The sequence below is a fragment of the Ovis canadensis genome, chromosome 7 (genome assembly GCF_042477335.2).
Source record: "Ovis canadensis isolate MfBH-ARS-UI-01 breed Bighorn chromosome 7, ARS-UI_OviCan_v2, whole genome shotgun sequence".
In the NCBI taxonomy this organism is placed as follows: Eukaryota; Metazoa; Chordata; class Mammalia; order Artiodactyla; family Bovidae; genus Ovis; species Ovis canadensis.
The window spans coordinates 113401828-113460778 of record NC_091251.1 but is presented as its reverse complement, the minus strand read 5'-3'; the positions used below and the strand labels follow the sequence as shown (position 1 = coordinate 113460778).

General features: G+C 45.6%; 2 protein-coding genes across 12 annotated transcripts; one reads left to right on the top strand and one right to left on the bottom strand.

Annotated features, from left to right (window-relative positions):
- Positions 1-10034: 10034 nt before the first annotated feature.
- Positions 10035-17062, bottom strand: LOC138443981 (beta-2-microglobulin). The gene is made up of 4 exons (XM_069597350.1): positions 16815-17062; positions 12741-13016; positions 12189-12216; positions 10035-11221 (listed from the first exon to the last, which is right to left on the bottom strand). The coding sequence occupies exons 1-3, from the start codon at positions 16879-16881 to the stop codon at positions 12203-12205; spliced, it is 357 nt and encodes a 118-aa protein (XP_069453451.1). The 5' UTR covers positions 16882-17062; the 3' UTR covers positions 10035-11221; positions 12189-12202.
- A 30051-nt stretch (positions 17063-47113) lies between these two features.
- Positions 47114-56859, top strand: PATL2 (PAT1 homolog 2). Of its 11 annotated transcripts, XM_069597344.1 has the most exons (15): positions 47127-47196; positions 47513-47603; positions 48217-48413; positions 49017-49097; positions 49778-49920; positions 50419-50490; positions 50710-50848; positions 52581-52701; positions 52799-52896; positions 53095-53148; positions 53249-53376; positions 53499-53658; positions 54125-54265; positions 54938-55035; positions 55904-56859. In XM_069597344.1, the coding sequence occupies exons 1-15, from the start codon at positions 47158-47160 to the stop codon at positions 56079-56081; spliced, it is 1740 nt and encodes a 579-aa protein (XP_069453445.1). In that variant the 5' UTR covers positions 47127-47157; the 3' UTR covers positions 56082-56859. The 11 variants fall into 11 exon arrangements, with proteins under 11 accessions (XP_069453437.1, XP_069453445.1, XP_069453436.1 ...); XM_069597336.1 differs by lacking the exon at positions 49017-49097 and having other exon boundaries at positions 47114-47196; positions 55904-56734; XM_069597335.1 differs by lacking the exon at positions 49017-49097 and having other exon boundaries at positions 50410-50490; positions 55904-56734.
- The last annotated feature ends 2092 nt before the right edge of the window (positions 56860-58951 follow it).

Sequence of the window (58951 nt, the reverse complement as noted above, 5' to 3'; positions counted from 1 at the left end):
AGGTAGTTAGAATAGGTAACAGGAGTCCAAAATGGCGCTGGCCAAAAGACAAGGAAGAGGAAAGCCCTTGAAAATAGAACAAAGGAAGGTCAAAGGAAGGTCAGGACCGGAATGGGCACCTCAGGTAGAACAAACAGCACCCCTGGCTAGCCCGATTTACACAGGGCAGGCCAGGGGGGGAGGGAAAGACATAAAAAGAGGAGCCAGAGCTGCTGTCTCTCTCTCTCCCGCACGCTGGCACCTTCCCGCACTCTCTCCTCTTCACATCTCTGGGTCAGCATGCCGCCACGCCTCGAGGATGGATTCCCTTCCTATTTTCTAAATAAAATAGAGCTGTAACACTGATTTGTCTAAGAGCTATAACACGGTCTGTCCAAGACCCGACAGCTGTGACGCGCGGAGGGCTTTAATGTCCATCACTCCAAATCTTTGTTGTGACAAGACAGAACCGAGGAGGATACACTCACCTGATCATTCCATTGAATGAGTGAGTGTTGCATGAGTGTTGCTGTGTCTGACCCCATGGACTGTAGCTCACCAAGGTCCTCTGTTCACGGAATTCTCCAGGCAAGAATACTGGAGTGTGTTGCTATGCCCTCCTGCAGGGGATCTTCCCAACCCAGGGATTGACCTGGGTCTCCCACATTGCAGGCAGAATCTTTACTTGTCTGAGCCATTAAATACAGGCTATGTCAGTTGAGTGTAGGCTTGTGGCAAATGTAAATACTGTAAGGGTAAAGCAGAAGACTCTAGACTGCCAACCAGGAGATACCAACCTAGAGTTCAAGTCAGCACAATAATTAACTTATTAGCAGCCACCTAAGGTGTTCATTCTGACTGAATTCTCAGGTTTGTGCTGTTATATAACAGGCAACAGATCCAAAGGAAATGGGACACAGAGGGGAGTGTTGTTTCCTGAGAGTTAGAAGCCATGCCAAGGACTGGAAAAACCTGGCAAGATCCCGGGAAGCCTAGTACTGTTATCACTAATTGAGGGAGAGTTACCTGGGCGGACTAAAGTTGAGACAGAGGAAGGATCTGGTTGCTGAGGAATCTCTGCCCACAGGCTTGTGTGTAACCACCACACTCTTCCAAATGCCAATGTGATCTCACTGGAAAATCATACCGACTGGGTATAAAATAAACTAAGCAGCACAGAACTAAACTGTTTTAACCACAGTGTTGCAAGTACTGAGTACTTCTTATTTTTAATTACAATTCCAATACACGATGGATGTCTGCTGCCAAAATGCAATCGCTCAGAGGTCTTCTGAGTGAAATCGGAGTTGCCCTCCTGTGTCTGCTCCTCTCTCGTGCCTCCCCACAGGAAACAGTTAAGCTTCGTGCCTTCCCTTCATTTGCATGCATGCTAAGTTGTGTGTGACTCTTTGCAACCCTACAGACTGTGGCCCACCAGGCGCCTCTGTCCATGGGATTCTCCAGGCAAGAATACTGGCGTGGGTCGCCATTTCCTCCTCCAGGGGATCTTCCTGACCTAGGGATCTAACCCGTGTGTCTTACACCTCCTGCATTGGCAGGCAGGTTAGGGTTAGGGTTAGGTTTAGGGTTAGGGTTAGGGTTAGTCAACTAGGAAGCCCACCCCTTCCTAGATATATTGAAATATTGTATATAGTTTAGAAGGTGAGGAATTTTTAAGTTATGACTACAGAGTTTGCTCTTATTAGGTATTCAGAACTCAGTGTCTACTAAAAGCATAAATGGAGTTAGAGTTAGCCTCAGTCCTCAGCTTGGATGTAGAGTAAGGTTAGGTAAATGCTGAAGCCAAGATGCCCTGTCACTGTGGGGGCACGGGACAACCCCAGGAGCCAAGGCTTAGACACCATCCCTGCGGACCACTGCACCAGTGACTAAGCTACTGGCACAGCCTCCTTTCTTGGGTGTTTTCCCTTCATAGGCCCTTGGGTCTGCATCTCAGAACCTACCCCAAACTGCAGAATCCCAACTTGGATTTTTTGATCCTGCCTGGGATTCCATGCAGCACTCTCAAAAATTAAGAATCTCCTGCAGATGTCCTTTTTCCCTTTCGGCAAATTCCTCTAAGCCCCACCTTCCCACTTCCCAGCTTGCTTGACTGACACCTGCCTCTGACCAATCAGACTGTGTGGTCCTTTCTGGCCACCCCCTCCTATGCTGAACCTGCATCAGATTCTTTCCTCTCTACTTTCTGGTTTCTTGTACTTTTCTAAACACTTCTCCTCAAACAGGACTGTGAAGAACCCAGGAAGAATTGTTTGGTAACCAATCAGAAACTTAAAACAAACAGGGAAAAAAATGCCAGAGATGTATACACAAGAGCCATCAAACACACAGTAGGGCCAGTGCAGGTGCGAAGGAGGGGCCGGTAGATAGGAGTTTGATGAGGCTGCAATCATTCCCCTTATTTCATTACTTATTTTCATTGTTATCTATTATGGTTTAACTGTAGATCAATTTGCCACAAATGGTTTGCTAAAAGATAACTTTTCATTTATCAAATTAGCCAAAAAATCTGTCTAATGACCAATGACTACAAAACTGAGGTGGGACTTCCCCCTCTGCCCTTCGTGGGGGGGGTGGGTCAGAGAGAATTCATTCAGCATTTATTGGGAACAATGGAGATTCTGCAAAATTAGGACATTCTATAAATATTTACTGAACTTGCTGACTTCTAGTTCATAATATATCAGATATTTTCCAGATCTTTCTATAGAGAACTGCCTACTTATCATGAACAATAATAGACATTTCTGTGGTTGGGAGAATAATGCCTTCCCCATACCCCAAAAAAGATGTTTATAGCCTAATTCCTGAAACCTCTCAATACATTACCTTACATAGCATAAGGGGCTTTGCAGGTGTGATCAAGGTTAGGGACCTTGAGATGAGGAGACTATCAGAGATGGTTTGGATAGGCTCAGTGTAACCACAGAGGTCGTCAAGGCAGAGAAATGTATTTCCCTGATGGTGGTCAGAGGGAGTTGCGACTACAGAAGCATGGTCAGAGAGCTGCAGCATGCTGGCTTTGCAGGTGAAGAAGGGGCCATGTGTCAAGGAATGTGAGCAACTTCTAGAAGCGGTGAAAGGTAAGCACATGGAATGTTCTGTACTCTCCCTGCTGAATTTTAAGCCCAGGAGATTTGTGTTGGACTTCTGACTTAAAGAACTGTAGGATGATAGATTGTATTGTTTTAAGCCATCGGGTTTGTGGTAGTTTATAACAGCAGCAAGGAAAAAAACACAAACAAAGAAACATTCATGTGGCTCCAGAATCATACAGTTTCGGGCATTTGTTGCCAAGAGCCTATCTCAGTGTAAACATTTGCCTTTTCTGTGTTGTCTTTACCTGTTAGTTACCTAGATCTAGCCACACGGCGCATCTGGGGTACTCTCCTTGTGAGGGAGGGCTTTCAGCAGCCCAGCAGCTGAGGGGAGGAGCTTTGCTGGGCCCCAGCTTTGTCAGGAGCCTTGGTCCTCCCCTCCTGCCATGGCCCCAGCTGAGCTGAGGCAGCCCGAGGGGTGTGGGCGCAGCTGGCGCTGCCATTTCTGTTCAGCTCCTCCAGCGTGCACCCACTGAGGCAAACCACTCCTGCTCTCCCAGTGGTTGCTGTGCTGAACAGGGACTGAGAGTAAGAGCAGCAGCCCTCTAGTCTCCGGGACGACAGTGCCCAAAGCTGTGGCTTCTCTCTTCTTGGCTCGGCCCCAGCCTGTCCATCAGGCCTTGGTGTTCACAGCAGCCAGTCAGGTGCTACCCGCCTCTACTGTCACCTTGCTAGGTGCTGGGTGCTGGGCTGGTCTGGGGAAAATTTCTTTTCTCAAAGAGTTCAGGCATTCTGGTTCGTATACCTTTGATAGATTATGAATTCCAGAAACGCAACCTATTTCACATAGAGGGTTCAAAGAGCCTGTGAAGTACTTCGGTGCCAAGAAAAAGAATGCGGGCTTAACCTTTGGACCATGATGCCAGTGCCAGCAGAGCTGGGACTTTGTTTTTGTTTTTTCCTTGTGGTTTCTTTACAGCATTTTCTGTTTGGTATTTTAAGTAACTTTTCCACTTACCTTATTTTTTCAAATTATAAAGTTCATATCACTTATGAAAAATTCACACAACATAGGTAAAAATAAAGATAAAAATGTAAATCACCTGTTAAAACTACCATCAAAAAATATCCACTTCTAATTAACTGATGTTTGTTCCCAAACTCTGTGTATTCATATACAGGTTCAGTTCAGTTCAGTCGCTCAGTCGTGTCTGACTCTTTGTGACCCCATGAATCGCAGCACGCCTGGCCTCCCTGTCCATCACCAGTTCCCAGAGTCAACCCAAACCTATGTCGATCGAGTCAGTGATGCCATCCAGCCATCTCATCCTCTGTCGTCCCCTTCTCCTCCTGCCCCTAATCCTTCCCAGCATTAAGGTCTTTTCCAATGAGTCAACTCTTTGCATGAGGTGGCCAAAGTATTGGAGTTTCAGCCTCAGCATCAGTCCTTCCAATGAACACCCAGGACTGGTCTCCTTTAGGATGGACTGGTTGGATCTCCTTGCAGTTCAAGGGACTCTCAAGAGTCTTCTTCAACACCACAGTTCAAAAGCATCAGTTCTTTGGCGCTCAGCTTTCTTCAGTCCAACTCTCACATCCATACATGACCACTGGAAAAACCAAAGCCTTGACTAGATGGACCTTTGTTGCAAAGTAGTGTCTCTGCTTTTCAATATGCTATCTAGGTTGGTCATAACTTTCCTTCCAAGGAGCAAGCGTCTTTTAATTTCATGGCTGCAATCACCATCTGCAGTGATTTTGGAACCTAGAAAAATAAAGTCTGACACTGTTTCCCCTGTTTCCCCATCTATTTGCCATGAAGTGATGGGGCCAGATGCCATGGTCTTCGTTTTCTAAATGTTGAGCTTTAAGCCAACTTTTTCACTCTCCTCCTTCACTTTCATCAAGAGGCTTTTTAGTTCCTCTTCACTTTCTGCCATAAGGGCGGTGTCATCTGCATATCTGAGGTTATTGAGATTTCTCCCAGCAATCTTGATTCCAGCTTGTGCCTCTTCTAGTCCAGCGCTTCTCATGATGTACTCTGCATATAAGTTAAATAAGCAGGGTGACAATATACAGCCTTGACGGACTCCTTTTCCTATTTGGAACCAGTCTGTTGTTCCATGTCCAGTTCTAACTGTTGCTTCCTGGTCTGCATATACAGGTTACAAAGGTGTAATTATTCTGCCCGTATTTCTTTGCAGTAGCTGTTTTATTTAATGATGTATCAGCTTCTCTGATGACTCAGTGGATGAAGAATCTGCCTGCAGTACGGGAGACACAGAAGATGAGGGTTTGATCCTTGGGCTGGGAAGATCCCCTGGAGGAGGAAATGGCAACCCAGTCCAGTATTCTTGCTGGAAAAATCCCATGGACAGAGGAGCCTGGCAGGCTATAGTCCATGGGATTACAAAGAGTTGAACGTGACTGAGGTCACACACACACATGCACACACACACACACACATGCACACACACACATGCACAGCGTATCTGTAAGGTCTGTGTAGTTTTTTCATATTTTCATAGCATTTTATTACATGCATATTCCATATTTTTATCAAATCCTGTATTGGAACATTGCCAATTTTTCCCTATTTTAACTCCTCCTGCACACTATGAAATTGCCTTTTGGAGTCCAGGTTACACCACATTCCTAAATTAGAAAGGGTGTTCACCTCCCCACAGACTCCGACAAGCTGATTATTAACACTGAAACATTTCATCTCCTTGTTTTATTTTTAAAAAGCAGTCATGTTGAAGAGTTTTCACGTGCTTAGTTGTTATTTGCGTTTCTTGTTCTGTAAATTTCCTGTTCATAGTCTCCAGTCACTGGGGACAGATACCGCCTAATGTAGCAGAGAAGGAGTTTATTTAAGGAAAACCGCTAGGCAAAATGTTATCAACTTCTGATGAAGGACACACAGAAGTTAATTTTATCATTCTCTCCGCCTTTTGTACTGAAACTTTTCAAAATAAAATGTGAGGAGGAAGATGGTACTGAGGAGGCAAAGGCCCACAAGGGTTCAGAAAGTGACTGCGACCCATCCTGCATCTCTCAACTTCTCAGACCATCATCCCAGCTCTGAGGAAAACTGACACCACAATCTGGAAATTCTCAGCCAGCTTAGATGAGCTCCCCTTGTCCAGCTCAACAGGATGGGTGAGCCAGGCTCAGCCCTCCTGTAGAGTAATTTTCACTTCAGTAGAGGTCAACTACCACATTTCAGGTGAAGCGGGAAAGGATATTGACTTCCATCTTTCCTCACCCGGAAGAAAAACCTGAGTTTTTGAACAGAGAAAATCAGGTGGAGTACACAGTGTAGACACTAAGGTTGGTACCTATACATTCAGCACCATTTCCGAAAGGTGACTTTCCCTGGACTAATTCAGATAATTAACCATAATAATTAACTCCAGTGACAAACCTAGACAGGGTGTTGAAAAGCAGAGACACTACTCCGCCGACGATGGTCTGTATAGTCGAGGCTCTGGTCTTGCAGTGGTCATGGTACAGAAGTGAGGACTGGACCATGAAGAAGGCAGAGCACCATAGGGTTGATGCCTGGAGACTGGTGCTGGAGAAGACTCCTGAGAGCCCTTTGGACAGCAAGTCCTTGTCAAACCAGTCAGTCTCAAGGTAGATCAACCCTGAATATTGACTGGAAGGACTGATGCTGAAGCTGAAGCTCCAGTATTTTGGTCATCTGATGAGAACAGATGACTCATTGGTAAAGTCTCTGATGCTGGGAAAGATCGAGGGCAGAAGGAGAAGAGGGCGTCAGGGGATGAGATGGCTGGACGGCATCACCGATGCAATGAACATGAATTTGGGCAAACTCTGGGAGGCAGTGAAGGACAGGGAAGCCTGGCATGCTGCAGTCCATGAGGTCGCAAAGTCAGACATGACTGGGCGACTGAACAACAGCAACAACCACCCTAATAACATCGGGGGGAAGGGCCAAGGAGGGGATTTACTGCAAGTGCAGATGAGTTATGCACAAACCAAAAGACATCCTGGGACCATCACCAGCACCAAATCAGGGTTAAGCAAACATAGTCACATCCATATTCTGCTTACAGCATCTAAAGCTCATGATAGAAATACGATGATGGTCTAGTTGCTGAGTTACATCCAGCTCTTTTCAACCCCATGGATTGTAGCCCACCAGGCTCCTCTGTCCATGGGATTTCTCAGGCAAGAATTCTGGAGTGGGTTGCCATTCCCTTCTATTTCATTCTTTTTAATGGCTGAGTAATATTTCACTGTGTATATGTAATGTGTACTTAGTTGCTCAATCACGTTCAACTCTTTGAACCCCATGGACAGGCTCCGTTGTCCATGGGGGTTCTCCAGGCAAGAATACTGGAGTGGGTTGCCGTGCCCTCTTGCAGGGGATCTTCCCAACCCAAGGATCGAACCCAGGTCTCCCACATTGCAGGCGGATGGATTCTTTACCATCTGAGCCACCAGGGAAGCCCACATATGTACTATCTCTTCTTTATCCATTCATCTGTTGATGGACATTTAGGTCGCTTCCTTGTCTTAGCTATTGTAAATAACACTGCAACAATTATTTATCTTACTTGCTCCATATAAACATATATATAAATAATGCTATTTACTTTTGGGCACTGCTTAATTTTGTATACAATGGAATCACTATATATATTTTGGGGGACCTTGCTGGATTTTCTTCACTAACACTTTTTTTTTTGTGATCCATCCATGTTCATTTTTATAATGACATTTGGACAGTTCTTTCATTTTCAACCTGTATAGCATTCCGTATCCAGCTTTAGGTTGTTTCCAGTTGTTTGCCATTAGAAAGAGTGTTACAGTAAACAGTTTTTTACACCTACTGCAGTGCCTGTGCGAAAGTTTCCGCATGTTGGTAGTAAAACTGCTGGGTCATAGGGCATGTGCATATTTAATTTTACTACACAATACTCTAGTTTTCCAAAGTTGTTTTATCCATTTATGCTCTCACCAGCAATGTAATGAGTTCTCTTTAGGGCATGTTTTTCCCAACACTTGGTGCACCCGGTCTTAAAGCTTGTGTCCTTCTGATGGGGTGATGGGCTTTAATTTGCATTGTGTGCACACTTACTCCACTGATTTAGTATCTATTACACTGTATTGTAGTCTGATATATTCCAGATACAAATCCTTTGATTTAGGTGTGGCAAATATATTCAAATCTGTGACTTGACTTTTTACTTTTTTATGGAGTCTAATTTTATTGTAGTTCTAAGTCATGAGATTAATCAGTCTTTAGCTATATGCATGTAATTTGTGACTTCTATGTTAAGGTCTGAAAATGGTGTGTTTTTTTTCCTGTTTAAAACTTTTGTTTGGCATTTAGCTCTTTTTCTGATGGGACTTACACTTGTGCAGTGTGAGGTGGTGGTTGTTGAGTCATTAAGTCGTGTCTGACTCTTCGACGCCATTGGACTGTAGCCCGCCAGGTTCCGCTGTCCACGGAATTCTCCTGGAACGAATACTGGAGCGGGTTGCCATTTCCTTCTCCAGGAGATCTTCCCAACCCGGGAATCCAGCCCACGTCTCCTGCATTGACAGGCAGGCTCTTTACCGCTGAGCCATAGAGAAGCCCATAGTGTGAGGTAGGGTCTTATTTTTCCACCACATATTGATAGCCATTTGTCTCAGCACCCTATTTTTTCAAAACCCCTTCCTTTTATGATTGATCTGAAACGTCGTGTGTATCAAGTTTCCGTGTATTCACAAGTTTGTTTCTGGGCTCTATTCTGTTCGTTGGTCTTGATCCATCCGAGTCATTTCCATTGTTTTAAGTATAAATCTCTCACCTTATTATTCTTCAGGAGCGTCTTTATCTTTCTCCCTCCGTTAGCCCTCTTCCATATTTTAGGATCAACTTGTCAAGTGTCATGGAAACCTATTAAAATTTTTAAAATAATCACAGTAGATCTATATATCCGGTTGGGAAAAAATTATGTCTTTAGGGTATTTAATCTTCCTATCCATACCTTACTCTCTCATTTTTTGTCATTCTTTCAATAAAACATTGTAACTTTTCCATTAAAAGCTTGACATCTTTTGTTAGCTTTATATTGGCATGTGCATTTAAACACTATTTGAATATATATAGCATTATCTATTTTATATATAGTTAAATGCTATGTCTGTTACTATCATAAATTGCTCTTTTGTCCATGGGATTCTCCAGACAATACTGGAGTGGGTTGCTGTGCCCTTCTCCAGGGGATCTTCCTGACTCGGGGATCGAACACATCTCTTAAGTCTCTTGCACTGGCAGGCAGGGTCTTTACCACTAGCGCCACCTGGGAAGCCTATTTATATATATTTAAGTACTATGTCTATTGCTATTATAAATTATATATTTTTAATTTACTTTGTTACCAGTACAAAGAAATGCATTTTTATGTTTTTGTCCAGCAAATTTATTAGGATTAATAAGAGAATTTATCTTATTGACATTTCTATATAATCTATATATAGCATCAAAGTAATACAATCTTGTTTCTTCTCTTCAAATATTTATTCTTTTTACTTTTTTTCATTGTCTTCATTTGCTGCTGGGACCTCTAGTATAACATCACTCGAAAGGTGCGGTGGGCGTCTTAATTTTTTAAGGATTTACTTATTTGGCTGCTCTGGTACTTAGCTACAGCATGTGGGATCTTAGCTGAGGCATACAAATTCTCACTCACGGCACTGAGAGCACAGAGCCTCAGCCACTGGGCCGCCAAGGAACGTCCACGGTGGAACTTCAGGAAAGACCCTTATTTCTGATTTTACCTGTAAAATACCTATAATATCTATTAATGAGTGCATGTGTCTGCTTATGTATATTAAGAAAACTTCTATAAGTCTAAGTAAATTTGCCTTTTTCCCCAGCTATGAGTTTTTAATGATAAATTCACTGAGTATTGAAAATTAACTGAATGCTTATTGTGAATCTTTGAGATAATATAAATCTCCTTCAGTCTGTCATAAACCACATTAATAAATTTTATTATTGTGAAACATAAGATTTCTTTAAAATGAGCAGAATATATATACATTTAACAAAAAATTACAAAGCAAAATCTGTTGTAACTACCATCCATGTCAAAAAGTGAAACATTACTACCACTCCATAAGCTCCTATGCCATCTTCTAGTTGGATATTAAATAGTCAGCCTATGTTCTTTCTGAGGACAGCCCCAAAATATATTGTACATATTTAAATTACCAAAAATTTGTAACTTTCCCCTTCAGGGTAAAAAGTCCATCGAACACTTTACCATTGTTTACTCTTTCTATACTTAGGTTATTGTTGTGTTATTTTTCTAACCACTTTAGAAACCACTACTGTTTTATATTTAGATTACAAAATTGATACATTTCCATTACTCTCCCTTTCTCTCACATTTTGGGCCTTTCCTCTGCCTCAAATGTATCATCTAGAATCTTAGTGAGGATCTGACAGGTGCTGCAATCTTAGTTATCTAATAATGTTTATCATGCGGTCATTTTCTTTAAAGATTTTTATTGAATACAGAATTTTAGATAGCAAGTTGTTTCATCACATTCATGATGACTTTCTGCTATGTTCTGGATCCCACTGACATTGAGAAGTCAGCTGTTGTTCCTTTGAGAAGCTGAACACAATGTTTTACCATTGTTTTAAATAGTAAAACAAAATATATAGTAAAACAAGGCACAACCAAGTTTCTAACAGATATAGGAGATAACATATAAATTTTAAATGGCAAAATGCTTCATCCACAAGCTCCATAATTCTAAAAATTAACAAATTCCCATATTTCTAAAAATTATCTTTCCAAAATTTTCCCAAAACTGTAAACAAAGTAACAAAATTGGAGGCTCACTTTAATGTGCATAAGTATCTATTACCCAGTTTTGTATGAGAAGACACCCAGATGCTGATGTTAAATCTGCAATTGTCTTCCCCACCTCCACGATGCCAGCGCCTCCACCACGCCAGCGCCTCCACCACAGACACCTGCCTAGACAGGTCAAACATGGACAAGTAGGGCCCAAGGTAGAATTATAAAGAAAGTATTTGTGGCAACATGAATATGACTTCTTGTTATGTTCATAAAGCAGAAAAGCATAGCAGTATTAAAGAGCAAGGAAAGAGAATTTGGAATTAGACCAAATGAAGAATCTGCAATCTGAAAAAAAAAAGAGAAAAGGAATAATAATAAATACATTTATTTTAGATGACAGATAACACCACCAAACTTATCTAATTTTCACTGTATAAATCTCTGTTGATAAAACTGCAGATGATTTTGCAAACCTTTTAGTTTACCCCACTGGTTCTCCTAAACCGTAGAGAAGAGAGTGCTGGTATTAGAGTTCATATCCTCGCTCTAACACTTAGTAACTGTGTGACGCTGGGCAGGTTAGCCAAACTCTCTGATGCTCTCGCAAATTAACTTCCCTGTCCTACAGTGCAACAGGAAATGTGAATAGGTTTTCCATGCCAAGATACACTGAGTAATACAATTTCCCAGAAAAGCTGGATTATCTGCCTCTGGCCTCCACCTGAAGTGGCAGGGAAGTCCAATCCCTCCCTGTTCCATGCTGCTGGAGTTAGGTGTGAGAGCTGCAATACATCTGTTACAGTGTCTTTACACTGAGTTACAACAATCTTGTTTCCACTTCTCTCCTCTGTTGGACTGGGAGCTTTGAGACCCAACTACAGTGCCCAGACACTTAGGAATGGTGTCTCTGCAGAACCACGTCACTCTTCTCCTCAGGCTATTTGGCAAAGAGCTGCCACGCAAAGGGAGGGACAGTTCACCTTTGAAGGCCCAGAGGTGCCCAACATGGAAATGGCAGCAAGAGCAAACTCTTGCAGGTGCTGCCTCTGCCTGTAACCCCACACCTGCAGCTCCTCTGTCCTCCCTTTAGAGGGTTAGTGATGCTGGGAAAGTCACACCCAGGACCACGGCCTTCCTCATCTCCCCCGCTCCCAGGGGCAGGGAATGGGACCCCATGGGATTCTTCTCTGCCTGCTGAATTGTTACCCTGATTAATGTCTTCCAGACTGTGAGGCTTATCATATTAGAGCTGTCTGTAATGGTCCCCAGGATACTGATATTACAATAGGGTTTCTTAAGGTTAGAAACCCACCTTGATGGTGCTGCTTAGAGGTCTCGATCTGTGGAAAAGAAGATGGAGAAAGAAAACAGTTAAGTTTGACTTCTGAAATGCTGCTTACTACAAAAGTCTAAAATTGTTATGAACAAAGATGGCAGAAGAGCCTGTGAGGAAAAACCTAGACGTTTCCTACCAGCCGGAGATCCCAAGCCATCCAGAGAGCTGGAGGAGGCCAGGGTTGGAGGGCCCTACCGTAGCAGGGCTTGCACTCAAGGCCCGTGCCTTCCGGAGACCCTCCTTGGTCCTGGGTGTGCCCGAGGCTGCCAGGAGAGCCGAGGAGGCCACAGGGAACAAGCCTTGGGAGTGCCTGCGCACGTGCCGCTGCTCCCTGCTCTCACTGCAGGGAAGCCACTGTCTCAGCGACCACACTGTGCCCAGCTCTCTCAGAGGGTGCCACTACGCAGAGCTTCAGTAACACTCCCTGATAATCCCAGGATGCAGATGTCTTTATATCAAAGCAGCTTTATGCCGTGGCTGTGCTCAGATACAACTGTCAGTGGTTAACCAAAGAACTTGACAACTTACCCCACTTAACTATCTTGGGTTGTCTTAGAGTAACGTGATTCACTCGGCAGCTGTACTGATCCTTGCTGTTGGGAGTGAACTCAGCGTGGGACAGAAGGTAGAAAGACCAGTCCTTGCTGAAAGACAGGTCTGACTGCTCCGATTTAATCTTCTCCCCGTTCTTCAGCAAATCGATTTCAATCTGGGGTGGATGGAACCCATACACATAGCAGTTCAGGTAATTTGGCTTTCCATCTTCTGGCGGGTGTCTTGAGTATACCTGGACCTCTGGAATACCTGAGGAGCGGCAGGGAAAGACCCATGAAATTGCAGCGTATTCCACTTGGGGCTCCTTTGGTCTGAAGCTAGATCAGGCACCAAATGTTTATACTGGATCCTCCATTTCTCCCAATTCCTCTTTCCCTCGGGCCAAATGACCTTCCATTTTTGCAAAAGGCCACCTCCAGTTTGTGGGAAACGCCATGACTTAGTATGTCTCCCACATAATCCCCTACACAGGCCTTTCAGGCTTTTCCTGGCAGATTTCTGGTAACATCTTTTTCTGTCAACGGACACTATGCTGTATCTTTTAAGAACTGTGTGTGGAGGCTCCCAAGAGGGCTTCACGGCTCCTCAGCACACAGAATCTGTATCGCTCAAGAGTCTACATGATTTGGCCCCAGTCGACTGATCGGGCTTCATTTCTCACTTCACACACCCTCCAGAGTGGCCACATCAAAAGACTCCCATATTATACCCTGTTTCAGCCCCGCCAGTTATTTTCCTCACATTTGCTTCTTTCTTCCTGGTCTCCTGTCTAGATGCACACCCACCAGACTTCTCAGCAGGTGCCTAGTACAGAGCCCTGCACAGCGCAGCTGCCCGGTAAACGGCAGGTGTAATCATCATTACCTCCTCGCTCAGGTCCCTAACAGAGTCCACCCACGGTGTATTTCCACAGAACACAAGCTGTTCACCATGTCTACAGTTCACGTGACAAACCTCTATCTGAACGTGTACCCGATTCATGAGCCAGACAAGAAAGAAGCAAAAGGGAAACACTGACAGGAGCTGGGAACACCTTAGATGAGCTGGGTGAGACCAACAGAAAGAGTGAGGCCTGCGGCAAATGGGAAAGATCAGACTCTCCATCAGGACCAAGTGGTGTAATGCATGTGACGGTGGGAGCTGCGTTGTTAATGAGCACGGTCAAGTGACTTCCACATCTGCCAGGCTGCGAATATGACACATTGCTACAGAACAGGTGGATTCCAAAATGAGACGCACGTTTAGACGCTCCATGAGGATGTGGAAGAAAGTACTATAAGCTCTGTATCTACATTTTCTAAGTGAACTGTTAATGCTGCTAAACTTACAGACTGATATAAATATATGTATATAATCCACTTAGATACAAATGCACTCAGGGGACATGATTACAAAGGTCAGTTCATCCTCTATGTCCAGGAGGCACAGAGGAGGAGGAGTCCAGGCCACTGTGACTGGATGTATCTCTGTAGAATCTTCCAATCATCAAAGAAAAGATCCCTAGTCCCACTAAGAGCTAGACTGGAAATACTATGAAGCCCTGGTATTTTTCCAACGTTCAAAGTGAAGATAAATCAGAAACCTCTATTTACACCTCTATTTACCTCTATTTAAACCTTTATTTACATTTGAGCTTCTTATAAGTGACAGTTGAGTTGCTCAGTCATGTCCGACTCCTTGCGACCCCATGGACTATCGAGTCCATGGAATTCTCCAGGCCAGAATACTGGAGTGGGTAGCCTTTCTCTCCTCCAGGGGATCTTTCCAACCCAGGGATTGAACCCAGGTCTCCCCCATTGCAGGTGGATCTAATAACTAGACCATAATACATCCAACAGCACAGGTTCATCCCACCTGGAATCCTCCCTTTGAGGGAGCTAGGCAGGTTTGTGCCAGGGGGTGGGTTTGCAAGGGTATCACAATAGTGATTTCCAAAAGGAGGAGGTGTATCCGACAGGTCTGGGTTTGAATCTGGCTTCGGCCACTTACTGCTTCTGCATTTTGGGGAAGAGTTATTTTAGCTTCTGTAGTTTAACTGAAAATTTACGCCCAGACTGAAATAAAACCTACACAGGGGAAGAGCAGAAAATAGATCCCCCCTCTCCCAAAGTGAATCACACTTACATGTTATTTGTATGTCTTCTAGAAATCCCCTGTGTATTTTCCAGGCATGTATTCTCTTGGAAATTTTCTAATGAACATACTTTTTAATATCTGCTTGTTATTTTTTGAAAGCATTCTATGGCCACAACAAAATATCAATAGTGATAATACAGACATCATGTGTTTTTTTGGCAAATACATTTTAAATTCCATTTTCACATGAAAGAGAAATCTGAGCTTCACTGTGTTTAGAAGGTATCTGAACAGTGTCCCTGACAACCTGGGTTAGTGTGTTGATTATTCAGCCCTAGTTTTACAACCTTTCTGACTGATAAACCTTCACTTACTCAAAACTGAAAGTAGAGAGACACTTCATATTGGAAAGAACCAGGCAAGGAGCCAAAGGAGGAAGCCCTTTGCGAACAAAGGTCACAGAGGCCCACAGCTGCCCAGCTTGCTCCCTAGAATCTCACCCCAGAAGATTGTGGAAAACGTACCAGTGACTGCCCAAGGGGCGCACCACCAGGCCAAAGGCTCTGGTCAGGCTCTACTGTCTGCCACTGATCCCCTGGCGGGATTAACTTGTTTCAACTTTTCAGCCTCCAATTCCTCATTTGTGACACCCTGATGATAGGCAGTCTAGATTGGTCATAACTTTCCTTCCTTTATGACCAACGTAGACAGCATATTAACAAGCAGAGACAGTACTTTGTCAACAAAGGTCCAACTAAGTCAAGGCAATGGTTTTTCCAGTAGTCATGTATGGATATGAGAGTTGGACCATAAAGAAAGCTGAGCGCCAAAGAATTGATGGTTTTGAATTGTAGTGTTGGAGAAGGCCCTTGAGAGTCCCTTGGACTGCAAGGACATCCAACCAGTCCATCCTAAAGGAGATCAGTCCTGGGTGTTCATTGGTAGGACTGATGTTGAAGCTAAACTCCAATACTTTGGCCACCTGATGGGAAGAGCTGACTCATCTGAAAACATCCTGCTACTGGGAAAGATAGAGGGCAAGAGGAGAATGGGACGACAGACGATGAGATGGTTTGATGGCATCAGCGACTCAATGGACCTGGGTTTGGGTAGACTCTGGGAGTTGGTGATGGACAGGGAGGCCTGGCCTGCTGCAGTACATGAGGTCGCAAAGAGTCGGACACGAGCTGAGTGACTGAACTTCACTGATGACAGACACCGTATTTACATCGCAGACCCCTTTCAACAATTAAATGACAGCACACAGCGCAGGATAGACAGCTGTCAACGGGGACCTCTATGATTGTTATTAAAAGCGAAGTGTAAGGAGAACAAGAGAATTAACGACGAGCATTGGTTTGTTAAACCTCAAGGCATTCCACCAAAGTCTCCGAAAATTCCTCGTTCTGGTTTGGTCCCTTATTTGGGGAAAAGTACAGAGGGGCAGATGAACCTGCCCGGCTCCTGCTGGAAGCTCCAGGCCCTCAGGATGCCAGCTGGCCGACATACCCTGGCGGCGACTCCCCCAAAGCCCACGCGTTGTCTCCACCCGTTCGCAGCCCCCAACCCTGCCCTCTGGGACCCGCCAGCCCGCCCCCACCACGAGATGCGCGGCGGCAGCCAGAGCCCCGCGAAGCAGCGGAAGAGAATCCCTCCCCCACCTCGCCCGCCCTGAACCACATCCGCACCCAGGAACTCCGTCCCGACCCGCGCGGTACCGTCCGGCCGAGCCAGGGGCTCCCTCCCCACATCCCGGGGAAGCTGGCGACCTGAGGTCGCACCCTCTCCCCACTCCCCGCGCACCCCGCCGCTTCCACTGCCCGAGACGAAGCCGGCTGCTCCTCCACCGAGCTGGGATGGAAAACTTGGGAGCGGGACCGGGGTGGACAGAGTTAGTGCCCAGGGTGCCAAGTGGGTGTGATCGGGACAGGACGGGCTGGCGGAAGAGGGGAGAGAGGAGAGGACACTCACGCTGGATGGCGTCCAGTCCAGACAGCGACAGCAGGCCGAGAAGGACCAAGGCCGCGGAGCCAGCCATCCTTGCAGCAGCTGCGCGGGTGGCGGAGTGAGCGGCCGGGGGCCGCGCTCGCCTTTATACCCCGCATTCAGGCAGCCAATCGGAAGCCTGCCCGCCGGGCCGTCACAAGTCTCCGAGCGAACTAGGCCGGGGCAGGTTAGAAACAGGCTCCCCGTTTTCAGTTTCATTCTCTAGTAAGTCTCGTGATGCTTAGGAAGGCAGGGTTGGGCTCGGTGCCTTCGCTGCCTGTACATCAGCGCCCTCTTATCTGGGGTGCGCGCCCAAGCTTGGGGCGCGACCCGCTCACCCTAGAACTTCAGTGTGGACGGACCCTCGCTTTTTGGAACAGCACCGGAAAGGCTAAGGGACTCGCGTACCTTGCATGCCACAGCCGGTGAGGAGCCTGGCACCTGATTATCAGTCGGGAAAACTGAAGCATAGAACTGTTCAGGCTAAGGACAGAGGCCGAACGGTACTGGGCAGAATCAGAACTCGGTTCGCAATTCCAGCCCAGAAATACATTGCACGTCCTCTGGATTCCCTGGGCAAGAAAAGTTTCCAGGAACCTCGAGGCGTCGTGGTGCCAGCTCGGAGAACCATCTGGCAGGGAGGAGGACCTTCTTGCTTCCTGAATATTTTCCAAAATGGAAAGGCATTTCGGAACGTCTGTGCCAAGAAACTCTGGTCCGTATCTTGCCGTTGTAATTTAAGTAACTGATGGTTTCTGGAGAAATGACCACTGATAGTAAAACCTCTTCTAAAAGCAGTAACTGCCTAGAGCATTAGCGTATCTACCGAACTTTACTCCCTGCGACTTAGCACACTAGAATGGTGGTTGGCAGGGACTAGGTACTTGATGAACCGGATGAGTGAGTGTACAGATGAGAGGCTACTTAAACTCCTGAAGGAAGGAACGGCTGAACATGTGAGGGAGTCCGTGAATAAACCCTAGGCTGTAGGAATTACCTCGTTATATTTTTAGGGATAGGAAAACAAAGGCTGAGGTTACAGACTGGCCTGATATTGACGTCATTTGCGCTTCAGACACTCGGAAGATAGAGGACTGGACAATTTTAGTATGAATTTGGGTTGCATCTTCTGTGGACTCAAAGTTAGACCTATAGATTCTAAGAGGGTGTCAGTGTTACAAAGACTCGTTAAGAAAACTCCTTCTCCATAGATAACATAAAAAGGAGCTGACGTTACCTGGTGGCTGAGTCCAAGGATCATTTCTGGAGTGGAATACCCGGAAGAGGAAGTGAACCTGGGGGCCGAGAGTGGCAGAGGTCTTGGAAATCACCCTGGTGTGCAGTTGAAGGGAGTTGGGTGGTGCTTCCCCAGAGAGCCCAAGAAATGTCATCTAGATTCTTTCCCCTACTTTTAGACCTTTCGGTAATCCCTGCTGTGGAGCTTGAGTCGACACTAAAGAAAGCAGGTTACTCTCCACAGACCTAATGAAGGGGAATGTGCACAGAGAGAGCCCCAGGGAGCACATAGTGGGTGTTCTGTGATGACTGAGAGTCTACTACGATTATTGATGCTCTTTACCTACTTTTTCTACCAGCTCGCTCTATGGCTCTCTTGAAATAAGAGAATAATTGTCAGATATAATGTCATGAGGAAAGACATTCCTTCCCCTCCCATTTGTTTGTTGTTAACTCATTTAAGGCTCTTAAGGCCTGTAAAGTTATGACCAATCTAGACCGCATATTAAAAAGCAGACATTACTTTGCCAACAAAGGTCCATCTAGTCAAAGCTATGGTTTTTCCAATAGTCGTATATGGATGTGAAAGTTGGACTAGAAAGAAAGCTGAGCGCCAAAGAATTGATGCTTTTGAGCTGTGGTGTTGGAGAAGACTCTTGAGAGTCCCTTGGACTGCAAGGAGATCCAACGAGTCCATCCTAAAGGAAATCAGTGCTGAATATTCATTGGAAGAACTGATGCTGAAGCTGAAACTCCAATACTTTGGCCACCTGATGCAAAGAACTGACTCACTTGAAAAGACCCTGATGCTGGGAAAGATTGAAGGCGGGAGGAGAAGGTGGCAACAGAGGATGAGATGGTTGGATGGCATCACCGACTCAATGGGCATGAGTTTGAGTAAACTCTGGGAGTTGGTGATGGACAGGGAAGCCTGGCAAACTGCAGTCCATGGGGTGGCAAAGAGTCGGACAGGACTGAGCAACTGAACTGAACTGAAGGCCTGTAATGTTGGTGAATTATTTTCTACTGACCTGGGGGTATAGGAAGAAGGAGAGCTAGTGGAAACTTCTATAGTCCTTGTTTACCACATCACAGACAATACTGTAATACTTAAAATACTTACAAGATAGAATCTGATCTATTCCCTAAGAAAGTCTATTTTAAAAATGCTTTTTAAAAAAGCAGTGAAGACAGAGAAAAGTGCATTTTTCAATTTCTTCCTTTTTATTCTCGTACAAGAACAAACTTCTGGAAATCTACAAACATAGCCCATGAGTAGGATGAATGATGGAAATGGTGTTTTTGGCCCTAATGACTTTCCTAAAAATTTTTCCAGTGTTTATTCATAGTTGTAAATATTTCCAGAATGTGGAATAAATGGAACTTCATACTCCTCTGTTGGTAATGTAAAATGGTGCATCTACTTTGGAAAATAGAGAAAGTTTTTTAAACTTAATCATACACTGGCCATATGACCCAACCACTCCACTCTAGGTGTTTACCCAAGAGAAAATGAAAGTGTATGTTGATACAAGGGCTTGTGCAGAGCTGTTCAAAGCACCTATATTAGTAGCAATCAGAAATTGGAAAAAAGCCAAAGTTCCATCAACAGGCAAATGGATAAACAAATTATGGCAGCTATCGGAGAAGGCAATGGCACCCCACTCCAGTACTCTTGCCTGGAAAATCCCATGGACAGCGGAGCCTGGTGGGCTGCAGTCCATGGGGTCGCTAAGAGTCGGGCACGACTGAGCGACTTCACTTTCACTTTTCACTTTCATGCATTGGAGAAGGAAATGGCAACCCACTCCAGTGTTCTTGCCTGGAGAATCCCAGGGACGGGGGAGCCTGGGGGGCTATGATCCTTAGGGCTGAAATAATTAGGCTGAAAGAGGAAAAGTGAGATAGTGAAAGAGTAAATGTGCATGATTCTTTGCATTTAGATTCTAGGAAAGGCAGACCCGTGTGTGTAACAGAAGCAGATGGCTGGTGTCCAGGGTCGGAAGGTGCTTCGGGACCTTAAGGACACTTTGGGCGGGCGATGGACATGTCATTATCTTGAGTATGATGATGGTTTCTCAAGTGTACACATGCTGTTCAGTTCGGTTCAGTCGCTCAGTCGTGTCCGACTCTCTGCGACCCCATGAACCACAGCACACCAGGCCTCCCTGTCCATCACCAACTCCCGGACTCAGCCCAAACCCACATCCATTGAGTCGGTGAGGCCATCCAACCATCTCATCCTCTGTCGTGCCCTTCTCCTCCTGCCCTCAATCTTTCCCAGCATCAGAGTCTTTTCAATGAATCAGCTCTTTGCTTTAGGTGGCCAAAGTATTGGAGTTTCAGCTTCAGCATCAGTCCTTCCAATGAACACCCAGGACTGATCTCCTTTAGGCTGAACTGGTTGGATCTCCTTGCAGTCCAAGGCACTCTCAAGAGTCTTCTCCAACACCTCAGTTCAAAAGCATCAAATCTTCGGCACTCAGCTTTCTTTATAGTCCAACTCTCACATCCATACTTGACTACTGGAAAAAACATAACCTTGCTAGGCGGACCTTTGTTGACAAAGTAATGACTCTGCTTTTTAATATGCTATCTAGGTTGATCATAACTTTCCTTCCAAGGAGTAAGAGTCTTTTAATTTCATGGTTGCAGTCACCATCTGCAGTGATTTTGGAGCCCAGAAAAACAAAGTCAGCCACTGTTTCCACTGTTTCCCCTTCTATTTCCCATAAAGTGATGGGACCCAATGCCATGGTCTTAGTTTTCTTAATGTTGAGAAATAATGTTTCTTAATGTTTCTTTTTCACTTTCCTCTTTCACTTTCATCAAGAGGCTCTTTATTCTTCACCTTCGGCCATAAAGGTGGTGTCATCTGCATATCTGAGGTTATTGAGATTTCTCCCGGCAATCTAGATTCCAGCTTGTGCTTCTTCCAGCCCAGCATTTCTCATAATGTACTCTGCATAGAAGTTAAATAAGCAGGGTGACAATATACAGCCTTGACGTACTCCTTTTCCTATTTGAAACCAGTCTGTTGTTCCATGTCCAATTCTAACTGTTGCTTCCTGACCTGCATACAAGTTTCTCAGGAGGCAGGTCAGGTGGTCTGGTATTCCCATTTCTTTCAGAATTTTCCACAGTTTATTGTGATCCACACAGTCAAAGGCTTTGGCATAGTCAATAAAGCAGAAATAGATGTTTTACTGGAACTCCCTTGCTTTTTCCATGATCCAGAGGATGTTGGCAATTTGATCTCTGGTTCCTCTGCCTTTTCAAAAACCAGCTTGAACATCTGGAAATTCACTGTTCATGTATTGCTGAAGCCTGGCTTGGAGAATTTTGAGCATTACTTTACTGGTGTGTGAGATGAGTGCAATTGTGCAGTAGTTTGAGCATTCTTTGGCATTGCCTTTCTTTGGGATTGGAATGAAAACTGACCTTTTCCAGTCCTGTGGCCACTGCTGAGTTTTCCAAATTTGCCGGCATATTGAGTGCAGCACTTTCACAGCATCATCTTTCAGGATTTGAAAGAGCTCAACTGGAATTCCATCACCTCCACTAGCTTTGTTTGTGGAGATGCTTACTAAGGCCCACTTGACTTCACATTCCAGGATATTTGGCTATAGGTGAGTGATCACACCATCGTGATTATCTGGGTTGTGAAGATCTTTTCTGTACAGTTCTTCTGTGTATTCTTGCCACCTCTTCTTAATATCTTCTGCTTCTGTTAGGACCATACCATTTCTGTCCTTTATTGAGCCCATCTTTGCATGAAATATTCCCTTAATATCTCTAATTTTCTTGAAGAGATCTCTAGTCTTTCCCATTCTATTGTTTTCCTCTATTTCTTTGCACTGATTGCTGAGGAAGGCCTTCTTAGCTCTTCTTGCTATTCTTTGGAACTCTGCATTCAGCTACTTATATCTTTCCTTTTCTCCTTTGCTTTTCTCTTCTCTTCTTTTCACAGCTATTTATAGGGCCCACCCAGAAGCCATTTTGCCTTTTTGCATTTCTTTTTCTTGGGGATGATCTTGATCCCTGTCTCCTGTACAATGTCATGAACCTCCATCCATAGTTCATCAGACACTCTGTCTATCAGCTCTAGTCCCTTAAATTGTTTCTCACTTCTACTGTATTATCATAAGGGATTTAATTTAGGTCATACCTGAATGGTGTAGTGGTTTTCCCCCACTTTCTTCAATTTAAGTCTGAATTTAACAATAAGGAGGTCATATCTGAGCCACAGTCAGCTCCCAGTCTTGTTTTTGCTGGGTGTATAGAGCTTCTCCATCTTTGGCTGCAAAGAATATAATCAGTCTGATTTTGGTGTTGACCATCTGGTGATGTCCATGTGCAGAGTCTTCTCTTGTGTTGTCAGAAGAGGGTGTTTAGCTATGACCAGTGCCTACCCTTTGCAACACTCTATTAGTCTTTGCCCTGCTTCATTCCACATTCCAAGGCCACATTTACCTGTTACTCCAGGTGTTTCTTGACTTCCTAGTTTTGCATTCCAGTCCCCTATAATGAAAAGGACATCTTTTTTGGGTGTTAGTTGAAGTACTGCTTTTCAGACTCTTTTGTTGACTATGATGGCTACTCCATTTCCTCTAAGGGATTCCTGCCCACAGTAGTAGATACAATGGTCATCTGAGTTAAATTCACCCATTCCAGTCCATTTTAGTTTGCTGATTCCTAGAATGTCGCTGTTTACTCTTGCCACCTCCTGTTTGACCACTTCCAATTTGCCTTGATTCATGGACCTAACATCCCAGGTTCCTATGCAGTATTGCTCTTTATAGCATCAGAGACCCGGGGAGCTCATCTTTAAGTGACCTATCTTTTTGCCTTTTCATACTGTTCATGGGGTTCTCAAGGCAAGAATACTGAAGTGGTTTTCCATTCCCTTCTCCAGTGGACCACATTCTGTCAGACATCTCCACCATGACCCATCCATCTTGGGTGGCCCCACATGGCATGACTTAGTTTCATTGAGTTAGACAAGGCTGTGGTCCATATGATCAGATTGGTTAGTTTTCTGTGATTGTGGTTTCAGTCTGTCTGCCCTCTGATGCCCTCTCTCAGCTCCTACCATCTTACTTGGGTTTCTCTTACCTTGGACGTTGGGTATCTCTTCATGGCTGCTCCAGCAAGGCACAGCCGCTGCTCCTTACCTTGGATGCTGGATATCTCCTCACGCCGCCGCTCCTGACCTTGGACATGGGGTATTTTCTCTTGCTGCCGCTCCTGACCTTGGACGTGGGGTAACTCCTCTGGGCCGCCGCTCCTGCTAATAAATTAATTTATTAGCAGCCACCTAAGGTGTTCATTCTGACTGAATTCTCAGGTATGTGCTGTTATATAACAGGCAACAGATCCAAAGGAAATGAGACACAGAGGGCAGCTGTTTTGTGTGCTGAGAGTTACTAAGTCAGAAGCCATGGAAAAGAGGGCAAAAAACCTGGCAGGATCTCTGGAAGCCTAGTACTGTTATCACTAATCGAGGGAGAGTTACCTGGGCGGACTAAAGTTGAGACAGATGAAGGATCTGGCTGCTGAGGAATCTCTGCCCACAGGCTTGTTTGTAACCACCACACTCTTCCAAATGCCAATATGATCTCATTGGAAAATCATACCAACTGAGTATTAAGTAAATCAATCAGTACAGAGCTGTAAACAGTAGTAACCACAGTGTATCAAGTATTGACTGCTTTTTATTTTTAATTGCCGTTCCTGAATGTGAATATGGTTCTGCTGCCAAAATGGAGACGGAGGCCCACTGAGTGAAGGTGGGTGCACCCCCCCGTGCCTCTTGCCACTCACTCTCCTCCCCTCAGGAAGCAGTTAAGCTCTGCTGCCCATCCCTTCGTGGATATATTGGAATATTGTATATAGTTTGGAAGGTGAGAAATTTTTAAATTATAACTACAGAGCCTGCTCATTAGATGTTCAGAACTCAGTGTCCACTAAAAGCATAAATGGAGTTAGAGTTAGCCTCAGTCCTCAGCTTGGATCAAGAGCAGCGTTGGCTAAACGCTAAAGCCAAGACCCCCTAACAGTGTGGGGGCACAGGACAACCCCCGGAGCCAAGGCTTAGGCACCACCACTGCAGACCACTGCACCAGTGACTAAGCTACTGGCACAGCCTCCTTTCTTGGGTGTTTTCCCTTCATAGGCCCTTGGGTCTGCATCTCAGAACCTACCCCAAACTGCAGAATCTCAACTTGGATTCTCTATCCTGCCTGGGATTCCATGCAGCACTCTCAAAAATTAAGAATCTCCTGCAAATGTCCTTTTTCCCTTTCAGCAAATTCCTCTAAGCCCCACCTTCCCACTTCCCAGCTTGCTTGACTGACACCTGCCTCTGACCAATCAGACTGTGTGGTCCTTTCTGGCCACCCCCTCCTATGTTGAACCTGCATCAGATTCTTTCCTCTCTACTTTCTGGTTTCTTGTACTTTTCTAAACACGTCTCCTTAAACAGGACTATGAAGAAAGAATTGTTCAGTGAAGAATCAGAAATTTAAAACTAAATGAACAGGACAAAAATGCGAGGGATGTATACACATCAAACACAAGAGTAGGAGCAGTCTAGGCGCAAAGGAGGGAGCCAGTAAATAGAAGGTGGTGAATCTGTGATCATTCTTTATTTCATTATGTATTGTCATCATTGTTACTATCATTGTTAGATCAATTTGCCACAAATGGGTTTGCTAAAAGACAACTTATCATTTGTCAAATTAGCCAAAAATCTACTGACCAATGACAGCAAAATGGAGGTGAGACCTCTCCGGCTGCCACCCAATACCCTGAGAGCTGAGGGGTGAGGTAGGCTCCACCATCTGCCCCCAGAAGCCAGGCTTTGACAGTCGACGTGGCTTAGACAGAATTCACTCAGCATTTATTGGGAACAATGGAGATTCTACAAAATTAGGACATACTATAAATACTTACTGAACATGTTTATTTCTAGTTCACAATATATCATAGATATTTTCCATGTCATTATATACAGAACTGCCTACTTACCATTAACAATGCTAGACTTTTCTCCATATCACACCTTGTGGTAGGGAGAATAATGTCTCCTTCATCCCCCCCAAAAGATGTTTATAGCCTAATTCCTGGAACCTCTCAATATGTTTCCTTACATAGCAAAAGGGACTTTGCAGGTGTGATTAAGGATAAGAACCCTGAGATGGGGAGATTATCAGAGATGATGGGTCAGCCTAGTGTAAAGGTAAAGAGTCTGCCTGCAGTGCAGGAGACCCAGGTTCAAACTCTGTGTTGGGAAGATCCCCTGGAGAAGGAAATGGCAACTCACTTCAGTATTCTTGCCTGGAGAATCCCATGGACGGAGCAGCCTAGCAGGCTACAGTCCATGCGGTCGCAAAGAGTCGGACACAACTGAGCGACTTCACTTTTACTTTCACTGTCTTTAGTATAAACACAGAGGTCATTAAAAGCAGAAAATTTTCCCTGACTGTGGTCAGAGGGAGATGTGACTACAGAAGCATAATCAGAGAGCTGCAGCATGCTGGCTTTGCAGGTGAAGAAGGGGCCATGTGTCAAAGAATGCAGGCAGCTCCTAGAAGCTGGGAAAGGTAAGCTCATGGAATGTCCCATACTCTCCATCAAGAAAAGCAACCCTGCTTAATTTTAAGCCCAGGAGATTTGTGTTGAAATTCTGACTTACAGAACTGTAGGATGATAAATTGTGTTGGTTTAAGCTATCAGGTTTGTTGTAATTTATAACAGCAGCAAGGAAAAAAAATACGGCTCCAGAATCAGTTTTGCGCCTTTGTTGCCAGGTATCTAGATCAGTATAAATATTTGCCTTTTCCATGTTGTCTTTTCCTGTTGGTTAACCAAATCTGGCCACACAGCACACTCGGGATACTCTCCTGTGTGAGGGAGAGCTCTCATCAGCTCAACAGATGAGCGTGGAGGAGCTTTGCTGTAGCCTGGCTTGGTCAGGAGTCTTGGGCCCTGCCATTTCTGTACTATTTAACTCCTCCACCATGCAGCCAGTGGGCCAAACCACTCCTGCTCTCCCAGTGGTTGCCGTGCTGAACAGGGACTGAGTGTAAGAGCAGCAGCCCTCTAGTCTCCGGGATGACAGTGCCCGAAGCTGTGGCTTCTCTCTTCTTGGCTCGGCCCCAGCCTGTCCATCAGGTCTTGGTGTTCACAGCAGCCAGTCAAGTGCTACCCACCTCTACTGTCACCTTGCTAGGTGCTGGGTGCTGGGCTGGTCCAAAGAATTTATATTCTCAAGAGGAAATGTTTAACATGTTTCACATGTTTACATATTATTTGTTTCCTCCAGTTCCATTCTTCTTTCTCAAGATTGCTTTGGCTATTCGAGGTTTTTTGTATTTCCATACAAATCTTGAAATTATTTGTTCTAGTTCTGTGAAAAATACCTCTGGTAGTTTGATAGGGATTGCATTGAATTTGTAAATTGCTTTGGGTAGTATACTCATTTTCACTATATTGATTCTTCCAATCCATGAACATGGTATATTTCTCCATCTATTGATGTCCTCTTTGATTTCTTTCATCAGTGTTTTATAATTTTCTATATATAGGTCTTTAGTTTCTTTAGGTAGATATATTCCTAAGTATTTTATTCTTTTCGTTGCATTGGTGAATGGAATTGTTTCCTTAATTTCTTTTTCTACTTTCTCATTATTAGTGTATAGGAATGCAAGGGATTTCTGTGTGTTGATTTTATATCCTGCAACTTTACTATATTCATTGATTAGCTCTAGTAATTTTCTGGTGGAGTCTTTAGGGTTTTCTATGTAGAGGATCATGTCATCTGCAAACAGTGAGAGTTTTACTTCTTCTTTTCCAATTTGGATTCCTTTTATTTCTTTTTCTGCTCTGATTGCTGTGGCCTGAGTTTCTCTTAACTAGGAGTTTTCTTTGTAAACATGACAATTACAGATTAATCACAGAAAGTTGAGTTACCTGACTACAGATTGAATATAGATTTGGAAAGTCCCACTTTTCTCTGTCTACATATGCACCTATCCTACAATGCAAGTACAAGCACAGTTTTAGGGAACAGTATCATTTTTGAGATTTTCATAACTAAATATTATAATTTAATATAAAATAACAGTTAAAAATAGTAGTTTTATAACGTTAGCCTATATTCCTCAAAGGTCATGGCTTTGGAATAAATATCTGAGTTCTCCCCAAATTCATGTTGAAATCCTATCCTCCAAGGTGATATTATTACGAGGTGGGGGCGGTCCTAAGATGGCAGAGGAATGGGACAGGGAGACCACTTTCTCCCCCACAAACTCATCAAAAGATTATTTGAACGCTGAGCAAATTCCACAAAACAACTTCTGAACGCTGGCAGAGGACACCAGCCACCCAGAAAGGCAGCCCATTCTCTTCAAAAGGAGGTAGGGCAAAATATAAACAATAAAGAGAGACAAAAGAGTTAGGGATGGAAATCCTTCCCGGGGAGGGAGTCGTGAAGGAGAAGAAGTTTCCAAACACCAGGAAAACCTCTCACCACCGGGCCTGTGGGGAGACAGATTACATGCCTAGCCACGACTCTGGTATCCCAGACGCTTGAGTCCACCAGCAGTGAGTGGGGGCTGAACAGAGAGATGCATGCATGCATAGGGTGGAGACCAGGCCTGAATGCCCTGAAGACAATCTGAAGGAGCTAATGTGAGATAGCAACCCAAACTGTGGGATAGCCAGAGAGAAAAAAAAGAGAGAGAGAGAACTTTCCCGTGAAAAGCTCTAAGGTATAGCCTGGCCTGCTCACAGAACAAAGGATTGAGCAATCACCAGAGGAGAGCTAGCCGGCTGCAGACTGGCCCCTACCCCCCCACCACCAGAGGCAGAGAGGCAGGCAGGCGACAGCCAGAGCTGGAAGGCAAGGGGCAATCTCGGCCCCAGAGACAGCATCCTCCACCAAACTGTGAGCAGCCTCCCAGTTACTAATGAAGTCTTCCTGGGATCCTGGACAGTTGACATCTGCCAGAAGTCAGAGATCAGCTCCCCGGAGGAGACACATGGCACCCCTGAGATGCTCTTCCGCTCGCTGCACACCCAGGAAACTGAGGGGCTAGGACCAGGGAGGTGATAAGGCTCACCACCCAGTTGGGAGCGTGCACTCACCAAGCATGGTTGCCTGAGCTGCTCAGACCTGGGAAGAGCACAAAATGCAGTCCAACAGAGTCTGTGCCTTTGTGGAGTACCTGAGAACCTGAACCTGAGCAGCTTAGACCTGGGAAGTGCACACAACCCAGGGCCTGCTTTAGACTTCCCCTGCACAACCTGGAGCCTGATCAGTGTAGACCACGAAAGCACACACGCCGTGAACGGGGCCAAACCCAGTGTGGCCCAGACACTGCGAGCTCTCCCCACACATGCCAGTGATATTTGTTTGCAGTATTCCTCCCTCCCTACAGCACAACTGAACAAGTGAGCCTAGATAAGTGACCACCTTTGCCCCCTTATGTCAGGGTGGAAATTAGACACTGAAGAGACTTGCAAACGAGAAAGCCAAAATAAGCAAAGAAGAGAGAACTGCTCTGGAAGGGGCAGGTGCAATGGAGCGAAGCCCTGGAATCAGCACTGGCTGCAGTGGGGAGGGCCTAGAGAAAAAGGTGGTAGGGGACAGCCCCCTGTTAATGTCAGAGGAGCTGGTGAAAGGCATAACAGAGTGAGGCAGACAGACTCTGGTGAAGGCATAACACAGTGAGGCAGACAGACTCTGGTGAAGGCATAACACAGTGAGGCAGACAGACTCTGGTGAAGGCATAACACAGTGAGGCAGACAGACTCTGGTGAAGGCATAACACAGTGAGGCAGACAGACGCTGGTGAAGGCATAACACAGTGAGGCAGACAGACTCTGGTGAAGGCATAACACAATGAGGCAGGCAGACTCTGGTTTTGGGGCAGATGCACGAGCAGATCCAGCGAGGCTCCCTTAAGGCCCAACTCGCCTTTGCCTGTTGGGCCCCTTGACCTCATGACCTTTGCCACAGGCGGGACTCCTCGTGCTGGCTCCCGCCATTTTACTATTACCATTTTTTAATTAAAAAAAAATTTTAAGTTCTTTATTACTGCTTTAATTTTCATTTTTATAACCTACTATTATTACCTTGAAAAAAGACCCTACTTTTAAAGCAAATTTCATATATATATATATATTTTATAATTCTCGTGACTTTGTTTTGTTTTTTTAATGTTGTATTTTTGAGAGTCTAACATCTACTCTAGATTTTTAATCTTTGCTTTTGGGTTTTTGTTATCAATTTTGTACCTTTAAGAATCCAATCTTCAGTACCCATTTTTACTTAGGAGTGTGATTATTGGCTTGATTGCTCTGTCCCCCTTTCTGACTCTCCTTTTTCTCCCCAGGCCACCTCTATCTCCTTCCTCCCCCTTCTCTTCTCTACCCAACTCTGTGAATCTTTCTGGGTGCTCTGGGCTGTGGAGAACACTTAGGGAACTGATTACTGGCTAGATCTGTCTCTCTCCTTTGACTCCGCCTCTTCTCCTCCTGGTCGCCTCCATCTCCCTCCTCCCTCTTCTCTTCTCCATGTAACTCTGTGAACCTCTCTGGGTGTGGAGAATCTTTTCACCATTAACCTAGATGTTTCATCAGATGTGCTGTATGGATAGAGAAGTCTTGAGACTACTGTAAGAATAAGACTGAAAGCCAGAGGCAGGAGGCTTAAATCCAAAACTTGAGAACTCCAGAGAACTCCTGACTCCAGGGAACATCAATGGACAAGAGCTCATCCAAAAGCCCCCACACCTACACTGAGCCGAGCTCCACCCAAGAGCCAAGTTCCAGAGCAAGACATACCAAGATAATTCTTCAACAACGCAGGAACATAACCCTGAGCATTAAAATATGGGTGCCCAAAAGTCACACCAAACCCACAGACACCTCAAAACTCACTACTGGACACCTAATTGCACTCCAGAGAGAGGAGATCCAGCTCCACCCACCAGAACACTGACACAAGCTTCCCTAACCAGGAAACCTTGACAAGCCATCCATCCAGCCCCACCCACAGCGAGGAACCTCCACAATAAAGAGGAACCACAAACTACCAGCATACAGAAAGGCTACCCCAAACACAGCAATCTAAACAAGATGAAAAGGCAGAGAAATATTCAGCAGGCAAAGGAACATGATAAATGCCCACTAAGCCAAACAAAAGAGGAGGAGATAGGGCGTCTACCTGAAAAAGAATTCAGAATAATGACAGTAAAAATGATCCAAACTCTTGAAAACAAAATGGAGTTCCAGATAAATAGTCCAGAGACAAGGATTGAGAAGATGCAAGAAAAGTTTAACAAGACCTAGAAGAAATAAAAAAGAGCCAATCAATACTGAATAATGCAATAACTGAGATCAAAGACACTCTGGAGGGAACCGACAGTTGAATAACTGAGGCAGTTATAACTGAGGGAGAAGATAGGATAAGTGAGGTGGAAGATAGAATGGTGGAAATAAATGAAGCAGTGGGGGGGAGAGAAGTAAAAGAAATGAGGACAGCCTCAGAGACCTCTGGAACAATGTCAAATGCCCCAACATTCGAATCATAGGAGTTCCAGAAGGAGACAAAAAGAAAGGCCATGTGAAAATACTTGAGGAGATAATAGTTGAAAACGTCCCTAAAATGGGGAAGGAAATAGCCACCCAAGTCCAAGAAACCCAGAGAGTCTCAAACAGGATAAACCCAAGGTGAAACATTCCAAGATACATATTAATCAAATTAATGAAGATCAAACACAAAGAACAAATATTAAAAGCAGCAAGAGAAAAACAACAAATAATACACAAGGGGATTCCCATAAGGATAACAGCTCATTCAAATATGAAGGAGAAATCAAAAGCTTTACAGACAAGCAAAAGATGAAAGAATTCAGCACCACCAAACCAGCTGTTCAACAAGTGCTAAAGGATCTTCTCTAGGCAGGAAACATAGAAAATGTTTATAAACTTGAACCTAAAACAACAAAGTAAATGGCAATGGAATCATATTTATCAATAATTACCTTAAATGTAAATGGGTTGAATTCCCCAACCAAAAGATGAAGACTGGCTGAATGGATACAAAAACAAGACCCCTGTATATGCTTTCTACAAGAGACACACCTCAAAACAAGGGACACATAGAGACTGAAAGTGAAGGGCTGGAAAAAGATATTTCATGCAAATGGAGACCAAAAGAAATCAGGAATAGCAATACTCATATCAGATAAAATGGACTTTGGAATAAAGGCCATGAAAAGAGACAAAGAAGGACACTGCATAATGATCAAAGGGTCAATCCAAGAAGAAGATATAACAATTATAAATATATATGCACCCAACATAGGAGCACCACAATATGTAAGACAAATGCTAACAAGTATGAAAGGGGAAATTAACAATAACACAATAATAGTGGGTGACTTTAATACCCCACTCACCTATGGATAGACCAACCAAACCGAAATCTAGCAAGAAAACACAAACTTTAAGTGATACAAGCACCAGTTAGACCTAATTGATTTCTATAGGACATTTCACCCCACCACAATGAAATTCACCTTTTTCTCAAACGCACACGGAACCTTCTCCAGGATAGACCACATCCTGGGCCATAAATCTAGCCTTGGTAAATTCAAAAAAATTGAAATCACTCCAGGCATCTTTTCTGATCACAGTGTGGTAAGATTAGATGTCAACTACAGGGAAAAAAAATATTAAAAATATAAACATATGGAGGCTAAACAACATGCTTCTGAATAACCAACAAATCACAGAAGAAATCAAAAAAGAAATCAAAATTTGCCTAGAAATGAATGAAAATGAAAACACAACAACCCAAAACCTATGGGATTCAGTAAAAGCAGTGCTAAGGGGAAGGTTCATAGCAATGCAAGCTTACCTCAAGAAACAAGAGAAAATCCAAATAAGTAACATAACTCTACACCTAAAGCAACTTGAAAAAGAAGAAATGAAGAACCCCAGGGTTAGTAGAAGGAAAGAAATCATAAAAATTAGGGCAGAAATAAATGAAAGAGGAACAAAGGGGACCATAGCAAAAATCAACAAAACTAAAAGCTGGTTCTTTGAGAAGATAAATAAAATAGACAAGCCATTAGCCAAACTCATCAAGAAAAAAAGGGAGAAGAATCAAATCAACAAAATTAGAAAAGAAAATGGAGAAATCACAACAGACAACACAGAAATACAAAGGATCACAACAGACTACTATCAGAAACTATATGCCAACAAAATGGACAACTTGGAAGAAATGGACAAATTCTTAGAAAAGTATAACTTTCCAAAACTGAACCAGGAAGAAATAGAAAATCTTAACAGACTCATCACAAGCACAGAAGTTGAAACTGTAATCAGAAATCTTCCAACAAACAAAAGCCTAGGTCCAGACAGCTTCACAGCTGAATTCTACCAAAAATTTAGAGAAAAGCTAACACCTATCCTACTCAAACTCTTCCGGAAAACTGCAGAGGAAGGTAAACTGCCAAACTCATTCTATGAGACCACCATCACCCTAATACCAAAACCAGACAAAGATGCCACAAAAAAAGGAAACTACAGGCCAATATCACTGATGAACATAGATGCAAAAATCCTTAACAAAATTGTGGCATACAGAATCCAACAACATATTAAAAAGATCATACATCATGACCAGGTGGGCTTTATCCCAGAGATGCAAGGATTCTTCAATATCCACAAATCAATCAATATGATACACCACATTAACAAACTGAAAGATAAAAACCATATGATTATCTCAATAGATGCATAGAAAGCCTTTGACAAGATTCAACATCCATTTATGATTAAAAACAAACAAACAAAAAAAACCCTTCAGAAAGCAGGCATAGAAGGAACATACCTCAACATAATAAAAGCCATATATGATAAACCCACGGCAAACATCCTCAATGGTGAACAACTGAAAGCATTTCCCCTAAAGTCAGGAGCAAGACAAGGGTGCCCACTCTCACCACTACTCTTCAACATAGTTTTGGAAGTTTTAGCCACAGCAATCAGAGAAGAAAAATAAATAAAGAGAATCCAAATTGGAAAAGAAGTAAAACTCTCACTGTTTGCAGATGACATGATCCTCTACATAAAAAACCCTAAAGACTCCACCAGAAAATTACTAGAGCTAATCAATGAAAGTGAGAGGTGGACTGTGAAGAAAGCTGAGTGCCAAAGAATTGATGCTTTTGAACTGTGGTGTTGGAGAAGACTCTTGAGAGTCCCTTGGACTGCAAGGAGATCCAACCAGTCCACCCTAAAGGAGATCAGTCCTGGGTGTTCATTGGAGGGACTGATGCTGAAGCTGAAATTCCAATACTTTGGCCACCTCATGCGAAGAATTGACTCATCGGAAAAGACCCTGATGCTGGGAGGGATTGGGGGCAGGAGGAGAAGGGGATGACAGAGGATGAGATGGCTGGATGGCATCACCGACTCAATGGATATGAGTTTGAGTAAACTCCAGGAGTTGGTGATGGACAGGGAGGCCTGGAGTGCTGTGATTCATGGGGTCACAAAGAGTTGGACATGACTGAGCGACTGAACTGAGCTGAATCAATGAATACAGTAAAGTTGCAGGATACAAAATTAACACAGAGAAATCCCTTGCATTCCTACACACTAACAATGAGAAAACAGAAAGAGAAACTAAGGAAACATTTCCATTCACCATTGCAATGAAAAGAATAAAATACTTAGGAATAAATCTACCTAAAGAAACAAAAGATCTATATATAGAGAACTATAAAACACTGATGAAAGAAATCAAAGAGGACACAAATAGAAGGAGAAATATACCATGTTCATGGATCAGAACAATCAATATAGTGAAAATGAGTATGCTACCCAAAGCAATCTATAGATTCAATGCAATCCCTATCAAGCTACCAACAGTATTTTTCAGAGAACCAGAACAAATAATTTCACAATTTGTATGGAAATACAAAAAAAAAAAAAATTCGAATAGCCAAAGCAATCTTGAGAAAGAAGAATGGAACTGGAGGAATCAACCTGCCTGACTTCAGGCTCTACTACAGAGCCACAGTCATCAAGACAGTATGGTACTGGCACAAAGACAGAAATATAGATCAATGGAACAAAATAGAAAGCCCAGAGATAAATCCATACACCTATGGACACCTTATTTTTGACAAAGAAGGCAAGAATATACAATAGAGAAAAGACAATCTCTTTAACAAGTGGTGCTGGGAAAACTGGTCAACCACTTGTAAAAAATGAAACTAGAACACCTTCTAACACCATACACAAAAATAAACTCAAAATGGATTAAAGATCTAAACATAAGACCAGAAACTATAAAACTCCTGGAGGAAAACAGGCAAAACACTCTCTGACATAAACCACAGCAGGATCCTCTATGGCCCACCTCCCAGAATATTGGAAATAAAAGCAAAAATAAACAAATGGGACCTAATTAAACTTAAAAACTTTTGCACAACAAAGGATACTCTAAGCAAGGTGAAAAGACAGCCTTCAGAATGGAAGAAAATAATAGCAAACGAAGCAACTGACAAAGAATTAATCTCAAAAATATACAAGCAGCTCCTGCACCTCAATTCCAGAGAAGTAAACAACCCAATTAAAAAAAAAATGGGCCAAAGAATTAAACAGACATTTCTCCAAAGAAGACATACAGATGGCTAACAAACACATGAAAAGATGCTCAACATCACTCATTATCAGAGAAATGCAAATCAAAACCACAATGAGGTACCATCTCACGCTGGTCAGAAAGGCTGCTGTCAAAAAGTCTACAAACAATAAATGCTGGAGAGGGTGCAGAGAAAACGGAACACTCTTACACTGTTGGTGGGAATGCAAACTAGTACAGCCACTATGGAGAACAGTGTGGAGATTACTTAAAAAACTGGAAATAGAACTGCCATATGACCCAGCAATCCCACTGCTGGGCATACACACCTAGAGACCAGAATTGAAAGAGACATGTGTACCCCAATGTTCATCGCAGCACTGTTTACTATAGCCAGGACATGGAAGCAACCTAGGTGTTCATCAGCAGACGAATGCATAAGAAAGCTGTGGTACATATACACAATGGAATATTACTCAGCTATTAAAAAGAGTGCATTTGAATCAGTTCTAATGAGGTGAACTGGAGACTAATGAAACTGGAGACTATTATACAGAGTGAAGTAAGTCAGAAAGAAAAACACCAATACAGTATATTAACTCACATATATGGAATTTAGAAAGATGGTAATGATGACCCTATATGCGAGATAGCAAAAGAGACGCAGATGTAAAGAACAGACTTTTGGACTCTGTGGGAGAAGGCAAGGGTGGGATGATTTGAGAGAATAGCATTGAAATATGTATATTCTCATATGTGAAATAGATCACCAGTCCAGGTTCGATGCATGAGACAGGGTCCTCAGGGCTGGTGCACTGGGATGACCCTGAGGGATGGGATGGGGAGGGAGGTGGGAGGGGGGTTCAGGATGGGGAAATACATGTACACCCATGGCTGATTCATGTCAATGTATGGCAAAAACCACTACAATATTGTAAAGTAATTAGCCTCCAATTAAAATAAATAAATTTAAAATAAAATAAAATAATTTAAAATTGTTTTTAAAAAAGGAGGAGGGGGCCTCTGGGAGATAGCTATGTCCTGAGGGTACAGCCCTCCTGAATTGGATTAGTACCCTTATGAAGGAAACCCCCGAGAGTTCCCTTATCCGTCCCTTTTCACCTATGAACCAGAAAATGGGCTCCAGACACCAAATCTGCTGGCACTTTGATCTTGACTTCTAGCCTCCCAGACTTTGAGAAATAAGTTTCTGTTGTTTATAAGCTACTCAGCCTCTGGTATTTGCTTACAGCATCTCAAATGGACACACACATTAATTAACTAAGACTATAAAGTCATACTTTTCTTATTTAAATTAGGATGAATTTTCCTTTTGAAGAAATAAAGAACATGATAAAGATTTTTCACTCTCCATAAGAATGCAAGGGCTTCCCAGGTGGCACTAGGGATAAAGAACCCGTCTCCAATGCAGAAGACATAAGAGACTCAGATTCAATCCCTGGGTCAGGAAGATCTGCTAGAGGAAGGCATGGCAACCCACTCCAGTGCTCTTGCCTGGAGACTCCCCATGGACAGAGGAGCCTGGCAGGCTACAGTACATAGGGTCACAAAGAGTCAGACATGACTGAAGTGACTTAGCATGAATGCATTCAAGAATGCAAATGTTCTGTTTCAAGATAGTATTCAGCACTTAATAAAGGATAGGATTTTAAAAGTAAACGTAAAAGAAAATAGCAACCTTATTTTTATATTATCCATCAACAGTGTTATGTTAATTTTGATATGGGTGCTGATAGGATAATATTGATTACTAGCAGTTGTGAAGGAAATATGAATGAAAGAACCTGGGTTTAACATAAATATATCTTTTTTGGAGTCCCCAAAATTGAGAAACTTTACAGAGAATCTTCACCTAAAAGTTCTTTTAAATAATTTTTAAATGTAAATAAACCCTGGGATTTCTTTGGAAGGAATGATGCAAAGCTGAAGCTCCAGTACTTTGGACACCTCATGCGAAGAATTGACTCATTGGAAAAGACTCTGATACTGAGAGAGATTGGGGGCAGGAGGAGAAGGGGACGACCCAGGATGAGATGGCTGGATGGCATCACGGACTCGATGGACGTGAGTCTGAATGAACTCCGGGAGATGGTGATGGACAGGAGGCCGGGCGTGCTGCAATTCATGGGGTCGCAAAGAGTTGGACATGACTGAGCGACTGAACTGAAATTTAAGGTGATCACATCAAAATGAAAGTCATTTGACTTTGTTTACAGCTTTATTTTTTGCCACTCAGAAGCTGGACATTTTTATGTAGACAAATTTTGTCAACCTTCATGGCTTGTGATTTGGGATCTTGTTTAGAAGGGCCTTCTCTACTCGCTCAACATTTTAAAAATGTTTTACACTTACTTTCTTTGAATATTTTAAGGGCTTTTTTGTAATATTTAGAACTTGGCCCCATAAGAATTTACTTTGGCATAAATATATCTTCAGTATGGAAGGTTTACAGTCAAGGCTGTATTTTGTTTGGTTTTTTGGCCATGCAGCATGTGAGATCTTAGTTCCCAACCAGGGATCAAAATGGCACCCCATAGGGAAGGCATGGCAGCCCACTCCAGTAGTGGGAGCAGGGAGTCTTAGCCACTGGTCCACCAGGGAGTCCCCAGCTCTGTATGGCCTTTCTCTTATGGTTTCTGCCTTGGGTGCCATGAGGTTTGTTGTTGTAGAATGGCATTTCTAGGGAACAATGTGGATGGTGGGCCGGAAAAGGACACACCCAGGGGACAGGCAAGAAACCCCATTGAAGAAGGCTTGGCAGAGAAGGAACATTATTTTCTATTTAAGTTCAGCTCATTTCACATTTACTGAGAATCTGCTCTGTGTTAAGTGCTGGAGGTACAAAGATGAAGAAGACACATCTCTGTTCTCAATTGGAGGTGACAGATACAGAAGCCGAATTACAATTCAGTGTAAAGGTTCACACTCTAGAGTATGGTAGGGCCCCAAAGCACACATAGAAAGAGCAGCTTATCCAGCCTGGAAATCAGGCTGTGACCTCACTTTCCAGTTAAAATACCTCCTCCTTCACCAGTCCTTTTTCTTTAATCATTTACTTTTTGCTGCTCGGGTCTTCACTGACGCAGGGCTTTTCTCTAGTTGCGGTGAGCAGGAGCTCCTCCCTGGCTGGGGTGCCATGGCTTCTGTTGCTGAGGAGCTTAGGCTGTAGCGTCCAGGAGTCACAGCACGTGGGCTCAGTAACTGTGGCTCAGTCGTTACGGTGCACGGGCTTAGTTTCTCTGTGGCTTGTGGTATCTTCCTGGACCAGGGATCAAACCCAAGTCTCCTGCATTGGCAGGCAGATTCTTTTTCCACTGAGCCACAAGAGAAGCCCCACAAACTCATTTTGCTTATGTGACATGGTAAACAACGTATTACCTACTAAGATATATAGGTAGCTGCTTTAATAGTAATTGAATACAACTCCCACACCAAGGTAGAGGGGTCCCCAGAGTAGGGAGAAACATCCCTGGTGCAGAGTGATAATGAGGGAGTTCCATCAGAGTCCTACTTTCCCCACATAGCTAAAAGCAGTTCACTATTTCTGAAACCCGAGCTGCAAATCAGGGAACTTGAAAACAGGAGGCTGGAGGGGCACTCAGGGTGTGACTTTAGAGAGACTTGTGCTCTTAATCGAGGACAGGGGATGAAAGTCACCGAAGTGCTCTTAGTCGAGAGCTGTCAGATCTGCCAAAAGGACTTGGAAATCATCAGTGTGTAGGTGGAAACATGGGGAAATGTGAGTGGTTCTGGTTGCCCAGGGTTACCAAGTTGCAGAGGACTTGATGTTTAGAGGAATTCTTGATCTCTTTGAGAATGTGATGAAAGCTCTGGGCTGTCTCTCCAGAAAAATGCACATGTTAAAAATCACACAAACTTCTATACAATTTCAGGGCCCTCTGATTAAGAGTATTTGACAGAGGAGAAAGGGAAGAGGCTTGAGGAAGAGGATATTTGAAACAAATGGAAAGATTGCAAGCAGAGTAGGAAAGAGGCCAGAGAAAGGCAGAGAAGCCAGGAAGAGCAGGGAGACTGAGGCTGCAGGAAGCTGTGGGAGAGCAGAGACGCAAATAGGGCCGAGTCACATGCCGCTGGGGCTTCTGCTGAAGTAAGTCCTGAAACATGTCTTTTGCCCTTAGCTAAGGAGTCTCTGGTGGGAGATTTCCCTGGTGGTCCAGCGGCTAAGACTGTGTGCCCCAGGGCAGCAGGCCCAGGTTCCATCCCTGGTCAGGGAACTAGATCCCACATTCCACAACTAAAGATCCAGCATGCCACAGCTAAGACCTGGCACAGCCAAATAAGTAAATCAATTAATTTGAAAAAAAAATCAGTGGTGATCCAGAGTAGTATTGAGAATAGTTTCTGAGGAGTGATGGGTAATGATAGTTCCGGGTTCTTGTTGTTGTTGTTGTTGTTAATCCAAGAAGTGTTTAGGGGTGGCATATGGGTAGAAAAGAAGGTAGGGGATTTGTCTTGATGATGTGTTTGCAGAGTACCAACATATGGTTGAAAAATTGTCAGTGTCCACAGAAAGGGCTGAGGGGCTTTTGGGACTAAGCCCATTCATCCCCTAGGCACTCTATATGATGGGATCAGGAGCCGAAAGATCAGTGGTGAAGGAATGACACATGTTGAGGAGATTGAGAAGCTTGGTGTGTCAGGTAGGAGGAAGATAAGGGGCAGAAAGTGGAGAGGAGCTAAAGAGCCTCTTGATGAAAGTGAAAGAGGGGAGTGAAAAAGTTGGCTTAAAGCTCAGCATTCAGAAAATGAAGATCATAGCATCTGGTCCCATTACTTTATGGCAAATAGATGGGGAAATAGTGGAAACAGTGTCAGACTTTATTTTTTGGGCTCCAAAATCACTGCAGATGGTGACTGCAGCCATGAAATTAAAAGACGCTTACTCCTTGGAAGAAAAGTTATGACCAACCCAGATAGCATATTGAGAAACAGAGGCATTGCTTTGCCAACAAAGTTCCGTCTACTCAAGGCTATGGTTTTTCCTGTGGTCATGTATGGATATGAGAGTTGGACTGTGAAGAAAGCTGAGCGCCAAAGAATTGATGCTTTTGAACTGTGGTGTTGGAGAAGACTCTTGAGAGTCCCTTGGACTACAAGGAGATCCAACCAGTCCATTCTAAAGGAGATCAGCCCTGGGTGTTCTTTGGAAGGAATGATGCTAAAGCTGAAACTCCCTTACTTTGGCCACCTCATGTGAAGAGTTGACTCATTGGAAAAGACTCTGATGCTGGCAGGGATTGAGGGCAGGAGGAGAAGGGGACGACAGAGGATGAGATGGCTGGATGGCATCACTGACTCAATGGACACGAGTCTGAGTGAACTCCAGGAGACGGTGATGGACAGGGAGGCCTGGCTTGCTGCCATTCATGGGGTCGCAAAGAGTGGGACACGACTGAGTGACTGAACTGAACATTAGAAAGGAAAACAAGAAAGTAACTTTGTTTCTAAGAATGGACATCCCCTGATATTTCTCTGCTTTCCTATAAGAAGGACGAAGGGAAAGTGGAGAGGGTAAAGACATAGGGGAGAGAAGCAGGCCTGGAGTGCCAGAGGGCACAGGATCCCAGAAGAGAGGCTGCACTTGGAACGAAGGAGGGACAGCCACCCCCTACACGCTAGGCACAACATGTGAGGCGGTCTGTGACATGTGTACATTTCCTCCAAGTATAAAGTGAAAGTCGCTCAGTTGTGTCCGACTCTTTGCGACCCCATGGAGTATACACTCCAAGGAATTCTCCAGGCCAGAATACTGGAGTCAGTAGCCTTTCCCTTCTCCAGGGGATCTTCCCAACCCGCGGATCGAACCCAGGTCTCCCACATTGCAGGCGGATTCTTTACCCGCTGAGCCGGAGGGGAAGCCCGAATATGTGAGCGGATCAGCCCAGACGGCCTCTGTGTGGGCGCCAGGTCGCTTCCGGCGTGCCTGAGTCTCTGCAACCTGTGGACTGCAGCCTGCCATGCTCCGCTGTCCATGGGATTCTCCAGGTAAGAACACTGCAGCAGGCTGCCAGGCCCTTCTCCAGGGGATCTTCCCCACCCAGGGATCAAACCTGCGTCTCTTGCCTGTCCTGCATTGGCAGGCAGGTTCTTGACCACTGGCGCCACCTGCTGCTGCTGCTAAGTCGCTTCAGTCGTGTCCGACTGTGTGACCCCATGGACCGCAGCCCACCAGGCTCCGTCCATGGGATTTTCCAGGCAAGAGCACTGGAGTGGGGTGCCATCGCCTTCTCCACCTGGCAAGCTCAAAATGGCCTCTATTTTCTCACTAACGTAAGGGGTGAGGTTGACTGCTGAGAGTCAAGAGATGAGGTTGCCCCGGGGGCCCTGACCAACGGTTCTGTTTCAGAATCCTTGATGATTAACAGATGGGAGAGGAAGCCGAATAAGAACAAGAAAAGAATGACTCAGCGGGCTGGTGAGAGACGGGTCCTGACAGAAAGCAGCCGGCACACTCCAGTGGGGTCACTGAGGAGGGTCTGGGGAAGGGAGGATTTACCCAGCTGTGAGCAGGGCTGGGGGGAGGTATGAAGAGCAGTGAAGTCCACAGGGCCTCGCAAGAGAGGGAGCCTTGTGCGGTGAGTCCTCACCTTGAGAGCGTTGCAGCAAAAGCAGAAGTGAATGAATGGTCTTGAGCGCAGATCAGACAAGCAGGCCGCCAAGAGCTAAGCAACCCTGCCTATTCTTTGCCTGTCACTGCTAACAGTGGTAGCTAGACTTGTCCTTCACAAGGTTGTCGTTGTTGTTGTTTAGCCGCTAAGTTGTGTCTGACTCTTTGCAAGTCCATGGACCTTAGCTTGCCAGGCTCCTCTGTCCATGAGATTTCACTGGAGTGAGTTGCCATTTCCTTCTCCAGGGGATCTTCCCAGCCCAGGGATCAAACCCAAGGATCCTCCACTGGCAGGCAGATTCTTTACCGCTGAGCCACCAGGGAAGCCCTTCACAAAGCTAAACAAAGCTAATCACTCTCTGACTCCATGTGAACGCGCACCTGGCACCCTTCTCCCCTGCGCTCTCTTGTAGCATTCTGCATTTCAAAAAAGCTATCCATCCTGTGGCTTCAGGGACTGTAGACTCAGTTGCTGAGTTGCCTGATGCCAGCTGTGGCTTTTTCGAAAATTTTCCAAAGGAAAATATATATAAGCAAGACCTTCATGAGGATATAAAGCCTCTCCCTGTTCCCAAGAGCATGGGACACAGTTCTTGAGGCCCTGGTCTGCTGTGCTTTCCTTTTGCCTGGTAAAAAGAATATAGCTATTCTCCTCTGTTTCTTCCAGACTCTGACTGTATTTCTACTTGGCATGAGAGGACCGGAAGCCAAGATTTTGGCAACAAGAGCAGGTCCCAGATCCCAGAGAGAAGGGATGTTGGTTAGGAGAGGGCCATCCGATGGAGCCCACTGGACACAGGTGTTGAAGTTACCTGGCAGCCAGACAGCCTTCCTGTCTCTAGGTTCTGGTAACCCCTCTGTCCTCTTGCCTAAGCTATACTAGTCCCAGGGGACTGTACTATTCCTCATGATCACACTATATTCATTCTATACATTTTTAAAAATTCTATCTTAATAAATATAATTTTATTATAATTATCCAATTTGAATGTACTATTTCCTGAAGAAACTCTCACTTATATATGGTGTTTTGAAAAAACAAACTCTGGAAAGAAGAAAAGAAGCAGGGTGTAATATATAAATAATATTAGACATTTAAAGGAGGACAAAGTACAGATATAGCATGCATTTAAAAAATGCTCCTATACTAGGAAGGATTTTATGCCAATAAACTTGAAAACTTACAAGAAATGGAAAAATTCCTAGAAGATATATACTTGAACCAAAAAGCCTCAAGAAGAAATTGAAACCAGTATAGACCAACAACCATTAAAGAAACTGAAATAATGGATTAAAAATCTCCCCATAAAAGTGGGATGGTCCTTAGGTGTTTTATTTAGCAAATGTAAACACTTCTAATGTATCTTTTTTAAAAGTTGAAGTAACTGATTTACAATACTATGTTACTTTCTTTTGAATAGCAAAGTGATTGTTGAAAGTCTATGTAAAAATACATATTCTTTTTTGTATTTTTCCACTGGGAGACTGAATACTGTGCTGTACAGTTCTATTGTATCTTTTATCTGATCCAACTGTTCAAAATGTATTTTATTTTACTTGGCTGTGCTGAGTCTTAGTGGCAGCATTCAGGCCTTGAGTCGCGGCTTATGAACTCTTAGTTACAGCATGTGGGATCTAGTTCCCTGACCAGGGATCAAATCGAGGCCCCTTTATTGGGAACTCAGAGTTTCAGCCACTGAATCACCAGGGAGGTCCCCTGTCTGTACCTCTTATCTTATTTGGGAAGCTCTATGAAGGTCTAAGACATTGTTTCATTCACTATTTATTCACATAATGCCACCGTTGGTAGCATTGTTTCATTCACTGTTTAACCCAGGCTTGGCTTAAACTTAGCATAAACTATAGCAGAAGCTAGAAAAATCGAAAGGATCCGTAGACATATAAGACTTCAGGCAAAGGGAGGAGACTTTCACAGAGCCTCTAGGTCCCAAATGAAACGTCAAACAGCCAAGACAGGGCTGTGATCTTGCAGACCGAGCTGGAACCCCCCGGTTCCGGTGCCAGTGACATACAAAGTCCCTTCAGAATGGAGACCTGCATGCAGCGAGTGGCTCTGCCCGACGCCGGGTCACTACAGCAGCCTCATCAGCCACTTCTGGGACAGTGGAAGCCACCATCTGGCCCTTTCGGTGATAATACCAGGGTTAATTATTAGGAAGTTATGGTGAGAAACAGCTGAATAACATTACCAAAAAGGCCTGAACCCAACTAGATATCGGAAAAGAGTTTCAGTAACTCCAGTTCAGTTCAGTTCAGTTCAGTTCAGTTGCTCAGTCGTGTCGGACTCTTTGCAACCCCATGAATCGCAGCACGCCAGGCCTCCCTGTCCATCACCAAATATCACAGTTTAGCCCAACTCATGTCTGTTGAGTCGGTGATGCCATCCAGCCACCTCATCCTCTGTCATCCCCTTCTCCTCCTGCCCCTAATCCTTCCCAGCATCAGGGTCTTTTCCAATGAGTCAACTCTTTGCATGAGGTGGCCAAAATATTGGAGTTTCAGCTTCAGCATCGGTCCTTCCAATGAACACCCAGGACTGGTCTCCTTTAGGATGGACTGGTTGGATCTCCTTGCAGTCCAAGGGACTCTCAAGAGTCTTCTCCAACACCACAGTTCAGAAGTATCAATTCTTCGGCTCTCAGCTTTTTCCATAGTCCAACTCTCACATCCATACACAACCGCTGGAAAATCCATAGCCTTGACTAGACGGACCTTTGTTGGCAAAGTAATGTCTCTGCTTTTAAATATGCTATCTAGGTTGGTCATAACTTTCCTTCCAAGGAGCAAGCATCTTTTAATTTCAAGGCTGCAATCACCATCTGCAGTGATTTTGGAACCCAGAAAAATAACGCCTGACACTGTTTCCACTGTTTCCCCATCTATTTGCCATGAAGTGATGGGACCAGATGCCATGGTCTTCATTTTTGGAATGCTGAGCTTTAAGCCAACTTTTTCACTCTCCTCTTTCACTTTCATCAAGAGGCTTTTTAGTTCCTCTTCACTTTCTGCCATAAGGGTGGTGTCATCTGCATATCTGAGGTTATTGATATTTTTCCCGGCAATCTTGATTCCAGCTTGTGCCTCTTCCAGCCCAGCGTTTCTCATGATAAACTCTGCATAGAAGTTAAATAAGCAGGGTGACAATATACAGCCTTGACGTACTCCGCTTCCTATTTGGAACCAGTCTGTTGTTCCATGTCCAGTTCTAACTGTTGCTTCCTGACCTGCATACAGATTTCTCAAGAGGCAGGTCAGGTGGTCTGGTATTCCCATTTCTTTCAGAATTTTCCACAGTTTATTGTGATCCACACAGTCAAAGGCTTTGGTGTAGTCAATAAAACAGAAATAGATGTTTTTCTGGAGCTCTCTTGCTTTTTCCATGATCCAGCGGATGTTGGCAATTTCATCTCTGGTTCCTCTGCCTTTTCTAAAACCAGCTTGAACATCTGGAAGTTCATGGTTCACGTATTGCTAAAACCTGGCTTGGAGAATTTTGAGCATTCCTTTACTAGCATGTGAGATGAGTGCAATTGTGCGGTAGTTTGAGCATTCTTTGGCATTGCCTTTCTTTGGGATTGGAATGAAAACGGACCTTTTCCAGTCCTGTGGCCACTGCTGAGTTCTCCAAATTTGCCGGCATATTGAGTGCAGCACTTTCACAGCATCATCTACCGGGATTTGAAAGAGCTCAGCTGGAATTCCATCACCTCCACTAACTTTGTTCATAGTGATGCTTTCTAAGGTCCACTTCATTTAACATTCCAGGACATCTGGCTCTAGGTGAGTGATCACACCATCATGATTATCTGGGTTGTGAAGATCTTTTTTGTACAGTTCTTCCATGTATTCCTGCCACCTCTTCTTAATATCTTCTGCTTCTGTTAGGTCCATGCCATTTCTGTCCTTTATTGAGCCCATCTTTACATGAAATGTTCCCTTGGTATCTCTCATTTTCTTGAAGAGATCTCTAGTCTTTCCCATTCTGTTGTTTTCCTCTTTTTCTTTGCATTGATCACTGAGGAAGGCTTTCTTATCTCTCCTTGCTTTTCTTTGGAACTCTGCATTCAGATGCTTATATCTTTCCTTTTCTCCTTTGCTTTTCACTTCTCTTCTTTTCACAGCTGTTTGTAAGGCCTCCTCAGACAGCCATTTTGCTTTTTTGCATTTATTTTCCATGGGGATGGTCTTGATTCCTGTCTCCTGTACAATGTCACGAACCTCCATCCATAGTTCATCAGGCACTCTGTCTATCAGATCTAGTCCCCTAAATCTATTTCTCCCTTCCACTGTATAATCATAAGGGATTTGATTTAAGTCATACCTGAATGGTCTAGTGGTTTTCCCCTCTTTCTTCAATTTAAGTCTGAATTTGGCAATAAGGAGTTCATGATCTGAGCCACTGTCAGCTCCCAGTCTTGTTTTTGCTGACTGTATAGAGCTTCTCCATCTTTGGCTGCAAAGAATATAATCAATCTGATTTTGGTGTTGACCATCTGGTGATGTCCATGTGTAGAGTCTTCTCTTGTGTTGTTGAAGAGGATGTTTGCTATGACCAGTGCGTTCTCTTGGCAAAACTCTATTTGCCTTTGCCCTGCTTCATTCCGTATTCCAAGGCCAAATTTGCCTGTTACTCCAGGTGTTTCTTGACTTCCTACTTTTGCATTCCAGTCCCCTATAATGAAAAGGACATCTTTTTTGGGTGTTAGTTCTACAAGGTCTTGTAGGTCTTCATAGAACCATTCAACTTTAACTTCTTCACCGTTACCGGTTGGGGCATAGGCTTGGATTACTGTGATATTAAATGGTTTGCCTTGGAAACGAACAGAGATCATTCTGTCATTTTTGAGATTGCCTCAGTAACTTTCAAGCTACTTAAATTTGTCCCCTCACTCATGTAGTTCCAACCTACAGAGAAACTTTTGAAAAGAATATTTTTCTTTGGAGGCACCAGAATCATGGCTCTGTAACCGTGACAATAGGCCTCTCACTTGCATTTTTAATGGAGAGAGTTCCCTTCATTTCTTCAGTTTTTTCAGAGGTTTTCAGCTGAACACAAGACGTGGGCACAGACCCCAGAATCACTGAGGAGCTGGGTGAGGCCCAGGCGAGTCTCAGCATTTGCTACCAGCAGTCCTAAGGTGTTGATTTGTATTGTTATTTCCTTTTCTTTTTACTCCTGAGCATCAGAACCAGGTTTCCATTTACAGCAGCCAAGAAGATAGGGGATTATCTGTGTAGCTCATGCAGAAGTGTTTTCATCTGGAAGATCTGACTTCTGCATTCACTAAGAGTGGCTAACAGACTCAAGCTCAAGCAGACACAAGTTCCCCAGGAAGGGCAAGTATCTCCAGCTGGCCTTTCAGGATCCACAAGCATCCTGCCCTGAAGCACTGAGAACTTGGCTACTCCGTAGTAGCCTCATGATCTACCAGGGATTTCCTATCCAATTTAATGGAGCAAGTTTAGGAATTGAAGAGACCATAATCTGAGAAAGTCCCTATTAAAACAGGGATCCTCTTCTTAAGTACCTGCTCCCAGATAACCCATCCCAATAAACTGTACTCACGACCACAGATGGTTCAAAATGCACTCTCATTCTCTTGCCCTTTCAAGGCTTTTCTTTCTCATGGGTTTGTGCTCTGACGTTTCTACCGAGACGCAGCGGTTGGAGGTGCTGGCCCTTTAACGGGGGAGCAGGGCAGCGGCTGGGAACCTTAAAGCGGGGGCGGCGCAGCCTGGCCCGGGCTGCCATGACCAGGCCGAGCGGAAAGGCCAGCCGCGGCGCTGGGGTGGGTGCTGGCACCCAGGAGGCTGGGACCCCTCCCTGCGCGCAGACTGAGGCTGGCGGTGACCGTGGGCGGGCGCGCTTCTCCCCCAGCTCCTAGCCCTGCCTCTGCTTTCTGCCCCTCTGCAGGACGGCTCCCTGGAGCTGAGGTCGGAGGGGGGTGGAGGGGGTTAGGGCCGTCTGAGAGCCTGGGATTCTGCTCCTTGGAGATCTGGACCGAAACTTTTCTAACAGCTTTGCTGGGGGGAGGCCTTGGTTGTCTCGATGCTAGACCATCCTTTACTAAGGACAGGGGTCTCTGGGTCTCTTCCCTGTCCCAGGTTTACCTTCCAGAGGCTAACAGTGCTCTCTCGCCAGAGGAAACAGCCACAGAGCAAGTCTGCCAGCCCGAAAAGATAAAGTGCCTCCAAGGTAATATCACCAAACGGTCTGTGGTATCTGGTAACAATCCCAGGAGTGCAGCGGCTTGGGGCTGTGGTTCAGTGGATAGAAATGTGTTTGAGTCGAAGCTGCTGTGAGTAATTCCCAAGCCCTTTTACCTGCTGCTCATCATGAGGGTGACTGAGATCACGCTTATGGGGTCTATTTTCCTCACCTTCAGAGAAAAATGACCAACACCAGCCTTGTACTGTGGTTGTGAGCCATACGCGAACATATGCATGTAAGGTCTCCGGCACGTGAGGGTTAAATTGCCACGAGTCAGGGCAGCTGGAACTTGGTTGATTAAAGAGGCATAGAAAGGGCTGTCAGGGGGATGAGCAGGTGGGGAAGCCTGTGGTGGTACTAATGAGGCCATGCAAGAGGGGCTGAGGAAGGTGAAGGCGACTGGCACCTGCCGGGTTCTATTTGCTCCAGTCAGGGGTGGCTAGGGGCGGCCTGGGGTAGTGAGGCTGAGTTGAACTCATACAGCAAGAGGCAATGTTTGAAGATGGTGCTAGAGACGGCTTGTAACCAGAAGTGCTACGAGAAGCGACCTCCCTCGGCCAGGCGCTTCGCAGCTGAGCCTGTTTCACCTCCTCCACAGGCTGCCGCTTAAACCAAGGCTCAGGCAAGCCCCGTGGCCCCTTGGCTCTGGAGGAAGAGCTGGTGTCTGCCTCTCAACTGGAGGAAGAGGACCTGGGTCCAGATTTAGCGCCAGACGTGGAGGAGGAGGGAGCGGAGGAGGAGGAGGAGGACGGTCTGGGGGACCCAGCTGTCCAGAGCGCTGTCCACAACAGCCAGGTGCGCGGCAGGAGGGTGTGGGGTTGTCCCGAGCGGTCTGCGTCTCACAGGCTGTTGCGCAGCATCTCTCCTCTCTTCACCTCTCTCCAGGTGGGTGAGCACTTTCTATTTCAGGCTTGAGCCCCAGTAGACTCTTACCTCCCTTCCCCCCTTCCGTCTGTCTCCGCTTAGTTTCTGATGCTGCCCTCACCTTGAACGCAGGTCCAGCAGGGCTGCGTCACCCACCCAGGGATGCTGGCTCTGCTCCTGAAATGAGTCATTTTCATTCCAGCTGATGAAATGAGTCGTCTTTGACCTTGGACCCCTGTGTCCTTGCAGTCCCTTGGATTCCGTCAGCATGTGGGGAGGCACAAGGGGTTCCCGTGCAGAAATGAAGTTACTCAGACCCTGCTTCAGCTTAACTCCTCAGATGCCAGCTGGCTTCCTTTTGGCAGAAGGAGAGGGGGTCCTGACCCTACTGACTTTGAAACTGAGGGAGGGCCAGGCTGCCTGTATCCTGGGTATTGGAAATTGTTGGTCCTGCTGCTCACCTCCCCCATTAACACTGGTAGATGTTATCACAGGGGCTCATTCCTGCCTGAGTTTTCCTCCCTCCCGTTCCAGAAAGGTCTTCTCAGCTCCCCTGGAATCACAGACCCTGGTGTTCTGGGGGTGCCCCCTGCCTCCTTGCACTTCCTGTGGCGGGTGTCTCCAATCTCCATGATGTGAGAAAAAGACGGGGTGCTGAGAAGCAGTGTTTGGAGGGTCCCCTTTCTTAACATTACACTCTGCTCTTGACCTTGCTCTGGGGATGCAGCAAAGTGAGGTAAGGGTATGGACGGGGGGACGCCTGTTGTTCAGAGAAGCTTGGTAAAAGACAGAGTGGGTCCTGGGACAGCTGGCCTTCCTAGAAAAAAGACAAACAATTCCAGCTTACAGAACATAAATAGCACTGAGCCTCGTGCTAGAAAGAGCACATGACCTGGAGTGGAGGGGCTGCCAGAAATCCAGAAGGGAGAAGAGAAGGGAACTGTAGGCTGAGGAGGGCTTCAGAGGAGTCTGAGAAGGGCTGAAGACCAGGTCTGATGACAGTCGGGGGGAAAAGAAGAGGAGTTGACCCACACATGGAGGAGAAAGCGCAGGCTTCCACACTGTCAGGGGCCAAGAGTTACTCCCGAGGGGGTGACAGACCTGCTGGAGACAAGAGGGGGCCCACAGTCCGGTGTCCTCACGACTGGCTTGCGAGGCCCCAGTGTGGCAGATGTTGGGTGAGGTTCTTCAAGGCAAAGACAGGTGAGACCCTAGGGCAGAAAGGCAACCAGCAGCAAAGGCAGGATCTGTTGGTGGAGACGTGCTTCTCTCAGACCCTGAAATTCCTCTCGCAGACCCCGGGCCACCTGGCTCCCCTTCCGTTCCGGCCCTCCCTTCCCAGCGCCGGCTCTGCAGCCCGCCACTTTGGACCTCAGCTGCCCGCACCAGACCCGTCGCTTCTCTGCAGCCCGCCCACCTCGTGGCCCCTGAGGCTCAGGTGCTAGATCAGGGCGCCCCTCCCCTGGGGTCCAGACAGGCTGGGTCACCTCCAGAAGATGGGAGGTAGTAGCTGAGGAGGCATGGCTGCCCTTCTACCAGCTGCCACAGAAAAGTACTTAGAGAAACTCACTAAGGGAAGCGTGAGCTGACATGCAGCCCCTTCCCTCACAGATGAGAAGACGCCAGCCCAGCACTCTCTGGAGTCAGCTGGCCCAGGAGAGCTGAGCCTAGGACTCAGAAGTCCTGATAGCCAGGCCAAGTGGTTTCCATTGTGTCAGGGTTTCCTGCAGCCCCATCTCAGGGACATACATCTTGGAGGGGGTGTGAACTCTGCTGAGCTAGGATAGTGACGCTTCATGTGGCTGACGTTGGGGAGGGTCCTGAGCCGGTCAGGTCCCATAGCTGTCCGGTTGAGGTTCCCAGAGGTGAAAAGAAAGGGGGAGGGTGCTAAGAGCTTGCTCCCACCCAGCCCACGTTTCTTTCTGAGCCTCCGCAGCCATCTGACCCAGCTCCACCCTCAGCACCAGCGGATCTTGAAGCAGCAGCAGCAGCAGGGTCGACCACGAAGGTGCAGCCTAGAGGAGACGCAGGACTGAGTGGCGCCCCCTGCAGGCTGGGTTTTCCCTTGCTGCAAGGCACCTGCCCCCAAAGCCCCTCCACCCTCCCCCTGATACCCAGCTCCGGGCTCTCTATTCCTTGGGGAGTTCTCTGGGGATGGGGGGTAGGCGGGTGGGGTTTAGGTAGGAGGGGAGGTGTAGGTCTAAAGAGCCATCCTCCTGGCTTGAAGTCCCCCAGCCAAGAAGTGGCCTCAGCAGCCAGACTCCTATGCTAACCTCATGACGCAGAAAGAGAAGGACTGGGTGGTAAAAGTGCAGATGGTTCAGCTGCAGAGTGAGAAGCCGCGCCTCGATGACTATTACTACCAGGTGAGTCCCAGGGCCTCTGACCTTGGAGTCAAACAGCCTGACTCCATCGCCCTGAGAGCCTTCCTTCAGCTCACAGCCGCCACATCCCTTCTCGTGGGAGGGACGACTGTGAAAGATGGGGCCATGTTTCTATACTTGACATCCAAACTCCTTCCCTTTCTCCTAAATTGCAGCTGCAGGGGATTGTTTGTGATTCCCTAAGCACTCGGAGATCTTTGTCTCCATCCTTTGACAAGAATTTCTCCTCCTCAGTTTGAAAATGGCATTCTCATCTTTTGTACACATCGGTTTCTCTTGGAAACGACTTGTTATAAACATTCGTCTACTTACCTTTTACTTTTCTTTAAGATCTAAAACACAAGGAACTTTTATAGGTAATGGAATTCAATTTCTTGAACAAATGTGGGTTTTTTGACTCCTTTCTGTCTTCTTCCTGTCTACCCTTTGTCCATGAATTCTGGGTTGTCTGGGCTTCCCTTTGGCTCAGACGGTAAAGAATCTGCCTGCAGTGTAGGAGACCTGGGTTTGATACCTGGGTTGGGAAGATCCCGTGGAGAAGTAAATGGCTACCCACTCCAGTATTCTTGCCTGGAGGATCTTATGGACAGAGGAGCCTGGTGGGCTACAGTCCGTGGGGTCACAAAGAGTCGGACACGACTGAGCAAGTAGCACTTTCACTTTCTGGATTGTCTAAGTTTTATTTCACTTTCTCTTCAACCACCTGAGCCCACTAGCAAGGTTCCCACCTTTATCTCCTTCCTATTGACATTAGATTCTTTCTTTCTTCCCACCATGCTTCAAAACCTCTCTACCTTCTGCCAGAATCAGTTGAATGTGATCATCTTACACTCTTGGCTTTTAGACATTGCTTCTCAGTGAAGGAGCTTTTTCAAACCTTTGTTTAACTCAGTCAGTGGCTGTATTTTACTTCTGGATTTCACAGTCTTAAGATAGTAGAGCTGCCGTGCCAGCCCACACAAGAGTAGAGCTGGCTGAGAGGCCAGTTGACAGCAGTGTCCCCTCTGTCCTTCAGTGGAGAGAGGTGGTCTGCCATGCCATCAGAGAACGCTGATTTGGGACAGAACAGGTAGGACCATCAAATTAAAATGGGGAGGGGGAGGATGGCGTGACCGCGTATAACTTAGAATAAGGAGTGAAGGAAGCCTGCAGACCCTGGGGCACATTTACTTCTGGGCTCTCTGCTTTGCTTCTCTACCTTTCCATCCTAGCTCTTCAAGCCCTTAGGATGGGGGCCCCAGATCAGGTGGCACGGGGCTTAGGGTGCTGAAGATGTTTTATCATGGCTCTAGAAGGGCCTTACATCCCAGGAGCACTTCTGGAATGAATGCTGTAGACAAGGGTGTACTAAGAGGTCACACCGGAGAACCCTAACTCCTACGTTTAACCAACGAGTCTGCTGCTGCTGCTGCTAAGTCACTTCAGTCGTGTTCGACTCTGTGTGACCCCATAGACGGCAGCCCACCAGGCTCCCCCGTCCCTGGGATCCTCCAGGCAAGAACACTGGAGTGGGTTGCCATTTCCTTCTCCAATGCATGAAAGTGAAAAGTGTAAGTGAAGTCGCTCAGTCGTGACTGACTCTTAGCGACCCCATGGACTGCAGCCCACCAGGCTCCTCCGTCCATGGGATTCTCCAGGCAAGAGCACTGGAGTGGGGTGCCACTGCCTTCTCCGAAACAACGAGTATACATTTGACTAATCCGTGAACTCTCAGGAATATTATCAGAAACTAGAGAAGAAGCAGGCAGATGAAGAGCTGCTTGGGCGAAGAAGCAGGTTTGAGTCTCTCAAGCTGGTCACACCTTACATTCAGAAGGCGGAGGCTTATGAATCAGGTAGGCCCGGGGCTGACCTGCTGGGTTGGGGTGGACATCTGGCTGGACCCAGGTGGAAAGCAGAGGGGCATGCACCTGTCTGACTCCTTCCACACAGTGGTTCGAATTGAGGGTTCCCTGGGCCAGGTAGCTGTATCGACGTGTTTTACCCCTCGCCGAGCTATTGATGCTGTGCCCCACGGAACTCAAGAGCAGGTAGGAGTTTATCTTCCTGCAGCCTTTTTCTCTCCCTGTGTTTTGGAGAAAGGTCGGGAGCACTGTCATGCTTGAGTTCTGATTGTGAGCTAAGAGAAAGAGAAGTGATCGGGCTTTGCGATTTAGTCTTTCCAGCTCACGTCCTGGCCTGCCTAGGCATGGGCTGCTGCTGTTGACAGCCAGGGGCTCTTTCTCTAGGAGACAGCAGCTGCAAGCAGTCAGAGGCTGTGGGTGCTGTACCGGATTGAGAAGGTGAGACCTCAGCCTTAGCAGTGAGTTCCTTGCCTCCCCTAAGAACAGGATATGCTCACACTGGCCCCTTCTCCCTCTCTCCCCACCCTCACACTCCCAGATGTTCCTTCAGTTGCTGGAGATAGAGGATGGCCAGCAGGAGGCCCAGCCCCGTGACTCAGAGCAGCGGAGCAGCCAGGTTGAGAAGCTCTTCCAGGCCTTAAAGGCCCAGGGGCAGAATAATTTGGAGTGAGTGTGGGACGGTCACACCCCATCCCAGGAGGAGACAGTGGCTTAGCTTCGGCCCCTCCCTTCTGACCCTGGCCCTCTGCTCTAGCCGAGCCCTGCCATGTTTGCCTGTGTCCCTGCAGGGCGGCGGATGACGGCTTCCTGCAGGCGCTGTCCGTGGGGAAGGGGAAAGCCCTGGTGGCCCGGCTCCTCCCCTTCCTGCCCCGAGATCGAGCTGTCAGCTTGCTGCTGGCCATCACCCGCCACCTGCCCTTCCTGGTCAAGAGGGATGTGGCCGATCAGGTAGTGTGGCATGGAGTGGAGGAGAGGATGGTTTTGTGGATGGGTTAGCAATGCTTATCCCTTCTCCTCCTTCCACTCCTCACCCTCAGAGAAGCCAGAGAAGGTTTCAGGTGGTGAGGGGAAGGGGTCATAGAGACTGCCACAGGAGCAGCTGATGGTCTTTGATCTTCAGGCACAGTGAAGGAAGGAAAACCCGCAGGCATATGGTTACACAGGTGTGTGTATGCTCTGGCAGTTAGAGAAGATGGGCACCCCTGATAGTGCCAAGCCCCAAGCTCCTTCTCTTAGGTAAGGCATGCAGGACCAGCGGGTGTCGAAGGGCCGCTGCTAGGGATGAAGACGCTCGAGTGGTGATGGGCCCGGTAGGTCTGAGCTGACCAGAAGGGGCTAGAAGCAGGTTGGCAGGAAAAAGACTGGAGGTGAAGTTGTCAAGGAGTCAGAGAGGCCCTTACTGATCTTCCTGCAGGCCCTGCAAATGTTATTTCAACCTCTAAGCAAATGTATCAGGCACTTGACCTTCTGGGAACTCCTCCAAGGACTTCAGGGACTCATGCGGCTACCACCTGGCTCCTCTGAGCGGCCAATCACTGTGGTGCTTCAGAATCAGGTAACACGTGTGGGAGGCTCTGGCCTCTCCACAGGAGGCTCCAGGTGCCAACTGGCATGGACCCAGGGTGGGGTTGCTTTTTTAACAAGCTCCAGATGATGATGGTGCCTCTAGACCAGAAGTCACCCAACATTTTTGATAGTGAATCCTTTTACTACAAAAAATATTCTGAGCTACACCACCTGTGTGTTTATAAATCTTATAAATGGAACACTATACTTATATTAGGTGCATAATAAATACAAGGTGAAATATATATGTGAAAGATCTCGTATCTTCTAATATTCTAGTGGCTTATCCTGTGAATCCCTTCTGAAGATCTTTACCTCATGCAGTGCCTCTTAAAATGGGCTCCACATCCTACCCGCATCAGATTCCTGGGTCCATTCCCAACCTACAGTCTCTGACTCCTCAGGGTAGAGACCACAACTGTGTATTTCATCATCAGCTCCCCAGAGGAATCTTTGGACAATTCAGAGCAGTGATTTCCTTGGAAAGAGCTCAGAGTTTCTTGGCCAGCCAGGGTAAACTTGCTGGGTCTATGGGTGTTGGACTCCATCTGCACCTGTGAACTTGCCCTTTTAGTTGGGAAACGACAGAGCCAGGCAAACACTGGATGCCTCTGGTAAACTCATTTTCACCCTGGACACTTTGACAATTTATCACTTGCAGTTTGGCATATCTTTGCTCTATGCACTGCTAAGTCATGGGGAGCAGCTGGTGTCTCTGAATTCTTCCCTCAAGGAGCCCAGCAGTGACCATTCAGCTTGGTAAGATCATAAAAACCTTGTAAATACTATTTCAGTACCACTGGGATGTGTGCTAAGTTGCTTCAGTCATGTCCAACTCTTTGTGGCCCTGTGGACTGTATCCTGCCAGACTCCTCTATCCATGAGATTCTCTAGGCAAGACTGCTGGAGTGGGTTGTCGTGCCCTCCTCCAGGGGATCGTCCCAACCCAGGGATCGAACCTGCATCTCCTGCATTGGAAGGCAGGTTCTTTACTGCTAGCGCCACCTGGGAATCCCCTGGGATATGTAGGCTAAATCAGAGTAGCTGTTTCCTGAGTGGTTTAATCAAGCACCGGGGAGGAGGTTGGACAGAGAAGAGGCAACTAGCAGAGTTGTAGCTGTTTTGCCTCTTTTTTTTTTTCCTGTAGTGCCTAGAGTGCTGTCCCTCATGGGAGGCAATATATAGTGAAGTCGCTCAGTCGTGTCCGACTCTTTGCGACCCCGTGGACTGTAGCCCGCCAGGCTCCCCCGTCCATGGGATTCTCCAGGCAAGAACAGAAACAAGCCTTAGATATAACAGACCTAGGTGTGAATTCTGCTTCTGTCACTTACCATCAGCATAGCACTGGGGCACATCATTTCACTTTCTTTAGCGTGCTCCTCCTGTATAAACTGGGGATCGAAGGGTGACAGTACTAACCAGTTAGAGACCTGAAGGTTAGGCAAGGCGGAAGACGCGTGAAGCACTAAGCATTGCCTGGCCACACCAGACAGGCGAACGTCCTATCTTAATTGCTGTAGGTGCAGAGGGTGGTAAGTGGTGGTAGAAGATAACAAGAAACCTGGGCCCTGAGTCTCTTTCCCGCATAAACACTAAGATGCCGATGTGTTTCTTCTCTGCCCTCCAGGACAGACATGGTGGTTCTCACTGCCTGGGAGATTGCTCAGATGCCTACAGCCTCTCTGGCAGAACCCCTGGCCGTCCCCAGCAACCTTCTTCCCCTGTTCTGTCACCACGTGGACAGACAATTGGTACAGAAGCTGGAGGCTAGGATGGAGTATGTGACCGTGGAAATAAGATCATAGCCCCGGGTTGAAGCCCAACTAGGCTCTATCACTTCTCTACTATGTTTAAACCAAGAGTATGGAGGATAATTTGCTTTTTGAAGTATTTCTAGACGTGGGTACTTACTGAGTAACCAGTCTGCTCCAAGTTAGGGTTGTATGGCCTGTTTCTTCAGCCAAACATTTCCATTTTTTTCCTAGGAACTTTGATTATTTATCACACCAAGATATTTGAGAGTAAGAATTAGTTTGAGAAGATGAACTATTCATTCAAAAAGCATTTGAGGGACAACTCAAATGTAAACAAGAGGTAAACGCACAAAGAACGTGTAGCTCATCTTTGCTCAGAACTTTGCATCTGCTGGACAGAGATACTAACCACACCATACAATGCTTTAAAGGGAAGTTATTTGGAGTTGATCCCTCTTTTTGTAGGTTTGTTTTGATCTACTGATCAGGTTGTTCCAGAATGCCTATATATGGGGAAATTTTAGTGATCAGACACTAGCTGTGTATAGGTTTTTGCCCACAGGGATCCAGAGAGTCTGAAGACAGTTGTACACCTTGATATATTGGCAAACCTTGGAAACCTTTTCTCATGCTTCAAAAAACTGAACTATGTGCCTAAAAAGGCAGAGCAAAATGAGGTATAATTAAAAAGATAACAATGTAGAGCTGCAGCTTGTTTGTAAGTCAAGAGGTATAATCAAAGTCACTTTCTTTTGTGTGAAGCTTCACAAGTGTCCTTAATGTAAGGGACAAGTCCTTGTTGTGCTGAACAATAGGTTGACTTTGAAAACTGTTCTAGTGTTGCCATTTTTTATAAGTAGCCCTAGCTGAGCTAAGAGGGTTGGATATAAATATCTCCCTTGAGATGTGAAATGTTTGGTCTACTTTGACAAACAGGGTCATTTGCTCATCAACAAACACTAGAGCCCCTTTTTTGAACCAGGCATCATTTTAGGTGGTTGAGAAACAGCAATGACCAAAGAAAAGTCCTTGCTCTTCTGAAGCTCACATTCTGGCTGGACAGGGGCTGACAGAAGGTGCCAAGCAGTAATAAACGCTATGGGGGAGGCGCAACTGGAGGCTGAGTGACTGGAGTGAAATGGAAACTGTCAATCAGAAGCGGGGTTTAGGCTGGAATCAAAGATGAGTATTCCAGACAGAGGCAATAGTGAGCACAAAGCCCCTAAAGTGAGGAATTTGGTTGGCTTCCCTGGTGGCTCAGAGGTTAAAGTGTCTGCCTTCAATGCAGGAGACCTGGGTTCTAATCCCTGGGTGGGGAAGATCCCCTAGAGAAGGAAATGGCAATCTACTCCAGCATTCTTGCCTGGAGAATCCCATGGACGGAGAAGCCTAGTAGGTTACAGTCCACGGGGTCGCAAAGAGTTGGACACGACTGCGCGACTTCACCTTCACCTTTACCTTGCAGAAAAGAGAGAAGGAAAATGTGGCTGAAGTGTACAGATAAGCGGTGGGGGCGAAGAGGTATGAGAGCAGTAGGCAGGGTATACATCTGTAACCCTTTTTTAAAAAATCTGGATTTTCCACTGTGCTAGGAAGTCAGAATTTTGAACAGGGAAGTGACTTTGATTTGATCACTTTTGTTTTGAGACGATTATTCTTGACTGCTGATTGCTAGGGGAGCAGGATAGAAAGCAGAGGGAAAAAAGGTTCAGAAGTTTTGTTCCCCCCCCCTTCAAAGTTGGAGCAAGAATTAAAGAGCTGAGGGGACAGAAAGAGAAGAGGTTTGAAAGGTTTTGGAAATAAGAGTTGACAGACATTGCTGATGGGCCGCATAAAGGCAGCGGTGAAGAATCCAGGATACCTCTATGGCGGAGTGGATGGGGGTGCCCTAGAATAATGTGGGGAAAGCAGGAAAGTGCATGTGGGGAGCAATCATCCATGTTCCAGACATCCAATGAGTCCTGTTAGAAATCCAAGTAGATGTATCAAGTAGGTAAAGAGCAGTCCGGAGTTGAAGGAAAAGGTCAGGGATAAAGACACCAAAGTGGTAGCTATCATCACACAGAGGTATTACAAGTTAGGAGAAGGGGAAAGATGGTATAGGAAGAAAAGCCAGCCTAGGGGACTGAGGAGGTGTTATCTGTGGGAAAAGACAGGGAGAAAACCAGGGGGATACCAAAGCTGGATAAGAAAGTATTTCAAGGGGGGAGTGTGGAATGAAGAGAGAGAGAAGTAATGGTTGGTTTTGGCTTTTCTGCTCGTTGACCTTAAGGGACAGTTGAGGTGGAGATGTTGGCCTAAATAGAAAGGTTGAGGGAAGGAGAGAGGGGTTGACTACAGAAAGAGCCATTTTGGAATCTTCTGAAAGGGAAGCAGAGAAATTTTGACAGTAGGTAGAACTCAGCGTAGGTTAAAAGACTATTTTTAAAGTGATATATATATATATATAAAATAATGAAAGCACGCATGTTATCATGAAAGCACTCCTATAAAGGTGTGGGGGAAGGGTAGGCACGGTGGAGAGAAAGAGTTTACAAATTCCTACAACAGGATGAGGATGGGAATCAAAGCACAAACAGGAGTCGGCCTTCGATAGTTGTGTGACCCCACAGACTGTGGAGGAGGTGTTAAGAAAGGCACTGGTGCCCTTAAGGAGACTTTTCCAAAATGCCTGCTCCGCACCTCTTCTTGCCCCCGCGGCTGTGATCTTGCGTCACATAGTTCTTAAAGGAAAGAGAAGTAGGAACCAGGAGCTCTGCCACTTCCACCCTCTCCCCAGCCTGTTATTAATATGATGGTATCATTTGACATCAGCACCAACTCAGCCCTACTACGATGGATTGGTCCAGTCACCCTGCCCCACCCAGGGCCTGTAAGCAGAAGCAGCAGCCCAGCAAGCAGTGGAGAAGGGAATGGCAAAC

What these genes read in the sequence shown, in the direction of transcription:
- LOC138443981 (XM_069597350.1), bottom strand. Translation starts at nt 16,881, where the DNA reads ATGGCTGGCTCCGCGGCCTTGGTCCTTCTCGGCCTGCTGTCGCTGTCT. An exon ending in TGGACTGGACGCCATCCAGC is followed by an intron (nt 13,017 to 16,814) that starts GTGAGTGTCCTC and finishes GCCGCTCCTCAG; the next exon opens with GTATTCCAGAGGTCCAGGTA.
- PATL2 (XM_069597344.1), top strand. Translation starts at nt 47,158, where the DNA reads ATGACCAGGCCGAGCGGAAAGGCCAGCCGCGGCGCTGGG. An exon ending in CAGCAGGGTCGACCACGAAG is followed by an intron (nt 50,491 to 50,709) that starts GTGCAGCCTAGA and finishes CCTGGCTTGAAG; the next exon opens with TCCCCCAGCCAAGAAGTGGC. An exon ending in CAGGGGCAGAATAATTTGGA is followed by an intron (nt 53,377 to 53,498) that starts GTGAGTGTGGGA and finishes GTGTCCCTGCAG; the next exon opens with GGCGGCGGATGACGGCTTCC.